The following is a 72089-nucleotide window of genomic DNA, read 5'->3' as shown; positions in this document are numbered from 1 at the left end:
TGATGTAAGGGGGCCCCCTGATTGGGACATCTGATAGAAGGGGCACTCTGATTGGAACGCTTGATGTAAGGGGGCCACCTGATTGGGACATCTGATATAAGGGGGTACTCTGATGGGGACACTTAATGTAAGGGGGGCCCTGATTGGAGGAGGTTACTCTGATGGGAACACCTGATGTTAGACAGTACTCTTATGGGGAAACCTGATGTAAGGGGATACTCTGATGGGGACCTGATGTATGGGGGCACCCTTATGTAGATACCTTATATAAGGGGGCACGCTAATGGGGGGGCACCTGATGTAAGGGGGTACTGTATTGGGGTCACTTGATGTAATGGGGCTCTCTGATGGGGACACCTGATGTAAGGGGGGTACTGTATTGGGGACACCTGATTGAGACACCTGGTGTAAGGGCCCCCCCAATCAGAAAACCTGATGTAAGGGGGCCCCTTGATGGGAACACCTGATATAGAGGGTGGTATTCTATTGGAGACACCTGATAGAGGGGGCACTCTAAAGGAAACACCTGATAAAGCAGGTGGGGACACCGGATATAGAGGGGCGCTCTGATGGGGACACCGGATATAGAGGGGCACTCTGATGGGGACATCGCATATAGCGTGGCACTCTGATGGGGACACCAGATGTAGCATGGCACTCTGATGGGGACACTGGATATAGCAGGGCACTCTGATGTGGATACCTAATATAGCGGGGCACTCTGATGGGCACACCTTAGGTAGAAGGGGGTACTCTCATATGGACACCTGATGTAAGGGGCACTCTTATGGTCACCTTCTGTTTAGTATCAAACTGTGGATCCATGGACATGTGCAGGAGCAGACCCAGTGAAGCTAATACACTAAAAGATTTATGAATGTTTGCACAATAAAGTGCACCAAAGTTTTACTGCAATTATCCAATCATGTGAAAGAAATTCTTAACGCATTTCATCTGATTGGATATATATATATACAGTATATATAGTGAACATTTTTAAATCCTTTTTTTAAATCGGCCTTATTATTTGTAGCAGGGAGATCTGATCAGTGGAGTCTCCAAAACCTATAGGACGATAATGAGCGGTTTAACCCACCTGCCTCAACTTGTTGACACGGCTGCTTGTAGTTCCTTCTATTAATGAACTAATGTTGGGACCTGAACCTACGGGAAGCTACCACTTGAGAGCCATGGAATTCTCTGCCCCGCATCCACATGTAACAAAGGAGTGTTATGCTGGCTTATATCATCCAAATATGCCTGTAGGGCCACATTTGTACAATAGCAAATATAGGCATCACTAGTCTGTGCCAAGGGTATATGTGACATGATGGAACACAGGAGCACAAATGGGGGAAAACGTTGTCACCCCCATTATAGAAAGTACATGAACAAGGTTCTTCAAGGCTGGATCACCAGTTATTAAGTGCAAACAACTTTGGAAATGATGAGACTTTAGTGAGTAGGCATAAATCTAATTGGACGAAGGGAAGGTTCTGGACAGCCGCACTCAAAATGCCTTTATTAAAAAGGAGGTAATAATTCAAAAAGTTTAAGCCACAGCAAACAACGGATCACAGGGACTGACGCGTTTCAAACTTTTAAAAGTGCTTATTCTGCTATGAATAAGCACTTTTGAAAGTGTGAAACACGTCAGCTCCTGTGTGATTTTATTTTATTTTTTTTAAATAAAGGCATTTGATTTTGAGTGTGGCTGTCCAGAATCTTCCCTTCATCCAATTACCTATGCTTAGCCAGCACCTGCTGCTCCTGTTCTGAGGAGAGCTACATTTCCGGGCACCCTTCCTAGAGCGGCATCGCTCTTCCCCTAGGCATAAATCTACTTGAATATACAGTATATTAGTAGAGTGATTGTATTTTATTTTATTTGGACCATGGTAAATTTACGGATTTTACTTCTGAATATTCAGTTTCTTCTCCCAGTCGTCTTGCTTAACTCAGTCTTGAGCTCCTTATTGTATAAATTATATTCAAAGTTGGAGTGAAAACATCATAGCCCACAAACAGGGCAGGCATTGGAAATCATGGGACCCCATACAACTTACCTGGGCAGGGCCCCCAATAGAAGATTAGGAGTTGACCTGTAGGTGTGATAATAGTGAGAAAGGCTTAAACTTAAGACTATGTATAGTGTGGGTGTAAGGTGCAAGCAATGTACATAGTGCAAAATGTATAGAGGGCAGGAATCTTGAGAAAGGCCTGGTTCACACCACAAAAACGTTCTCCAGATCCTTTCCTGATGAGTTTATCCATGCACATTAATGCATTGCCGGTCCGTTTTTGATGCATTTCCAGATGCATTCCAGTGCGTTTTACCGTGTTCCAGTGCAGGGAAAATACAGCACGTTCTGCTTCCACTCTGGTGTGAACTATGCCATTGGAAACCATATAACCTACTTTCCATGCATTTGTGATGCAAAAAAAACACACTGGCCTGCATGTGGTGTGAAATGGCCCTCAATGAATACAAGAGACAGGAATGCATAAAGCCCAAAATGCCTGATCATCTACTAGTTTTTAAAAAAGGTCAGTACTTTCAGACGGATACGTTTGCCCCATTTAAGACTTTTGTTTCCCTCATGAGCTGTCAGGGGGTGGTAAAAACAGGCAACTGAGTTTTTACTGCTCATCCTAAGTCTAGAAAAGGGTTCTCTAAACTTTATAAAAAGGGTCAGTTTACTATCCATCAGACTTTTGGGGGGCCGGACTGTGGCCACTGGGAGCTGAAAAAGGTCCCAACATAAGTGGGGGAAAACACAATGCCCCATCGTTGCATCATCTTTACGAGGAATTTTGTCCAATCCTCTGTGTCATTGGAAGAAAGCGGGCCCCATCGTTGGTGTCATTAGGAGGAATTGTGCTCCTTCTCTGTGGTCAGTGGTGGGGATTATACCCCATTGTTGGTAACCCAATACAGCTTGGGGAGGCCTCTCAGATGTGCCGCAGCTGCGATGGTTTGTGTTACCGCAATGCAAAATTTGGGCATTCAAACCCTTAGCTCTCACAATGGAGAGGATTATTACAGGCTGCTCAGGAACGACATTTAGAGGCGCTCCATCCCACGCCAAGACAGGAAGACTGTAACCATGAAGATTTAATGCATGTGATGGACTGCACACCCTGTGCACCTATTTGCTGAGGAGGCAAAGCAGCCTGCGAGCTATAGGCTGTACGCACCACCTACTGTAGTCTCCTCAGCCAATGGGTATTGGAGGTTCCCTCAGTCCCTCCCTCATGACATCACCTGGGATCTGTTGAGTCTTGGCCTGCTAGTTTACTATGTGGGCAGGGAGGATGTGAACCACAATACAGGGCAATCTTCTATTAACCACTTAAGGACCGCCTCACGCTGATACACGTTGGCAGAATGGCACGGCTGGGCACAAGCACATACTGGTACGTTGCTTTTTAAGTGCCCAGCCGTGGGTCAGGAGCACGCTCCCGACCCGGTCCTGTGCTCCGGGACAGTGGCCGCAGGACCAGCGGACCCGATCTTGCCGGTGTCCTGCGATCGGGTCACAGAGCTGAAGAACGAGGAGAGGTCTGTGTAAACAAACCTCTCCCCGTGCTTCCCTGTGTGGCTGTCACCGATCGTCTCTTCCCTTTTATAGGGAAGGACGATCAATGACGTCACATGCCAGGTCACGCCCCCCTACAATAAAAAAAAAAACACAATGCCATACATAAGACTACACTGCCCCCCTAGTGGTTAACTCCTTCACTGCCAGTGTCATTTACACAAGAATCAATGCATTTAAATAGCACTGATTGCTGTATAAATGACAATGGTCCCAAAAATGTGTCAAAAATGTCCGACGTGTTCGCCATAATGTTGCAGTCACAATAAAAATTGCTGATCGCCGCCATTACTAGTAAAAAAAAATATTAATAAAAATGCTATAAAACTATCCCCTATTTTGTAAACGCTATAACTTTTGCGCAAACCAATCAATAATCGCTACTTGCGATTTTTTTTTTTTACCAAAAATATGTAGAAGAATACGTATCGGCCTAAACTGAGGAAAAAAATTTTCTTTATATATTTTTTGGGGATGTTTATTATAGCAAAAAGTAAAAAATATTGCATTTTTTTCAAAATTGTCGCTCTATTTTTGTTTATAGCGGACAAAATAAAAACCGTAAAGGGGCCTGGTCCTTTGGCTGCAAATTGGTCTGGGGCTTAAGTGGTTAAAAGGGGGGGTAGTGGCAATCATTATATACAGCATCCCTCTCGAGCTTGGGTGGCAATAATGACTGTTTCCATAGATATAGTGGAGGGGTGAACGTAGCCACCCAGGGACAAGAAATGTCTTCTTCAAAAGAATATGTAGGTGAAAATATAGTGAAAATACACAAAAATGAAAACTAAAGCAGCTGTGGGTTCTTGCTAGGTTGATGATGTCAAGAGGCCCTTACCTTTGTGTATGTGTGGGTGGGGAGTCATACAGGAATAGTGAAATAAAATATATTACTTGCTGTGCCAGGCATCTTAAAACGTTTAATCCTTTGAGATGGTGAATAATAGCTTCCCAAACGTCTACCAAACTTCAAATTACTGAAATCCGAAAAAGTTGTCAACCAAGTAAATCTGTAAGGGAACAAAAAGACAAAATTTAATAATAAATTCTCATTACCTAAATATCACACAAAGTTATTGGCTATAACTACGTCATTAGACAACTACTGAACAAGGGCTGATCCACAGGCAAAGCCAATGACCTCTTATGATTTGTGCAGATTTTGAAACCCTTTACCTTCAAAGTGTCAGTGACCACCTATGACAGTGATGGCGAACATTGGCACCCCAGATGTTTTGGAACTACATTTCCCATGATGCTCATCTTCACTACAGAGTGCCGGAGCATCATGGGAAATGTAGTTCCAAAACATCTGGGGTGCCGAGGTTCACCCTCACTGACCTATGACGATGGGATCATTTGTTTAAAAGGGTGTGTGTGTGTGTGTGTGTGGTGGTGGGGGGTAAAATTACCAGTGACCACCAATGATAAGGTAAAGAAATGAAAGGTAATTGAAAGCAAACACAAATTCTTTTTTTTTTCCCCTTTATGGCTTTTTCACACAGGAACGCGGTATTGGAAACCCATACGCGTTTCCATCATCGAGTTCAAATTGCACTGGGTACGCAATCTTCTGTGGGTGTCAATAGATTGTGAATAACACTCCAAATGCAATGCCTTTGCCTGCACCCGATCGCATGGTACCACAGGTATTTAATAAGGGCCAGTTCACACCACACCGGTGCATTTTTTTCTGCATCAAAAACGCATGGAAAGTAGGCTATATGGTTTCCAATAGTATAGTTCACACCAGTGTGGTTAGTTCCAGGGCTTAACAGTTCCAGAAAAAAAAAATAGAACATTCTGCATTTGTCCTGCACTGGACTCTACTGGAATGCTGTAAAATTAAGTAATTAAAAAAATAAAATACAATTATTTTTTACAGTGTTATATAACGGGTGTGGCGGTGACAGTATGTAAAAATTAAAAAAAAATTACACTTTACAATTTACTTTACATTTTTTTTATTTTTTTTATTTTACACACTGTGACCAGAGCAATACAGTTTTACCATTATTTGGCACATTTTTTTGCAGAAATAAAGATATATATATAAAAAAAAAAAAAAATCACAATTTCCCACTGGCTTCCTGGGCTTTACATCCGGCATTTTGGATGAGTGAGGCCGCGTACACATGCGCGGACTGTTCGCCCAACTTTGTCCGTCCAACAGTTTCGGCAAACAGTCCGCTCAAAATCAGCATGGACGGACATGGCCACACACGACGAACGAACAGTCCGCTGAAACTTGCGCGATGACGTGAACGTGCCGTACGACGGGACGAAAAATACGACGTCCTATACACTGCATTATAACTTTCGGCGTGTAAAGCCTTTCTGAGCATGCGCGGAACTTAGTTTGTCGAACAAGCCTACACACGGGCGGACTGTTCGATGAAACAAGGTTTCAGCGGACAGTTTTTCGGAATTTCCGAAAAACCTTGTCTGTCCAACTGTCCGCTGAAACTGTCCGCTGAAAGCCCACACACGAGCGGACTGTCCGCCCAAACACTGTTCAGGGGACAAGGTTGGGCGAACAGTCCGCCCAACACTGTTCAGGGGACAAGGTTGGGCGAACAGTCCGCCCGTGTGTACGCGGCCTCAGTGTGTTTGGTGCCATTCGCTGGGCGGTTATCACTCGGGTTGACGCCTTCCCCCTCTCCCATATCTGCCGGCGTGACGTTGGTGGCAAACAATGGCTGCAGTGGAGTATTCATACGTCCACTGTTTGAACGGGCGCGCTCTGTTTGGGCGGGTGCTCTCTGGGTTATCATACACGGCTATTTCACATACATGCACATCCACTTAAAGTGGTTGTATACTCCAATTTTTAACTTTTACCTACAGGAAAGCCTATAGTAAGGCTTACCTGTAGGTAAAAAAAATATCTCCTAAACCTGTACGGTTTAGGAGATATTCCCCTCGGTATGCGCCGCTGACTGCAGCGGCGCATGCGCACAGGGGGATTCTCGGCCTGAAAATCCGGCAGTGGCCGGCCGGCCGGAATGAGATCTCCCGTGCGCATGCGCGGGAGTGACGATATCGCGGCTTCGGCCACTCACAGCGCCGGAGCCGCGATACCCGGAAGAAACGCCGAGGGAGCATGTCAGCTCCCTCGGCGTGGATCGGGCCAGATGTCGGGGCCTCGTTCTAAGGTAAGTATTTCATAATGAGCTAGTATGCGGTGCATACTAGCTCATTATGCCTTTTGCTTTGCAGGTTTAAAAAAAAAAAATTGGCGGGTTTACTACCGCTTTAAGAGGTCATTTTCATCTTTCATCCCTGCTTTTTTCGTTTTTTTGCCTTTGTAGTTTTTTATCTCCATTCATCTTTTCTCCCATCTCATTTAAGTTCAGGCACATCAACAATATTGGTCTTTCCTTTATAGTGTGTGGGGTTTTTTTTTTCATGTTTTTTTCACATTCTATTCCACATTTACATTTACTTCCCACATCTTTTACCACGTTCTTATAATAGATTTGGATTATTGCTTCACCAGTAATATAATAATATCTCCTATACTGCTCATATATCATACACACTTTTCTATTCATTTACAGATGTTTTCATTCACACACCATGCACATACATGGATTTTGGTGCTGTCCACTCCCCCAGTCACACTTCACCCTTCAGGATTCCCCATTGCTTTGCCATTGTTTTTGTCACCTCTGCTCCCGTGGGAGACAATTGTCCGCAGCTTCGCCGTGGCATCCAACGCCGCACTCCACGTTCATTGTTGACCTGTAAGTATGGGTGAATGTCCCATCATTCCCCCTTCCCCATCTCATATGTGTTCAGTTTACTCACTGTTCACCTTTCAATTCTTTAGACATCCCTACAGCGTCTGCTCCTGATGAGTGACAGTCACGAAACGCATCGAGCTATAGATGCTACAATCATGGTTATACATCCAGTTGTTTGAGCCAACAATGCTGCTACCTTATGTTTACAGTCAGTGACTATTTTATCACTAATGTATGGGACGTCATATACAATTGTATCTTATGTTTACATATTTATATCGCATATTATAAATGATGAAACTCAACTTTAGATGGCTCGCGGGTCTCAATGTATCTCTGTGCCAGTAATATATTGTATTGTATGTTGTATTTATGGAATAAAATGAATTTTGATAACCTTCAGTGCCTCCTTGCTCTCCAGCTGCATGCTTCACTCAAAGTCCTAAACAATTTCCAGTCTTGCAATGCATCATGGGAAATATAGTTCCACAATCAAGTAAAGCCTTCTCTGATTGGTTGAAAATAACCAACAGGTGCCCAAGTAAAGCCTTCTCTGATTGGTTGAAAGGAACAAACAACTGCCAAGCTTTGACACCCATGCAGTGCGATGGGGAATACATACATAATGGAAATATGAATATAATAGAAAAGTCATTATTATCAGAGAACGCTGCTAGGTGACAAGTTTGCTTAATCACTTAACAACCAGCGTACGTCCAATTTTTGAAGAGGGATATCTCGGTAACGGCAGAAGCTGCTGCCACAACCGAGGTATCCATCTCTTCAGGCGCCAGTCATGTGTGCGATAACGGTGGTCCCCGCAAGACCACCGCTATCGGCGGCGGGAGAGGTGCCACCCCCCTTCCGCGCCCTCCACCGCTTACCGGAGCTGTCAGTAGCGGCGAAGGCGTTCGGGTCCTATTGATGGCTGGGTATGGAGACAAGTGAGGCTAAGATGGCCCCCACTCGTCTCTATACCATAGGAGGGCGGAAGCGACGTCAAAACAGCACTTCCGTCCATATCTCTTAAAGGTATATTTTTTCAATGTCATTTTTTCAAATGACATTTTTTTTTTTTTATTGCATTTAGGTTCAAATATGAGATCTCAGGACTTTTTGACCTCAGATCTCATATTTAAGAGGAACTGTCATGCTTTTTTCTATTACAAGGGATGTTTACATTCCTTGTAATAGGAATAAAAGTGATCATTTTTTTTTTTTTAAAACAGTGTAAAAATAAATAAAATCAATTTAAATATATAAGAAAAAATAAAAAAAAGATTTTTAAAAACACCCTGTCCCGACGAGCTTGCGAGCAGAAGCGAGCGCATACGTGAGTAGCACCCGCATATCAAAATGGTAGTCAAACCACACATGTGAGGTATCGCCGCGATCGGCAGAGCGAAAGCAATAATTCTAAGCCCTAGACCTCCTCTGTAACGCAAAAAATGCAACCTGTAGAATTTTTTAAATGACGCTTATGGAGATTTTTGAGGCTAAAAGTTTGACGCCATTCCACGAGCGGGTGCAATTTTGAAGCGTGACATGTTGGGTATCAATTTACTTGGTGTAACATTATCTTTCACAATATAAAAAAAATTGGGCTAATTTTGTTGCTGTCTTATTTTTTTATTCAAAAAAGTGAATTTTTTCCAAAAAAAGCGCACTTCTAAGACCGCTGCGCAAATACGTTGTTGAAAAAAGTATTGCAATGACCGCCATTTTATTCTCTAGGGTGTTAGAAAAAAAACAATATAAAATGTTTGGGGGTTCTAAGTAATTTTCTAGCAAAAAAAACAGTTTTAAACATGGAAACACTGAGTCTGAAAAAGAGACCCCTTTCACACTGGGGCGTTTTTCAGGCGTTTTTAAAGCGCTTTAGCGTTATAAAAAGTGCCTGTGAGGCGCTTGAAAGAAGCCTCATCTGCAATCCCAATGTGAAAGCCCAAGTGCTTTAAGAGCCCTTTCACAATGTCAGCGCTCGAAAAAGGCTCATAAAGCGCCGCTTAAACTAGCAGCGCTTTACCAGCGTTTCTTGAGCGCTATTGGGACGCTTTTAACCCCTGCTAGTGGCCAAATAATGGGTTAAAAGCGCCCACAAAACACTGCTGCCAAAATCGTTTTTTAGTCGCTTTTCAGGCGTTTTTCAGGCGTTTTTCAGGCGCTTCCCATTGATTTCAATGGAAAGGGGTGCTTTAGGAGCGGTGTATTCACCTCTCCAAAAGCGCTGCAAAGGAGCTGCTTGCAGGACTTTTTTTGACGCCCTGCCAGCGCAGCGCCTCAGTGTGAAAGCACTCGGGCTTTTACATTGGGATTGCAGTTGCAGCTTCTTTCAGGCGCTTTTTTTAACGTTAAAGCGTCTGAAAAACGCCCCAGTGTGAAAGGGATCTCGGTGTGAAAGCACTCGGGCTTTTACATTGGGATTGCAGTTGTGGCTTCTTTCAAGCGCTTTACATGCGCTTTTTTAACGCTAAAGCGCCTGAAAAACGCCCCAGTGTTAAAGGGGTCTAAGTGGTTAAATTGGACCTCCAATCTAAACTTAGATCCAGACAAAGGGTTTTTTTTTTCAGTTTTGTATAGATTGTGGACATTTAGAAATCTTATTGAAGCTCTGAATGCCCCCTATTGACATTTCACCTTTCTATTCTTTGTGAAACCCATCACCTGAGTGGGACACGGGTACAAATCGCCCCAGCGGGGACACTGTCATTAATAGGATCCTACCTAATGAGGTCTGAAAATAACAGTCATATGTGTAAAAATAAAGATCCTTATTCTTGTGTAAAGATGTGTGAATTGTGATGGACAGCTCAGTGTATACATTCGATCTATGTGCAGGTACCCTCAGCACTCACCCACACCAGTCCATCTACTAAAATGCCTGCATACTGGTAGGGTATGTACACTGCATTGGGTAAGGGTGGTGAGTAGTGATGCCACAACATAGTGAGGTTTATTTACTAAAGGTAAATCCACTTTGCACTACACATGCACTTGGAAGTAAAGTTGCTGTAAATCTGAGGGGGACATGCAAGGAAAATAAAAAACAGCATTTTTGGATGATAAAATCAGCAGAGCTTCCCCTCATTTCAGATCTTCCCCTCAGATCTACAGTGACTGCATTTCCAAGTGCACTTGTAGTGCAAAGTGGATTTACCTTTAGTAAATTAACCCCATTGCATGGTATAGTTTTTATCCTCTATTGAAGTGGTACAAAATGACACGTCATTCATCTCTGTGCATTGCAGTTGTGGTGCTGTGAGTTGCGCTGCATACAAAAGCACACAGTCTGCATTTACACAACACGCCATAACGCAGCATTATGCACTTTTTTCTGCGTGTGATTGAGTTGAGTCTGCATTGATCTGATGTGCCAGGGGATTCTGTGTCAGGGGATTGACTCTTCTAAAGTAAGGGAATGGGAAATTTGATATAAAGGGCACGCTAATGGGGACATTTGATGTAAGGGGGCCCACTGATGGGAACACTCGATGTAAGGGGCTACTTTGTTAGGGATACCTGATGTAATGGGGCACTCTGATGGGGGCACGTAATGTAAGGGGTGTACTCTGATGGGAAGATTTTGAGTAAGGGGGTACTCTAATTGGGGACACCTGATCTAAGGGAGGTACTCTGATTGGAATGTTTGATGTAAGGGGGCCCCCTGATTGGGACATCTGATAGAAGGGGCACTCTGATTGGAACGCTTGATATAAGGGGGCCACCTGATTGGGACATCTGATATAAGGGGATACTCTGATGGGGACACTTAATGTAAGGGGGGCCCTAGTTGGAGGAGGTTACACCTGATGTTATACTCTGATGGGGACATTTTACGTAAAGGGGTACTCTAATGGGGATACCTGATGTATGGGGGCACCCTTATGGAGATACCTTATATAAGGGGGCATGCTAATGGGGGACACCTGATGTAAGGGGGTACTATATTTGGGGTCACTTGATGTAATGGGGCTCTCTGATGGGGACACCTGATTGAGACACCTGGTGTAAGGGCCCCCCCGATCAGAACACCTGATGTAAGGGGGCCCCTTGATGGGAACACCTGATATAGCGGGGGGTATTATATTGGGGAAACCTAATAGAGGGGGCACTCTAAAGGAAACACCTGATAAAGCGGGGCACGCTAATGGGGACACCAGATATAGAGGGGCACTCTGATGGGGACATTGCATATAGCATGGCACTCTGATGGGGACACCAGATATAGCATGGCACTCTGATGGGGACACTGGATATAGCAGGGCACTCTGATGTGGATACCTGATATAGCGGGGCACTCTGATGGGGACACCTTAGGTAGAAGGGGGGTACTCTCATGTGGACACCTGATGTAAGGGGCACTCTTATGGTCACCTTCTGTGTTTAGTACCAAACTGCGGATCCATGGACATGTGCAGGAGCAGACCCAGTGAAGCTAATACACTAAAGGATTTATGAATGTTTGCACAATAAAGAGCCCCAAAGTTTTACGGCAATTATCCAATCATGTGAAAGAAAAATTCTTAACTCATTTCATCTGATTGGATAAGTAACTATTCACACAATATATATATATATATATATATATATATATATAGTGAACATTTTTAAATCCTTTAGAAAATCGGCCTTATTATTTGTAGCAGGCAGATCTGATCAGTGGAGTCTCCAAAACCTATAGGACGATAATGAGTGGTTTAACCCACCTGCCTCAACTTGTTGACACGGCTGCTTGTAGTTCCTTCTATTAATGAACTAATGTTGGGACCTGAACCTACGGGAAGCTACCACTTGAGAGCCATGGAATTCTCTGCCCCGCATCCACATGTAACAAAGGAGTGTTATGCTGGCTGATATCATCCAAATATGCCTGTAGGGCCACATTTGGACAATAGCAAATATAGGCATCACTAGTCTGTGCCAGGGGTGCATGTGACATGATGGAACACAGGAGCACAAATGGGGGAAGAGGTTCTTCAAGGCTGGATCAGCAGTTATTAAGTGCAAACAACTTTGGAAATGATGAGACTTTAGTGAGTAGGCATAAATCTAATTGGACGAAGGGAAGATTCTGGACAGCCGCACTCAAAATGCCTTTATTAAAAAGGAGGTAATAATTCAACATGTTTAAGCCACAGCAAACAATGGCTCACAGGGGTTGACGCGTTTCAAACTTTTAAAAATGCGAAACACATCAGCTCCTATGATCGGTTTGCTGTGGCTTGTACGTTTTGATTATTACCTTTTTTTTTTTTTTTTTTAAATAAAGGCATTTGATTTTGAGTGCGGCTGTCCAGAATCTTCCCTTCATCCAATTACCTATGCTTAGCCAGCACCTGCTGCTCCTGTTCTGAGGAGAGCTACATTTCCGGGCACCCTTCCTAGAGCGGCATCTCTCTTCCCCTAGGTATAAATCTACTTGAATATACAGTATATTAGTAGAGTGATTGTATTTTATTTTATTTGAACCATGGTAAATTTACGGATTTTACTTCTGAATATTCAGTTTCTTCTCCCAGTCGTCTTGCTTAACTCAGTCTTGAGCTTCTTATTGTATAAATTATATTCAAAGTTGGAGTGAAAACATCATAGACCACAAACAGGGCAGGCATTGGAAATCATGGGACCCCATACAACTTACCTGGGCAGGGTCCCCAATAGAAGATTAGGAGTTGACCTGTAGGTGTGATAACAGTGGGAAAGGCTTAAACTTAAAGCGGGATTCCACCCTAAAGTGGAACCTCCGCTGATCGGATCCCTCCCCCCCTCCGGTGTCACAATTGACACCTTTCGGGGGGAGGGGGGTGAAGATACCTGTCAAAGACAGGTATTTACACCCACTTCCGGGCATAGACTCCCGTGGGAGTCTACGCCATTTCCTGCCCTGCCACGCTGTCTGCTGGGACACACACGGGTCCCAGTGACAGCGCAGAGATTTCCTATTGCGCCGCGCATGCGCAGTAGGGAACCGGGAAGTGAAGCCGATTCGCTTCACTTCCTGATTCCCTCACCTAGAATGGTGGCGGCAGCAGCCGAGGGCCGCGCGATCGATCGGCCTCGGCATCACTGGACCCCGGGACAGGTGAGTGTCCATTTATTAAAAGTCAGCAGCTGTAGTATTTATAGCTGCTGGCTTTTAATATTTTTTTTTTGGTGGAATCCCTCTTTAAGACTATGTATAGTGTGGGTGTAAGGTGCAAGCAATGTACATAGTGCAAAATGTATAGAGGGCAGGAATCTTGAGAAAGGCCTGGTTCACACCACAAAAACGTACTCCAGATCCTTTCCTGATGAGTTTATCCATGCACATTAATGCATTGCCGGTCCGTTTTTGATGCATTTCCAGATGCATTCCAGTGCGCTTTAACGTGTTCCAGTGCAGGGAAAATACAGCACGTTCTGCTTCCACTCTGGTGTGAACTATGCCATTGGAAACCATATAACCTACTTTCCATGCATTTGTGATGCAGAAAAAACACACCGGCCTGCATGTGGTGTGAAATGGCCCTCAAACACAAGGGACAGGAATGCATAAAGCGCAAAATGCCTGATCATCTACTAGTCTTTAAAAAAGGTCAGTACTTTCAGACAGATACGTTTGCCCCATTTAAGACTTTTGTTTCCCTCATGAGCTGTCAGGGGGTGGTAAAAACAGGCAACTGAGTTTTTACTGCTCATCCTAAGTCTAGAAAAGGGTTCTCTAAACTTTATTAGAAGGGGTCAGTTTACTATCCATCAAACTTTTGGGGGGCCAGACTGTGGCCACTGGGAGCTGAAAAAGGTCCCAACATAAGTGGGGGAAAACACAATGCCCCATCGTTGCATCATCATTACGAGGAATTTTGTCCAATCCTGGGTGTCATTGGAAGAAAGCGGGCCCCATCGTTAGAGCACAATTCCTCCTAATGACACTTTCACTGTGGTCAGTGGTGGGGATTATATCCCATCGTTGGTATCAGTGGATGAAATAGTTCCCCAATACAGCTTGGGGAGGCCTCTCAGATGTGCCGCAGCTGCGATGGTTTGTGTTACCGCAATACAAAATTTGGGCATTCGTGTCAATGGGGCTGCGCCGCAATCAAGAGTCAAACCCTTAGCTCTCACAATGGAGAGGATCATTACAGGCTGCTCAGGAACGACATTTAGAGGCGCTCCATCCCACACCAAGACAGGAAGACTGTAACCATGAAGATTTAATGCATGTGATGGACAGCACTCCCTGTGCACCTATTGGCTGAGGAGGCGAAGTAGCCTGTGAGCTATAGGCTGTATGCACCACCTACTGTAGTCTCCTCAGCCAATGGGTATTGGAGAGTCCCTCCCTCATGACATCACCTGGGATCTGTTGAGTCTTGGCCTGCTAGTTTACTATGTGGGCAGGGAGGATGTGAACCACAATACAGGGAAATCTTCTATTAACCACTTAACCAGTTGCCGACCGCCGCACGCCGATGTACGTCGGCAGAATGGCACGGGCAGGCATAAGGGCTTACATGTACGTCCCTTGCCTCCCGCGGGTCGGGGGCCCGATCGGGCCCCCGCCCGGTGCCTGCGGCGGTCGGTTTTCGTCCGGGAGCGATCCGGGACGAGGGGGCGGCCATTCATTCATGGCCACCCCCTCGCGATCGCTCCCGACGAATAGAAATCCCCCGTGACATCACTTCCTCTCCTGTAATGTAAACACAGGAGAGGAAGTGATGTATTCTCTCCTCCGTGTCGGTATTTTTCGTTCCGACACGGAGGAGAGCGGATCGGTGAGTTGCACCAACACTCTACACACACAGTAGAACATGCCAGGCACACTCACACCCCCCCTTTACCCCCCGATCACCCCCCCCAATTACCCCTGCCCCCCAGTCACAGTGACACCAATGTCATTTTTTTTTTTTTTTTTTTTTTGCATTGGTGTCATTTGTGACTGTAATAACTGTTAGGGCAGTTAGAGTTAGCCCCCTTTAGTTCTAATGTACCCCCCTAACCCCCCCAATAAAGGTTTAACCCCGTGATCACCCCCCGTCGCCAGTGTCACTAAGGCTGGGTTCACATTGCAGCGGTTTATGAGAACGAATGTGATTCGCACCGCACTGCAGTGCAAATCACATCCGATCTCTGTGCGATTCGAGTTCAGCCATTCGCCGCACCCGCCGCAAATTCGCACGGGACCCTTTTTTTGGCCCGCAGCAGAATCGGATCGCATGGGTGTTCACACCATGCGATCCGAGTTTGCAGATCGCACTGCGATATGCAAACTGATCTGGGGGTGTCAGTAACATTTCACTGACACTCCCAACAGTTCGCATAGGGCAGTGTGAACTGCCGCCAGGAGGCATGCGATGCGGGAACCCGCCGCGGATTCGCGGCGTTTCCGCATCGCTCCAGTGTGAACCCAGCCTAATAAGCGATCATTTTTCTGATCGCCGTATTAGTGTCACAGGTGACGCTAGTTAGGCAGGTAGGTATTTAGGTTCGCCGCAGCTTTTTATAGCGCCAGGGACCCCCATATACTACCGCATAAAGCCCCCTGATTGCCCCCTAGTTAACCCTTTCACCAGTGATCACCATATAACTGTTACAGGTGACGCTGGTTGGTTAGTTATTTTTTTATAGTTTCAGGGCACACGCCATTTATTACCTAATAAAGGTTTAACCCCCGATCACCCGGCGGGTGTCATTTGTGACTAATAACTGTTAGGGCAGTTAGGGTTAGCCCCCTTTAGTTCTAAGGTACCCCCCTAACCCCCCCAATAAAGGTTTAACCCCGTGATCACCCCCCGTCGCCAGTGTCACTAAGGCTGGGTTCACATTGCAGCGGTTTATGAGAACGGATGTGATTCGCACCGCACTGCAGTGCAAATCACATCCGATCTCTGTGCGATTCGAGTTCAGCCATTCGCCGCACCCGCCGCAAATTCGCACGGGACCCTTTTTTTGGCCCGCAGCAGAATCGGATCGCATGGGTGTTCACACCATGCGATCCGAGTTTGCAGATCGCACTGCGATATGCGAACTGATCTGGGGGTGTCAGTAACATTTCACTGACACTCCCAGCAGTTCGCATAGGGCAGTGTGAACTGCCGCCGGGAGGCATGCGATGCGGGAACCCGCCGCGCATTCCCGCATCGCTCCAGTGTGAACCCAGCCTAATAAGCGATCGTTTTTCTGATCGCTGTATTAGTGTCACAGGTGACGCTAGTTAGGCAGGTAGGTATTTAGGTTCGCTGCAGCTTTTTATAGCGCCAGGGACCCCCATATACTACCGCATAAAGCCCCCTGATTGCCCCCTAGTTAACCCTTTCACCAGTGATCACCATATAACTGTTACAGGTGACGCTGGTTGGTTAGTTATTTTTTTATAGTTTCAGGGCACCCGCCATTTATTACCTAGTCTCACTAGTGTACCCCTAAATTTAGGGGTGTCTACTTTCCAAAATGGGGTCATTTGGGGGACTTTGTGCCATCTTGGCATTTTATGGCCTTCAAAACTGTAACGCCCTTAGAAAGCCTGAAGGCGGTGCTTGGTTTTCGGGGCCCCGTACGCGGCTAGGCTCCCAAAAAGTCCCACATATGTGGTATCCCCGTACTCAGGAGAAGCAGCAGAATTTATTTTGGGGTGTCATTTCACATATGCCCATAGCATGTGTGAGCAATATATCATTTAGTGACAACTTTGTGTAAAAAAAAAAAAAAAAAAAAATTTTTTTTGTCATTATTCAATCGCTTGAGGCAAAAAAATAAAATATTCAATGGGCTCAACATGCCTCTTATCAATTTCCTTAGGGGGTCTACTTTCCAAAATGGGGTCATTTGGGGGGGTTTTGTACTGCCCTGCCATTTTAGCACCTCAAGAAATGAGATAGGCAGTCGTAAACTAAAAGCTGCGTAAATTCCAGAAAACGTACCTTAGTTTGTAGATGTGACAACTTTTGCGCAAACCAATAAATATACAATTATTGACTTTTTTTTTACCAAAGACATGTGGCTGAATACATTTTGGCCTAAATGTATGACTAAAATTGAGTTTATTGGATTTTTCTAATAACAAAAAGTAGAAAATATCATTTTTTTTCAAAATTTGCGGTCTTTTTACGTTTATATCGCAAAAAATAAAAATCGCAGAGGCAATCAAATACCATCAAAAGAAAGCTCTATTTGTGGGAAGAAAAGGACGCAAATTTTGTTTGGGTACAACATTGCATGACCGCGCAATTACCAGTTAAAGCAGCGCAGTGCCAAAGTGTAAAAAGACCTCTGGTCATTTACCAGCAAAATGGTCCGGTCTGAAAGTGGTTAAGGACCGCCTCACGCTTATATATGTCGGCAGAATGGCACGGCTGGGCACATGCACATACTGGTATGTTGCTTTTAAAGTGCCCAGGCGCTGGCGGCGCGCTCCTGGACGGTCCTGTTCTCCGTGACCGTGGGACCAGCGGACCCGATCGCCGCTGGTGTCCCGCGATCGGGTCTCAGAGCTGAAGAACGAGGAGAGGTCTGTGTAAACAAACCTCTCCCCGTGCTTCCCTTTGTGCCCGTCACCGATCGTCTCTTCCCTTTTATAGTGGTTAACTCCTTCACTGCCAGTTACACAGGAATCAATGCATTTAAACAGCATTGATTGCTGTATAAATGACAATGGTCCCAAAAATGTCCGACATAATGTCGCAGTCACACAAAAAAAAAAAAAAAAAAAGGCTGATCGCCATTACTTTGCACATACCAATCGCTAATTGCAATTTTTTTTAACCAAAAATATTTTAAAAGAATATGTATCGGCCTAAACTGAGGAAAAAAATTTTTTTTCAGAATTTTTTGGGGGATATTACAGCAAAGTAAAAAATATTGCATTTTTTTCTAAATTGTCGCTCTATTCTATTTTTTTTTATACCACCAAAAGAAAGCTATTTGTGGGGACAAAAGGACACCAATTTTGTTTGGGAGCCACGTCGCACAACCGCGCAATTGTCAGTTAAAGCGATGCAGTGCCGAATCGCAAAAAGGGGCCTGGTCCTTTGGCTGCAAATTGGTCCGGGGCTTAAGTGGGGATAGTGGCAATCTTTATATACAGCCTCCCTCTCGAGCCCCTCTGCTGACCTTATGGGACCTTGGCCCTGTACAGGAGGGCAGCCTGTACCCTCTTAGCAGCCCTTCAGCTTCTCTTACCTGATTTTTTTTTTTTTTATATCAGACTTTAGTTTCACTTTAATATAAGAGGCTCAGAAGGCAGAGCTGTTGTGTTTTACATGAAAATCGAATGTTATAAAACTAATATTTTATAATAATATTTAAAGTGTATGTTACCCCAACATTTAATTTGTCCGATATGTCTGTTGTATCATTTACTTATTTAGAAAAGTATCCTGTTCTCTCTGCATGAAATCCTGACAGACGCCTATTTTCCTATTTCAAACTGACCATATAGGCAGATTAGTTTGTGAAGATCTGAGAAAAGGAAAAACACAAAGAAAAAAGCCATATAAAAACATCTGTAGAGTGAGTTGGTACTTTATTGTACAGTATTTTAACTTAAGTGAACAAAATCTCAAGGGGCAGCTGCAGCCGAGTATGAAACACACTGGTAAGACAGTCCATAAGAGCTAGGAGAAAAGCACAGATAAATACGGAGGGGGTTCAGTCATCCTGGTCATCGTCCCAGTCCTTTCTACCTGCTGGTGCTTTTGGACCACCTGCAGGTTTTGCCATGATAATCTAATAGAAGAGAAAAAACAAAAGAGTATATTTAATTTCAAAGCTTATTAAATATCACCAAAATAACATTGCCAATGAACTAAAACAAATACAATACATTTTCTATAAGACAGGTATGCTATATATGCAGGGCCGCTTATAGGGGTTACCACCAGCCCTTCTGTACACCCCCATAATTTCAACAGGATGCCTATTCAATTTAGAATGCAGGCAGTTCACTGGAGCAGCAGGGAGGGAAAAATTACTGGAACTAAATGCCCTGTGGAATACGTCCCCATCCCCCACCCAGCAGTGCCGCCGACTTCTCCTATTCCTCCTGCTAGCTTTCAGCTGCTGCAGGGGAGTCACAGGACTATCAGTTCCAGCAATTCCTCCCCCCCAATACCTCCCTCACAATCCTACCTCCCCCTTCCTGAAGCTCCAATCCCCCTTTGTGCGACACAGGGGGGGGGGGGAAGAGTAGAGAGTGGGGCAAGGGGGCAGGAAATGTCATGTTTACCAGCCTCTTCATTTCCTGAATGAAAACACCAAGTCATTAGTACCGATTGCGCCTGTGTTCATTCATGACTGAACCATAGTAATCTGTATTCTATACTTCAGTTTGTTAATGAACATCAAGCCTCTTGTGCTCATTCATTCTGAAGTGCGACTGATGCTGCAGAAAAAGGGATTGAGAGAATTCTATGTTCTCAATCTCGGTCTCAAAAGTGAGACATCAAGGGTTTTAGACCCCTGATATTTCACCAAAGTCCTGCTTAACTACACCACAGGGCTGTCAGGTAGGCTGTACGGGGCCCTATGATGATTTCTAACAGCAGTTCTGTATATATGCCCCATCCCATTTTTTAATGGTTCTGATTTCATATTGGCACTGATAAATTAACAAAAATAAAAAAAAAAAAAGGAAAAAAAAAAAAAAAAAAAAACCACACCCAATCCTTTATATATCTTAAAAAAAAAAAAAAAAAAACTGGTAAAAGCTATTCCCTATACCTTTTAACTAAGCTAATACTCTGACAAAAATGTAATCTGTTCATACTGCTGAACAAAATATTTTTCTTTCTGCTGTGTTGCCAATAGCCATGAAATTGTAGGGACCATCCTCTGAAGGTTAAACATAATAGCTGGTTTATGTAAGCCAGATCACCATTTCTTAAAGAGGTTGTACACCTCTGTGGAAGTTGCACCTATAGACAAGCCTAGAATAAGGCTTACCTATAGGTACTGAAAATATCTCCTAAACGTGCGCCGTTCAAGAGATATTTACTGTTTACATTGCGCCGATGTCATCGGCGCATGCTCTCTCAAGGAACGGCCACGCGTGCCGTTTCTTCAGGCAAGTGTGATGCGATCGGCGGCTCCTGCGTGCATGCGCAGGAGTGACGTCACATGGCTCCGGCCAGTCACAGCGCCGGAGTACACGGCCCCAGAAGGAAGACAGGCGAAGATGGATGTGGCCTGCCGTGGGGACGACGCACATTATGCCTTTATTTTGCAGGGAGGAAGAAAGGACCATAAACCAACACTACCTCCCAATTCTGTTGCAATTTAAACAAAGTTTAATTCATTAAAAAAAACGAATGGGTTAGTTAACACGTAGAGCAGCTTCTTCTGAAACCACAGAGCCATAAGTATTGTTGGGGAGACATGAGGCTCAAATCAAAGTAACACACCATAAAGCTATTTATTTTTTAAATTTATATTACAGTGGAGTCCAATGAGATTTTAAAATGACAGTCTCGTGTTTAACAAGTATCTCTGGATAGAGCACAGGTTTGGAATCTGTCAGCTTGTATTGGCATATGTGGCCCCAACGCAGATTTATTGCTCACTTCCTGTCCCAGGGACATGATTGTCAACGGGACAGGAAATTATGAAAACAGCCTCCACAACAAATGTTCCACTCTTCTCCACTCTATTCAAAGCTTTTGGCTAGAGTTACACTTTAAAAGCACATTTCTATACCCATGTTAGATTCTGTGGCAGTAAGTTCTGGAAAGGTCATGCAGTGCTTAAAGTGACACAGTTGTGCAATCTTGAGATTTACGTTCATACTAAAGTTGCTGCACAATCAGATTTATACATTGTGTTATCCTACTACAGTTTTAGTAACACACTGAACACCAGGCGGTTAGTAGTGAAGCGTTTCCATGCAGTGTGCACTCCGTGCATTGCACCACAATAGCACCTAATTATCAGGTTCATCCTGCCAGTCATCTTTATCCCAGTGTCCTTGCCGCTTTGGGGTTTTTGGTCCACCGGCCGCTTTAGCCATTATAATCTACAAGGTTTTAAACAACTCAGCATGAACAAAATAAATAAACAAAGAGCAGCATGTTCCCCATCAGAGTCCAGTGAAATCAGTTTCTTCTGTTCATCATTCTCAACATCATGATTAAGAGTATGAAGACATTACATAGCGATCACATTACGTGGCAAAAGAAAAATACCAAAATATATTCTATGATATCAGCAATAGTATTGTACCATGTTAGCCATCAATCAATGAAGAACTTTGAGTGAAGGGATTGCCCTTATTGGATAACTTAGATTATTAAAAGATATAAGATTTTGGGATGCCTTATGCTGCGTACACTCGATCGAATTGTCCGGTGGAATTGGTCCAGCAAACAATCCAGCGGACTTTATAACGAACGGACTTGGCTACACACGGACACTCCGAAAGTCTGGCGATTTCTAACGCAATGACGTACAGCACGTACGACGGGACTAGAAAAAGGAAGTTCAATAGCCAGTAGCCAATTGCTTCCTTCTCGTATTTGCTTCAGAGCATGCGTCATTCTTAGTCCACCGGACTAGCACACTGACGAACGGATTGTCCACTGATGCTAATGCTGCACCACAGTCCGCCGGACAATTCGATTGTGTGTGGGCTCCAGTGTACTTTTTCATCGTAAAGTCCGGCGGACTTAAAGTAGCTTTGACTTACAATTTGTCCGCCGGACTTTACGATGAAAAAGTACACTGGAGCCCACACACAATCGAATTGTCCGGCGGACTGTGGTGCGGCATTAGCCTGAACTCACACCTGAGGACAGCGTGATGTGATCTAAGGAAACCCAAAAGTGTGCATCTTTAGAAACAACCACTGCCCAGTGTAGTTAATTGGCCAGATGAGAAATCTGCTATACCAAACATGAGGTTTATAAACATCCTTGCTTATACAGTGGGAGTGTGCACCAGGCGCATTCTCACACACTATTAGATAGCACAGATCAAACACTGAATGCACAGAGACAATCAGAATGGCTCTATACCTTATATGACCAGTGAGAAGCAGGAAGAAAGGGGTTTGCTGCTCCTTGGTAAAGTGACTTTTTTACCCAACAGCACGGCCACTAACCACTGATTGAAATAGTGAAAGGGGGGGGGGGGGGGGAGCATTTATTTCCACATATCCCATAGCATAAAAGGGATTTTCTGTAGTCCAATAATGAAGAACTCCGGTAGGGATGACCACACTGCTAAGGATTTCAGTGCACCAGAGATGGCATTGTCAGCCGACTACAGTTTGGAGCTCACTGGATTTCTGGCAGTACAACAGGTATTTCCATATTTTCAGCTTTTAAAAAACAGAACATTGGAAAGTGCATGTATTGCAGACATACGCTTAACATGTTTTTGATTAGTGAGGCACACATTAAAGTATGCCTATACTTGGGGGGAATAAATACTCAAGAACATAAAAAGTAAAAAGGAGTTTTTACTGGCACTTATTATACTAATGGATGATAACATGAAAAAAACAAAAAACAAAAAAAACACACCACACACAAATAGAAAAGCGCCACTCAGTAAAAGCTGCATTTATCCATAATAAAAATTAACTGAGTGGTGCTTTTCTATTTGTTTTTTTTTTTTTTCTTTATATGACTTGAGCTGGCTTCACTCCAGAGAAAAGCAGCCTTCTGTGGACGTGCATACATTATCCCTTGTCTGTCCAGCAAGACCCAGCATTTTGGACTGATTGTATACCTGTGAGCACCTTGTATGTGACTTTAAAAAAAATTTTTTGCTGGACAGTTGTCTTATGAAGACGTTTTACTGAGATTTATTACATCTTATTCAATATATTCAGTTTGAATAAGCATGTGATTCGCATCGATTGACTGAGCGCCATTGTTCTTTTCTTTTAATGATAACATGACCAAGTAACAATTCCCCTCCTAACCAGGTTTTATACCAACTTACAATAAGCAAAAAACAAAAAAACAATCCACAGGCAGTAATCCCACCTCCCCCTGACTTTGTCATATACCACAGAAAGACTCAACATAGCAATGCCATGTAAGAAACTGGAAATATTTTACCGCTCTATGGGAATATAAAATTTACATGTTTATATAAAAAAAAAAAGCTATTCTTGCTATGGCGCGTTACTGTTTTTTACTACTTACTTGGTCTACTCGGAGTACAGTGACAGCTGCATTTATAGCCAACTTAATTCCCCAATGTTTCCCCAGGTAAGTATCAAGGACATTACTCTCCAACATGTCTTTCACGGCAGCGCTTTCAGCCTGAAGATCACAAAACAGTTGTCACAAGTTGTAAATCAGCATGATCACATATACATATTTTATTGCAAACATTACAAACATCAAATACAAGTAACGACAGTGAATAATTACACAGGTCCCAGTGTCTCTAGGCTCTGTGTATATATGCAACAAGCCCATGAAGGATGAAGGTTTCTGAAATGGAGTTCTATGGACCTGCCACTCATGTATAGGGGGCGCCCAACTGTAAGAGTGCTCTATAACACTTACCTCTATATCAAAGCCAATGTTTTTGTTTCCTTCTTGGTGTGTAGCGTACAACTTGGAGAGTACTTCATTGGCTCTCACTCCAGAGTTCTCAGCCAAAGCTCTCGGTATAGACTCCAGTGCCTCTGCAAACTTCTTAATTGCATATTGGTCGAGTCCTGGGCAAGTCTGCAAGAGGAGACATCTTTGATAAAAACCAAGTCTAAAAAGCCAAGTCGGTTACTAGATTGCAGGTCCAGTAAAGTTAGTCTTAGTGTACTAGAATCACATCTATCTCAGTATACCAAAAATAGTCATAGACAGGGATCTTGCAGCATTGCGTCCCTGTTCACATCAGTGTGATTTTCACTCACGATTTCATTGCGTTTTGTAACTTAATTTAACAGAAGTCTATGAAAGTCGCAATTAAATCAGCAAAAAGTAGTGCAGGAACCTCTCATAAATCGCTGAAACATGAATCACGGCGATATAATATGGTTCCATTGCCGACAATAAGGTGCAACTTGTCATGCGATTTGACAGTTACAAAACGCATGACAAGACACACCAGTGTGAACTGGGGCTTAAAATGAACCTGTGCAGGACGGTTTTTGCCAACAAAATATATTGGTGTACAGTTACCTCTCCATATGACGTAATTTGTTTTGCCAGCTCAATTTCTGTTGCTCCGCCGCCAGGGACAAGTCGCTTATCCTAAAAAAAAAATAAAAAAACGCAATTAAAATTGGAGTTTCTGAAAGAGAGCAACATACTTCACCACAGCTAAAAAAAAAAAAAAAAAAAGAGGACTCAATGGAAATAAAGCCAGGGAAACAACTGCCAGAGTTATAAATAAAGTTACAAGAAGTGGAATTTGTGCACTTCTGGTAAAAAAAAAAAAAAGTCACATAGTATGTATATTTATGGCTAGATCAACTAGGTCTGTGTTCACACTGCAGAAGTGTAAAATCAATTCATTACGTTTTGTGTAGCAGTGAATTTGTTTACACAAAAATGACTCATTATTAGGCATAATAAATACGAAGGTGTCAAAACACACCATGCACATCGGAGTTTGGCGTGCACAGATGCAACGTTGTCAAATAAATTTGTTTTCCTTAACCACTTGCTGCCCTATAGCAGTATATATATATATATATATATATATATATATATATATATATATATATATATATATATATATATATATATGTATATATATATATATATATATATATATATATATATATATATATATATACACACACATACATACATACATATACACATACATACATACATATATATATACATACATACATACACACACATACATATACACACACACACACACACACACACGGTGTGGTCAATTTTCAATGATTACCATTATAGTTTGTGAACACCATTAAACTTTCACAAAGACCAAATAATATACACTTATTTTTACAGCATAACTTTTGGCCAAAATTTATAAAGAAAAAATGACTTATTTGCTACATTTTTATAACCAAAGCAAAATGCATTTTTTTACTAAATATAATAAAAAAAAAAAAAAAGAAAACCCAGCGATGATTAAATAACACCAAAAGAAAGCTCTGTGTGAAAAAAGGATAAACATTTCATATGGGTCCAGTGTTGCATGACTAATTGTCATTCAAAATGTAAGCGCGCTGAAAGCTTAAAATAGGCCTGGTTAGGAAGGGGGTACAAGTGGCCAGTGGTTAATCAAAGCTCGCTAAAATTGATGAACTAAAAACCCCTGGGACAAAAATAAGGAGGAAGTCATTTCTTTTTAAACCTCTTCCCCCTTGCCGAGTGCCCCCTAATAGCAAGCCTCTTGCTATGGGAGCTCTCGAGCCATACTATGCGTGTCCATTCAGACCAACACAGTGTGGCTCATCCCCACCCCCCATTCTCTCCTCATTGGCTCACTGGGGCTGTGATTGACAGCAGGAGCCAATGACTCCCACTCAAGCCAATGAGGAGAGGGCGAGCAGCTGCTCTCATGCACATCGCTGCATCGAGATGGGGCTCGGGTAAGTATAAATGGGGGGGGGGGGGGGGGGGGGGGCTGCGTCCAGAAAGTTTTTCACCTTAACACAACCTTGAGCCTAATGCAGTGTGAATGAGGGCTAAAGTAACTTATGTGAAGGGGCCATAGGGGTACAGGCTTCAGTTTATCACTCTGAGCTTGTCTCGATGACCAACTCACTGACTTAGAACAAACAAGTCAACAAAAGCAGCACCCATAATTTTGATGCCATTTATGCATAACATTTAGGTGGAGCAATAAAATGTTCAGCAAAAATAAAATAAAAGTTGGTACTTACTCTTGTGAGCACTTTGAAAGTGTTGACAGCATCATCCACAGCACGCTCCACATCATCCATCAGGTTGTCAGTGGAACCCCGCACAACAATGGTTGCAACTATCCCATCTTCTTTTTCTAACAAAACAAAAGCATATGAAACATATAAAACCACCTTTAAAAGAACACGCAAGAATAAAAATTTCACATTCAGAAATAAATTATAGTATACGAATCTCCAGACATAACTGCAAAAAAAAAACAGTTTCAAGACACGTACCATGTTTAAATACAACAACTTGTGTGTCCCCAAGTTCAGACAAGTACACACTGTCACAATGTCCTAGCTCTTCTGGAGTAGGTGCCATCTGCAGAAAGAAAACCCATTAGGATGAAACATCAGATCATGTAGACAAAACCACCTGACAAAAAAATGTATTTGAAGTCACTACTTTGTGCTTCTTGGGGGGGGGGGGGGGGGGGGGGGAATAAAAAAAAAAAAAAAAAAAAAAAAAAAAAAAGGCATGCCCTGCCCCAAAAGAAGAGATATTTCCCTCCTCTGCCCTTACACATTTAAAATAATGGCACTGCCTCCCTTAGGATTTGTCACACATGCAAAATGTTTCCTAATCAGGCAATGCATAAAAGATTCAAGCACACAGACCACACCAATAGGTCAGAGTACATTTTCCAGTGTGGCCTATGCTCTGGCTGGTTAAGTAGGGCAGCTCACATGGTTCCATTCAAAGCTCACTACATGGCAAGTGTCACCAGTGTGTGAATGTGGGCCGACACTAAGCCTAGGTTCAGACTAGTGCGATTGTGGGAACCAGCCTGATTCCAGTGCCGGTTCTCACATTGCTCCTCTCCCGCAGGCAGTTCACACCGTCTTCTGCGAACCTCTGCGGGTGTCAATACCTTGTTAATGACACCCCCAGATTAGAGCACAGATCGCAGTGCGAACGGTGAACTTGCACAGGAATCAGATCGCATAGGTGAGAACACCCATGCAATCCCATTCTAGTGCGGGGAAAAAACAAGTCCCTGCACCTTTTTTTGTGTGAAACCAATGCGAGTTCAGCCATACCATGATATGGCTGAACTCACATTGCTCAGACGTTGCACAAGTGCGAACCCAGGCTTAAAGTGTTACTAAACCCAGGAGCCTGCATTCACTATATCTGGTCTCATACAGTACACAGAAAATGGAAATGCATTGTTTTTAATAAAATATAAAACTGCCAAATATCTTTTCTTAGCATTGTGACTTCTAACAGTGTCTGGTTAAAGCTTGCACGAAGGAGTTGTCATTCTACTCCGACTGTACTAAGAGGCTGCAATACCCCCGACCCTCTGTCTGGACAGTGCCCTGTGCACCCTCCCCAAAAAAACAAACACCACACCACTATCAATACACCAAACTGAGCATGTGCAGCTTGTCCCCTAGCCTCTGTCTTATCAGGAGATAGATTGGGGACAATGGAAGATCAGAGAAGACAGGATCAAACAGCCTTTTTACACAATGCAGAGGTCTCACCCCCTGAGGTTCCACAGAGAGTATAACAAGCATACTTTACTATTGTGGGTTTAGTAACACTTTAAGCTGAACAGTGGTAACATTCAGATACCTGCTTGGAAAAGAATACCCGGATATATTTGTTGCCAATAAAAAAAGGTAGCAATGAACACAAATGTCACCTGACAGGATATCACCATTATGCACAGGCAATTTAGTTTGACTCATGAACAAGGCAATACCCAACCATATTGTATTTCGCACTTATAAATCTGATACTTACTAGTCTGGGCAGGGCTGTGGCACCAACCGTTTTACACAACCGTCTCAGGTCCCATTTAGAGTTAAGCCTATAGAGTCATGAAAATACTAAAGTTAGTAAACAAGAAGGAACCAAAAACTAAAGCCAAATCAAATGCAACAGCTCTTACCTAACCACCATGAGGTTGTACTTGTTTGCATAGTGCAGCGCCATGTCTGCCACCTTGCCACCAGTCACTATAATATTGGCTCCAGTAGCAGCAATTGCCTTTACGCTATCCTCCATCATATTCTCCTCCCCTTGGCTGAAATTCGTCAGTTCTTTTGCGTTGTTTATCAGTACAGTTCCCTGTTATGAATAATGAAATAACCTTACAGATTAGAAGGGGTCTATCACAAACCAACCTTTCGCTGCAGTGGAGACATGCATTGTACAGCAAGATTATATAACCGCCACCAGGGATCGCAAGAAATGGCTGCAATAATAAAAAGGGGGGGGGGGGGGGGGGGGTCATGTTTTTCAAAACGTCATCTGGGAATTCTATTATAAGTGATAGATTGACCTTTTAGTGCTAGAGTTAAAAAAACAAAACACACACACACACAACCACTTAAACATGAGTGTTCAGCCTGTGGCCCTCCAGCTGTTGCAGAACTACAAGTCCCATCATGCTTTTAACTGTCAGTTGGTTGCAACACTTCATGGGACTTCCCCAACAACTGAAGGGCCTTAGATTGAGTGATATTAAAGCGATTTTTTTTTTCCAAATATCAAACACCTTTACAAACAGGTTATATTTACCTGCTCTGTGCAAGCGTTTTGAACAAAGCAGCCCCCGGTCCTCCTTTCCTGGGGTCCCTTGGCGCCGCTCCTCTTCATTGGGTGCCCTCACGGAGAGCCGTTTTCCATGGGGGCACCTGTGCGGGCATGTTACCGAGTCCTGCTGCTGCATCCATTGATACAGACGGCAAGACTTGGCCCCACCGCCACGTCACTGGATGTGACTGACAGCAGCGGGAGTCAATGGCTCCTGCTGCTATCAATCTATCCAATGAGGACCCGAGAGGCAGAAGCTGGAGCCGATAGGCTGTGCTTGTTGCTGGAACGATCGAGTTCAAGTAAGAAAAAAAAAAAAAAAAAGAAAAAAAAGAAAAAAAAAAAAAAAAAAAGAGTGGCTCCTGCAGCACAGGTTTTTCACCTTGATGCATAGAATGCATCAAGGTGAAAAACCACAAGACTTTAAAACTTCTTTAACCACTTATGGACCACCCTCCATCGTTTTACGGCGCTACTTTGAAGAGGAATATCGTTGTTATGGCAGCAGATAGCTGCCATAACCCCGGTATCCTCTTCTTCAGCGGGCGGTCCGCTTTCAGATAAAAGTGGTCTCTACGGCGAATTCGCCGCAAGATCACTTATCGGTGGCGGAAGAGGCCTATCATATATATATATATATATATATATATATATATATATATATATATATACACACACACACACACACACACACACACACATATATACACACACACACACCGTGATGCTCGGTTTGAACTTCAGCAAGTCATCCTCACCACGTCTAATAGCCTAAATGCACTGAGTTGCTGCCATGGGATTGGCTGATTAGTTAATTTCATTACTAAGCAATTGAACAGGTGTACCTAATAAAGTGGCCGGCGAGTATGTAGCAGCACTGCATAAGGTCCATCTACAGGTTACCATATATAGGCCTATATACATGTCCAGTGTGATTACTGCTGGTGGCACAGAACTGGTTATATAGCATGAGTAATACAGAAAGTGAGATAAAAAAGCATTACCTTTGTTTCTGTGACTGTGGTATCCAAGGGACAGGAGTACACTGCAATTTTAGCATCTTTAACTGATGTGACATCGCCTTCTGTTTCTTTCTTGAAAACCATACCATGCAGCACAGAGGAAGAACAGATACCAGACCCCTAAAAAAATAAAATTAAAAAAGATCAAATCAGAGAAACACAATCTAACATATCCCTGTTGACCGCAACATAAAGAAGCGGACAAGCCAGACAGCTGATGTGACTAATAGCAATTACAAGTGGGGTTTGAGTTTTCTGAGCCTCATTATATAGCTGGCTGCTACAGAATTCTATATGAATATATCCATGTCTGTATGCAGCTATCATTCTAAATTAACTTGGCGCTGCAAAACAGAAAATTATAACTCACCAAGATTTTGCAGACTCGGATGTTATCAACGTTAAAGTTACCAGATTCAGGGAGGACAGAAACTGTACAGACAAGAAAATGGAGTCAAAAAAGGAAGTATACATTTGATATGACATTAGCTAGTTCAGTGATGGCGAACCTTGGCACCCCAGATGTTTTGGAACTACATTTCCCATGATGCTCATGCACTCTACAGTGTAGTTGAGCATCATGGGAAATGTAGTTCCAAAACATCTGGGGTGCCAAGGTTCGCCATCACTGAGCTAGTTAAACCATGAAAGAAGATTCAATCTTACCACACGCCTGAGCTATGAGCTTAGACAGGAAGCCCTCGTTACCATACTGTTTGCTCATAATAGAGGTCTGTAAGAGAGAGGCCACTTCATCAACATCATGGAGGTTCTTGGCAGAGCAACAGACCAGATCTGAGAGGATCTCCAGAGCTTTCTTGGAGGCCTTTTCATAGCCTTCAATCACCTATATGTATGAAGGAAAGTGAGAAGAAACATGTACTGAAGTTAACATGCAGATTACCAGAGCAACAAGAACAGAACAAGAACAGAACAAGAACAGAAACCTATCCCTTGACAAATTTATGTTGGAGGGGCTGTGGCCAGAAGGGAACATTCCTGCACATATGGTGGGATTGTCCACTGCAAATGCCCTTTTGGTCCATAGGCATGTATCGGATGGTCTAGGTATCAATCTCTCCAATTAACAAAAACACCTCCTGCTTCATGTTCCCCAGATTCCTATTGCTCACTAGAAGCAAAATGTTCTCCCTCACCTTCTCGATGCAGCAAAAAACACCTCATATCAATACACTTGAAGAGCCTTCGTATTCCGAGTGAGCTTGAATGGGTTAAGAGGGTGCGGGAGATTATGGAGGCAGAGAAATGGTTGGCTACCTGTGAGGGTACCCGAGCAAAATTAGACTTGGGTGGCCTGAAGTACCTATATTACTGATTCTGCCACAGCGTCTTCTAGCCTGGATATAGAGTTGTTGGCCCTCGCTGACCCTGAATTTAAGTGGCTTGTCCAGGCGGACCAATACTCAGGAGTCAGGGCACTTGAGGTTGCTACACCTGATTGTTCGTGAACCAGGTGTGAATTTTTTTGGTGTGAACATGGGAGAGGTAATTTCTTTCATAGATTTTTTTATTTAGATGTTCAAAGTCATATTGTTTAATTCTAATCTTGACTTTTTTTCCCCTTTTTTCCTGAATCTCATGCCTACTGTCATATTACTCTGAGTTCCCATGTAAGCTACTCTGCACTTTCTTTGGGGAGGGCAGAGGGCCTGTCCACGTAGATCGAATATCTGGGACAGACATCAATGGCCTGGAGGCTGGAGATAATTAAATATTTCTTTTTATTTTTGTATGACTTAAAAAATGAAGAAAAAAAAAAAAAGAAGAAAAGAAGGAAGGAAGAAGAATATTATAAAACAAAATGCTAGCATGCTGTACAACAGACTGATCCTGACCTCAGATACAGACAGGCCCATCCGGAGAAGCTCCTCGGCCAACTCAAGCAGCGCACCAGCAAACACCAGTACGAAATTAGTTCCATCACCAACTTCCTGCTCCTGCATATGGGATGCCATTACAACCATCCTTGCAGCTGGGTGCTGAACCTACAATACAAAATTTAATTACAGAAACACTTTGGAGATAACTTCACCCTACTTAACGTTTCTACAGATTTAGGGCGGTGCTCATCCTGACTACTTAAATTGGGACTAAACTGAAAAGAAACATCTGTGAGCAGACTCCTTATTACAGGGGAGGCATGCTAGGTCTCTTCTGCGCAAAAAAAACAAAAACAAAAAAAAAAAAAAAAAACACACACCTGCTTGTTTGCAACCTTTAGAACATTATTGGTGAGGCAAGTATAGCTCCACTTGCCGTCCGTTTCAAAGCGGTTTTACTGCTACAGTATGGCAGCTGTGTAATATAATATAATATAATATAATATAATATATATATATATACACACACACATACATATACACACATAGCTTTTGCACCCCCAGAACTGAACGAACGCAGTGACAAGAGGTGCTGGGGTACGGAGGAGGGTTTACTGGTGTTGGCTGCTGGGATATCTATTGTTACTGGGGAGGGGTGAAAATAGTTGCTGGAAGGGATCTACTGTTTAGGGAGAGGTCTACTGTTCCTAGCTGCCTGAGAGTCTATTGATGCTGGCTGCTGAGAGATCTGTTGTTTCTGCTGCGGGCCTATTGTTGCTAGTTGTAGGGGGGGGGGTCTATTTTATTGAATTTCTTGTTATTACCAAATTCAACACAAACATAGCACTACAAAATGATACTTGGCTCCATATTCACTAAAAGGGGCCATACTGGGAGGTGGGTAGGGGAGGAGACATGGCAGGGGTGTGCTGCTTTTGCCATAATTATTTAAAGCAGAAGCTGATCTGTGGGTGCTGGGCACTCAACATCCGCCGGCACCTGCAGACTGGCAAGCAGAATTGAGCTCTGCCTGTGGGGGGGGGTTTAATTCTGTGTGGGACTCAAATCCATCTCTTCCCCTAGTAAAAACAGCACACACAAGAATCACTAGCTAGGCAAACATTTGCCCCTTGATGACTGTTTGAGTCGAAACGCATAGGGATGGCTATTTGAGACCCCCACACTGCTTTTTAAAGTGTTTTTATGCCATTTTTTTACACTATTGTGTTCTTTTTATGTCTCCTTGACTGAGACATTTTCCAATAAAACATTATTGGCTGATCTGCACTATATGGAGCACCTTTCTTCCCTTCTTTTTTATGACATTTTTGTCATCGATGAATATTGACGAGTTGAATTCAGAGGTTGTTGACGCGCCCAGAGACCATCTTCGGCCGTGAACCTATCCCTGTGACCTTGTCATCCTACCTAAAGCCAGCCATCCATGCACATTTGACCCACTGCCATACGGTATGTGTGTCCACCTCTGCTGTCAAGAGTACCTCATTGATAGTGTTTTAAGCATTGATGTTTTCCGTGTCACAAATATTACATCCGTGTGTAGTCATAGTCTCCGAGATATTAATGTTGATCTCAATTTGGATTTAAATCCTCCAGACAGACTTTCATTCACCAGTTTTACACTGGCCACTGGACTTTCACTTGCACATTATTGTTGACTTTATGATCTTTATTCATTTTTCACATAGCTATTTCAAGTCTTAGCACCCACACATTTTCTGCCTGTATCTGTATGAGTGTTAGCTGCTATAGAAAATTATTTTTCATTTATCACCCATACTTTTTTTGTTTAGCGCAGTGTTATCCCCCCCTTTTCTGCATAGGCACACATTTAACCCTTTAATTATCCAATGTTTAACCCCTTCCCAGCCAGTGTCATTAGTACAGTGACGGTGCATATTTTTATCACTGCTCACTGGTTCCAAAAAAAAAAAAAAAAAGTGTCAGAATGTCAATAACGCAGTCCCGCTATAAGTCGCTCATCGCCGCCCTTACACACACAAAATATTATACACCCACGCTTATGTGGATTTTTGTAGCAGAATATACATTAGTCTAAATATATGAAGAGATTAGGTTTACTTTTTTTATTGTATATATTTTATAACATAAATTAGAAAAACGTTTTTTTCCGAAATTGCCACTTTTTAAAAATCGCAGTGGTATGGATCCTGACAATAATGCTAGGATCCATCTGGCTGCCTGGCACTCTAGTGAGCGGTATAGAATAGCTGGATACAGTGAGAGTCGCTGTTCTTTGCACCCAACGGACCAAGAGCTGACCGATTAGTAGTCACGTAATCACTCAGCTGAGGGCTCAAACGAACATTATTATGTACTTGTACTTTACTTCTGCTAATAAAAATACAAAGTTTGATTCCCACTAACCTCCAGCTCCCTAAGAATGGTGGCTGCATCATTAGTAACAAAAAGCTTCTCGAGGTGATTGATAACCATTTTGTTCATCCCTGAAACAAAGAGATAAGAGGACTGTTAAGACAAGGTACAATGAATGCAATCAGGTTTCATGTTACTCCCTAAGGCTGGGTTCACACTATCGCCGCATGCGGTTCCCAACAGGGGTCCAGTGCACCCTACTTCACCGTTTCAAGTCCAATTTCAGCCAGAGTTTTTGCACCGGAGATATGTGACCCGGCTCTGAATATGGGCGTAGCATGAAAAAAAATGGTCAGAAAGATGGAACGAGCTTTTAATTAAAGCTGGAACCTCCCTTACCCTGGAGTTTACTCCTTTAGTGTGCACAGCCTTAAAAGGAGAAGGGCAGCCTGAGCTCGTTTGGCTGGGCTTCTATGGTTCACAGGAGTGCAATTTGTTTTGCACTCCTGTGACCTGTTTCCAGCAAAGCTGACATCACGGATATCAGTCCAGGCACAGCATCATCCCGACAATGGGAGTCTGGATCTGTCAGATGCCTGGACTGACACCCGTCTCAGCCCCTCAGCGAGCCTGAGACAGCACACTCCATCCCCTCTACAGCTTAGCGCTCCAATGAGCAAGGAGGGAGAGGAGCAGAGAGCTGTGACTGACACCTCTCTGCTCACGGACTGTGAAAACTGAGCGATCGGCAGTGTTCGATCACTCGGTTTTCAGTGCAGAGGCACCAGTGGACCATTGCTGCATCCACCTAGGCAAGTATGATTCCAAAAAACAAAAAAAAACATACTTCTCTTTTAAGCCTATTGCACACTTGGTTATTTTCCATTCAACCCAGCAGGCTAAAAGGGTAAAAAAATAAAGAAAAACTGTAGAGCTCAGGTGGAGCTGCTGTACTAACAATGCTATGTTAGAACAGCTATTCCTCCCGCTGAGCTATTTTGTTCTGACAGGATGCCCCCCCCCCTCCAAATACACAATGGTGGAGCGAAGGGACATGACTGAAGAAGGTATACAGATCAGATGCTGACCTGCATACCTTTTACAGTCATGCCCCTTCACCGGTGGCTTCTGTCAGACCAGCTGTCGTACACACAGGCCGAAAGTCAGACGGTTTTTATTGAACCAGCTGATGCCACCCGATATTCGGCCCATGTGCATTGGGTTTAATTCCAAAATGCTCTTGGGTGCTGATCTAGTGTATCTACCGTAGGAATATGGCTCTATTCAAGCCCATGGGGAGTATTTCAGCACCAATGCTGTAAATAATAGAGGAGGCCATGGCTGTAAAGAAAAGGAATGTAAATACATAAGGGAGGGTTCTACTTTAAAATGGGATAGAGGGATCCAGAGGGACGGCTAGGGTTTATCTTCATAAAAGTGTTGTTTTCCTTAAACGAAACAGCTTATTATGAGGTCAAGAGACGTAAAGTATGAATTCAGTTTACCAACAATTTACTGTGTTCACATATAACACTGAGATTCCACAGGGAACGGACTTACCATTAGGTCCATATGCAGTGCGAGTGGTCTGGGCAAGTTCCTTACAGGCCTGGATGTTTCTAAACACAGCTTCTTCTAAGCCAGAATAGTGCTGCAAATAAATACACAAGGGTTAAAGCACATGCATTATATGCAAACATTGTCCAGCGTAGGACTATACCAGTAAGTACTATCCACTACAATTGAAGCTTCCCCTCATTACTTGGATGCCTAAAGTGTAGTAAACACAAAGCTTTTCAGGAGAGGGGTTTTGACAGGTGGTGAGGAGGCGTTCTGTTGTCTCCTCACTTCCTCTTTTAACCCCATAAAAGGCCACAGCACAACCATGTACATTGTACACATTTGTGGCACGGCCCGTTCACTCAAAAGTGCTGTCCCCTGAATGCGACAAGTGTCATGTATACAGCCCTGTCCGCTGCCTTTGCCGTTTAAGGGGGAGTGGTTGGGGTTGACGGCCGCTGTGCCCTTAGGGTTCTTTCACACTGCCAGCGACCGGGTGTCGGCAGTAAAGAGCTGCTATTTTTAGCGTCACTATTCGGCCGAAAAAGTGTTAAAACCACCCACAAAACGCCACTACAGAGATTTCAATGGGCAGGGGTGCTTTAGGAGTTGTGTATTCACCGCTCCTACAGCGCTGCAAAGAAGCTGCTTGCAGGACTCATTGTGACGCCCTGCCAGCGCAGCGCCCCAGTGTGAAAACACTCTGGCTTTTACACTGGGATTGCAACTGACGCTTTTTTTTCCAGGCGCTAACGCATCTAAAAAACACCACCAGTGTGAAAGGGGTCTAAGTGTAACTGAGACACTTATAAGGTGCTGTGCTCCCCGTGTACAAGCAGAGCTTACTGAGAAGAGGACAGGCAAATGGGAGAGTTGTGGGGATTAAGGCTAAGTTCATACTTCTGGGTATGGATATCGCAGCGATTTCCACACCTACAGTGAAAGTGCACTGCTCTGCGGAAAAAAGACAGGGCTGGCATTCATTCTCAATGGCACCTTCACGCATGTAAAATCAGTGTGCGTACGGGGACACAGGGAAATCGCATGGTCAAAAAGACTAAGATTAACTGTCACCGCGATTTGGAAAACCTTCCCTTTAATACCTATTACAAGAAATGCAAACATAATAGAAATAGGGCATGACAGGTCTCTTTACAGAGAGATCTGCGGTCTATAAATCCCCAGATCTCACCTCTATGCTGAAAAATAAAATACAATCTCAGGCTTTCCAGCAAAAAAAAAAAAAAAAAAAAAAGGCAACGTTTGCATCTACATGACATCGCTTGTGGCCTCCGAGAGCCATAGATATGGCCGGGGACCATCTGGTCCATGTCCTGCTCTAAGGTAAACTGCTGCCACCGGCCAATTCATTCTCCGGCTCCCCGAGATACTGGAGAAGAGCTGGACGGCGGCGAGAGGGGCGCCCCCTAATGCTGCCTGTAAAAGCTTCTACATGCGAGGGAATCGCTAGATGAAAAAATAAATAGATAAAAGATATCTAAATGATGCGTGAAGCTGCGCCCATCATCCAGAGATCTCCACTCAAAGTAAATGACATCACATAACATCTACCCGGGTGAAGCGGTTAACCCCTTCCCAGCCAATGCACTAATCACTGGTCCCCACAAAGTGTCCGATGTGTCCGCTGCAATATCACAGCCCCGCTATAAGTCGCCGATCACCCCCATTACTATTATTTTAAAGAAAATAAAAAAAATTCTAGTATATTATATATCCCATAGTTTGTAGAATCTGTAACGTTTGCGTAAATATACAAATTATGCAGAATACATAAATCTTCCGGAGGTCAGGTGGATAAAGTATAACTGAAGACACATTTTTTTTGTTCCTTAGATGTGTATAGAGGTTTTTTTTCTTACTGTGTCCCTGTCAGGGAGAATCACTCTCTTTGTCATGTTTATCTTTATTATAAGAAAATCTTTCATTTGTGGGTTGCCACCAGAACAGGAATAGAAGAGAAATCTTCCAATGGGGACCCCAGCTCTGGTGACACACTTGGATTCTCTGACTTGGGAGGGATTTCTCCTCACTTCCGGTTTTGGTTATGGGGACAGGAAGTGAAGAGAAATCTCCCCAATGGGACATGACATGACAAAAAATAAATAAGCTGGCCATCCCTTACTCTGTGATATGAAAAAGAAAAACGTTTTGGAATGATCTTTAATGTGGAGCCCCCTCCATCCATGTGGAGTCATCACATCCATCCACCGGAGAGGAGGATCCCCGGATGATGTAACCATGGTGATAAATGGTAACGTCAGGCCTGTGATATGAGAAGAGGCCTCCATACACCCCCCGTACTCTGCACTCTCCCCTTGTCCTGTGCTGTGTCCCCCTCCTCCTCCATGTGACAGAGTAGTATGGAGGAAGGCCTCGTGCGTGTTCTGGAACCTTCCATGTGCCGCTCGCCGCTCACCGCTCACCCCTCCCCTCATCCTCGCTACATCCCCCCCTCTACTCTCACCTTGGCTCCTTCCTTTAGCATCTGGGCGAAGCCCGGGGCCTTGGGGACGTGCATCGCCATGTGTGCGGCTCCGGTTGCGGGGAGAAGAGACGAGACTCGGCACACTACACCGGCGAGGAGACAGGCGGAGGACCACAATGCTCTGCGACACAGGCACGACTAATCTATCCGGAGAAGCCTGTACAGCGGGAGCAGAGGAGGGAAGAGCGAACAGATCGATGTGATCGGGGCGCGGCTATACGTCCTGTATACTGAGAATAGCGTGCTCACTCAGGGCGTGAGATCAGCACTACAAAGACTGAGAGAGAGATTATATATATATATATATATATATATATATATATATATATATATATATATATATATATATATATATATATATATATATATGCACAGTATCTCTTTCTATTATATATATATAGAGAGAGATACTGTATATAGAGAAAGGGAGAGAGAGATACTGTATATATATATATATATATATATATATATATATATAGAGAGAGAGAGATACTGTGAATATATAGAGATACTGTATATATATATAGAGAGAGAGATACTGTGAATATATAGAGATACTGTATATATATAGAGAGAGAGATGCTGTATATATGGAGAGAGATACTGTATAGAGAGAGATACTATACAGTGCCTTGCGAAAGTATTCGGCCCCCTTGAACTTTTCAACCTTTTGCCACATTTCAGGCTTCAAACATAAAGATATAAAATTTTTATTTTTTGTGAAGAATCACCAAGTGGGACACAATTGTGAAGTGGAATGAAATCTATTGGATTTTTGAAACTTTTTTAACTAATAAAAAAATGAAAAGTGGGGTGTGCAAAATTATTCGGCCCCCTTGCGTTAATACTTTGTAGAGCCACCTTTTGCTGCGATTACAGCTGCAAGTCGCTCGGGGTATGTCTCTATCAGTTTTGCACATCGAGAGACTGAAATTCTTGCCCATTCTTCCTTGCAAAACAGCTCGAGCTCAGTGAGGTTGGATGGAGAGCGTTTGTGAACGGCAGTTTTCAGCTCTTTCCACAGATTCTCAATTGGATTCAGGTCTGGACTTTGACTTGGCCATTCTAACACCTGGATATGTTTATTTGTCACCCATTCCTTTGTAGATTTTGCTGTATGTTTGGGATCATTGTCTTGTTGGAAGATAAATCTCCGTCCCACTTTCAGGTCTTTTGCAGACTCCAACAGATTTTCATCCAGAATGGTCCTGTATTTGGCTGCATCCATCTTCCCCTCAATTTTAACCATCTTCCCTGTCCCTGCTGAAGAAAAGCAGGCCCAAACCATGATGCTGCCACCACCATGTTTGACAGTGGGGATGGTATGTTGAGGGTGATGAGCTGTGTTGCTTTTACGCCAAACATATCATTTTGCATTGTGGGCAAAAAGTTGGATTTTGGTTTCATCTGACGAGAGCACCTTCTTCCACATGTTTGGTGTGTCTCCCAGGTGGCTTGTGGCAAACTTTAGATGAGACTTTTTATGGATATCTTTGAGAAATGGCTTTCTTCTTACCACTCTTCCATAAAGGCCAGATTTGTGCAGTGTACGACTGATTGTTGTCCTATGGACAGACTCTCCCACCTCAGCTGTAGTTCTCTGGAGTTCATCCAGAGTGATCATGGGCCTCTTGGTTGTATCTCTGATCAGTCTTCTCCTTGTTTGAGCTGAAAGTTTAGAGGGACGGCCAGGTCTTGGTAGATTTGCAGTGGTCTGATACTCCTTCTATTTCAAAATGATCGCTTGGGATGTTTAAAGCTTGGGAAATCTTTTTGTATTCAAATCCGGCTTTAAACTTCTCCACAAACAGTATTACGGACCTGCCTGGTGTGTTCCTTGGTCTTCATGATGCTCTCTGCGCTTTCAACAGAACCCTGAGACTATCACAGAGCAGGTACATTTATACAGAGACTTGATTACACACAGGTGGATTCTATTTATCACCATCAGTCATTTAGGACAACATAGGATCATTCAGAGATCCTTGCTGAACTTCTGGAGTGAGTTTGCTGCACTGAAAGTAAAGGGGCCGAATAATTTTGCACGCACCACTTTTCAGTTTTTTTATTTGCTAAAAAAGTTTAAAATATCCAATAGAGGGCCTGCCGGGCCGCCGAAGACTAACGCTGCTGCACCGGAGGGTGAGGTAAGGGGCTACCATCAGACCCCCATCGCTCTCTCCCCCTTTACCCGGGATCCTTCTGAGGCGTTTCGGGCCCCCGCGGACCCCGGGGAGCCCGCGGCCGGCTCCGGCCTAGTGCGGCCTACTAAGGCCTGAAGATCCCCGGAGTTTCCTACAGCTGCAGCCCGGGGATTCGTTCCGAGACCGCTCCGGTCTACTACAGCGGCTGCTATCTGCCTCCCTGCGCTGGCCTGGCTGCTCTCCCATATCCCCCCCCTCCTGGAAGACTTGCTTTGCATGCCTTTTCCCTGTGGCTGTACATCCATGCTGAACTTAACTTGCATACATCCATACTGAACTTAACTTGCTTCGCTGGCTTGCTGTCCCAAGCATCCTGCCTCAAGTACCCCCTGCGGTCTCCTGTTTCCCCCTGCTTGCGGATCTGTTCTGGCTTTCACCGCATATTTGTTTATTCTACTGCAACAGGGGATAGACGGATTTCTTTTGCTCCTACCTAGATGACCTTACATCCGCTCAGATCGCAAGCCAGTATACCTCTCGGATTTGCTACTGTGGATACTACCTCGCATTGTCGCATGCCTATATAATCTCGTCTCATCGTATGCAAGTCTCTCCTAACTGACCTGTTCTTTCTTCTGTAAGGGCCTGGCCAGCCGTATGGAGCGGTGAGTCGGGCCGCACTCGGCTCCTCGCTCCCCCGGCCCCACGGGACTTATTTTTTCATTGCAAACCGGACCATACTCAGCTCCATGGGGAAAGACAAGCCCAAGGCGCACAGGGGCGGCAGTAGCCGTCACCCAGGAGGGGATTTAGATGACTACTTCGGCCACGGACGGTTGTCTTCACAGCACCGCCCAGCACCTAAAGAGCCGCCGGCTCCTCCGTCACCAGCACACTCTGAACCAACCCTGCAGCCTCAGGCGCGTTCCCACAGTTCACTCTCACACCCCGAGGACATTGCCCTCTCCCCCAGGCTCACCAGAAGCCGCTCGAATGCCTCCTTGGGATCGGGGGATGGGTGGGACATGGAATCGCAAATCAGATCCCTGCACGGTTACCTGAGGTCCCTTCCCACTAAAGATGACTTTGAACGCTGTGTGCATCGGATTGAGGAAACATATCGGAAAGAGATTTCAGACCTGAGAAAAGATGTGGGGGTACGCTTTGATGATGTGGACAACACGGTTGATGGCCTGCGAGACGCTGTACAGTCACACGACCAGATCCTAAACACCCACACTGTCCTGCTCCAACAACTCTCATATCAGCAGGATGACCTCGAAAACCGCAGTCGCTGCAACAACATACGCATACGGGGGATACCTGAATCGGTTGAACCCAAGAATCTACCTGCTGCGGTTACGGCCATCTTTAACCAGCTACTCCAACGACCCAAAGATGACCCGATCGAATTGGACCGGGTGCACCGTACATCGGGTCCTCGCACCCCTGACCCCTCCTTTGTCCGTGACACTCTTTGCCGTATCCATTTTTACAAAGTAAAGGAGGACATCATGAGGGCCGCCAGCACACAACAGTCAATCCTATTCAACGACACGCCTGTCATGCTCCTTCCTGATCTCTCCCGCCAAACCTTGGCGATGCGGAAATCCCTGCGACCTCTCACGCAGCTCCTTCAGGCAAGGCAAATTAAATACCAGTGGCGCTTTCCGTTCCACCTTCGAGTGCATCACGCGGGGAAAACCGCCATATTCCGTACATTAGGGGACCTGCCTACATTCCTCAGTACACTTGAACTGCCTCAAGTTGCGCTGCCCGATTGGCCGTTTGCTCCGACCACACCCGGCCTTCCCTACACTCCGCAATGGCAGAAGCAAGGCCGTAGGCGCACCCCTCGATCTCCGTTGCCTCAGGATCCTAATGGCTGATCCGTGTCTGCGGGCCCACCTGGACCAGTTTCTCTTTTTTCACTTCTGGGGCCCTCCCCTATGAAGTGCCTGGACCCTAGCGGGTCGAATAGCTTTACTGCTGATTAACCCTTTTGTTTCCAGGTTTTTGTACCCCTCCTGGGTTGCCCTTACCTTACTCTCCAGTTGTTAATATGTCCCCTCTGGTTGTTTCTATTTTATGCCGGTTTGCAAATGCATTTATGGATGACCGCTAAGTACTTTCTGTTAATATGTTATTTAGTTCACTTTACAGGTCACAGCTATCTCCGGTTTACCCGTGGGGCCGGGGTGCGGGGAGCTGCCCGGCTTGGTGACTCAGCTCCTCGCCCCCCCCCTTTTTTCCCTTTTTTCGTGTTTTTTGTTTTCCTTTTCACGGGTTCTTTATCTGTTAGTTTTCCCTTTTTTTTTTTTCTTTTTTTTTGTTTGTGTGCTGTGCGCCCCACGGTGTTCTTATGGTCGCTGTGGGGTGCACCAATTTGTGCCTATCTGACAGGCTTTTTTCCTGTATGCTGCTTCCCTTTTGGAGCCACCCAGTGGCCTTTTTTGTTTTTGTTCTACTAAATGTTTTATACCAGACCTCACGGGCCTGTTTCCCACTACTGATGTTTACAGCTATTGTCTTATGTATACCCCTGTTGATTCTATCGGGAACGGGTATCCCTGCATTTATTTCTCATTGCTCCCTATACGAGGTTGTTCTGCTGTTTTTTCTCTCTTTTCCTGCCTTCTTTCCTCCCTCTGTCTTCCCTCTGCTTGTGTCCTCCCACCCTCTGCCCCTCCCCTTGCCCCCCTGGCCCGACCTCTTCTCCCGCTCCCACACCCTCCAAAGTTTGCCCATAATACCACCTTTCATATTGATTCTCAGCTCCTCCCTACGGCCCCCCCATGGCTAGTGACGGCTCCATAACCTTTGCTTCCTTTAATTGTAGGGGTTTCAACACGCCTGAGAAGCGGAGCCAGACACTCTACCATTTTCACAAGAAGCGTGCGCAAATCCTGCTGCTTCAAGAAACGCATTTTCGCGCCGGAGCTATCCCAGCCCTGCGCAATAGATATTACTCACAATGGTTTCATAGTGTTAATCCTCAGACCAAGTCTAAGGGGGTGTCTGTTGCCTTTCATAAATCTTTCAACCCAGAGGTCCTAGACTCTCTAATAGATAACTCAGGTCGTTATATTTTCCTGAAATTGAAGCTAAATGATTTTCTTTTTACAGTGGCTAACATCTATGTGCCGAACGTGGGCCAGGCTCGGTTCCTCTCCTCGGTTCTCACCAGACTGTCCTCCTTTGGAGGGTCAACTTTCATTCTTGGAGGTGATCTAAACGTTGCCCTCTCCCTGTCCGCAGACACATCCTCGGGTAAGTCTTCTGTTCCCCGTTCCACCTTAGCACGCATTAAATCACTTCTACATTCTTCCCATCTGGTGGATGCCTGGCGAATCCAGCATCCAACGGAAAGGGATTACAGCTACTTTTCTGTTGCACACGACTCATATAGTAGATTGGACCACTTCCTCATATCACAATCCCTGCTTGACACACCTCTCCACACTTCGATCGGTAATATTCTATGGTCTGACCATGCCCCCGTCTACCTGACTCTGGTTCGCCCCCCTGCTGTCCGTCAGGGAGCGAACTGGAGACTTAACGACAATCTGCTGCGGGACACCGTGTGTATGGCGGATGTTTCTAAGGCCATTCGGGACTTTGTAGGTGACCATTCCGCTGACACTACCTCCCCTATGAACCAGTGGGACACTCTAAAATGTGTGCTCCGGGGTACCCTTATACAACATGGTTCTCGCCTTAAAAAGGCCCGAGCCCATGACATACGCAGACTCCTCACTATCATTGCGGACCTCGAACCCCTCCACAAAAAGGACTTGGACCCTACTGTTTTTGTCCAGCTTTCCAATGCCCGCAGAGACCTACTCCAACTCCTAGACGCGCACTCCCTGATCGCCAGGGATAAAGCGCGGAACCACTTCTACTCTCTGGCAAACAAATGTGGTAAGCACCTGGCTAGGGCCATTCATCCTAGACCCCCGCGACATTCTATCCCCTTCCTTGTTCGACCAGACCAAACGAAAACATTTAACACTTCTGGGATATCTGCATCCTTCAGGCAATACTACTCCCAGCTCTATAACCTCCCGCATGCAACCCCCCCAGCTGGGTCCCCTCCATCTTCAGACCCCACGCAGGCTTATATCCTGGAGACCGCTTTACCCACTGTTGACGCTGTGGACGCAGCGACCTTAGACGAGCCCCTGACTACCTTTGACTTTTTACAGGCTATTAAAGTCCTTAAAGTGGGGAAATGCCCGGGCCCTGACGGGTTTACACCCCGGTTCTACAAAACTTTTGCCCCCCAGCTTGCTCCCCTTCTGATGAAAGCCTTTAACTCGGTGGACAGTTCTATTCTCCCGTCAAAGGAATCTTTGTCTGCTAACATTTCTATTATCCCTAAACCGGGCAAAGACCCGTCCCAATGCAGCAGCTATCGGCCCATCTCCCTGCTCAATATAGATATCAAGCTATTCGCAAAAGTCCTAGCCACCCGTCTGTCTCCCTTATTGCCTAAGATTATTCATAATGATCAGGTGGGGTTTGTCCCTGGCAGGGAGGCAAGGGACAACACCACCAAGACGATACATCTCATATCCCTGATCCAACGTAAAGGTCTGAGAGCTTGCCTCTTATCCTTCGACGCCGAAAAGGCCTTCGATAGGGTCAGTTGGAGGTTTCTACAGCTGTCTCTAGAACAACTTGGCCTCGGAGCTTCCTTCATATCAAAAGTAATGTCCCTATACTCCCGACCCTCGGCTACGGTCCTGGTCAACGGCACAACGTCGGCTCCCTTTGATATTGCCAACGGTACTCGGCAGGGCTGCCCCCTATCCCCCCTCCTCTTTGTCATTAGACATGTGCAGAGTAAAATATTTCGTTTCGGAATTTCGTTTTCGTCTGAAAACTTAATTTATTTAGTTACTCCCGAAATTCGTTTTTATTTATTTCGTTTTTCGTTCAAAAATTGCATTCGTCCGAAAATCCACATGAATCACGGTCGAATCTGTCTTTGAAGGCTTATGGTGTCTGTCGAATGTATAAAGAAGATTCGACGGAGCTAGTATATAGCATACTTTAGAACCCTATTAAAGTCTATGGGACTCCAACGTTCAAAATCTAAAGTGCTCATTTTAAAGGCTAATTTGCAAGTTACTGTCCTAAAAAGTGTTTGGGGACCTGGGTCCTGCCCCAGGGGACATGTATCAATGCAAAAAAAAGTTTTAAAAACGGCCGTTTTTTCGGGAGCAGTGATTTTAATAATGATTAAAGTGAAACAATAAAAGTGTAATATTCCTTTAAATTTCGTAGGGGGGGGTTGTCTATAGTATGCCTGTGAAGGGGCGCATGTTTCCCGTGCTTAGAATTGTCCCAGCACAAAGTGTCATTTATGCAGGAAAAAAAGTCCTTTATAATCACTCGCAGCTATTATGAATTGTCGGCTCCCGTAATACAGAGAACACTCATTGAAAGTCATTGATAAAAAAATAAATAAATAAATAAAAAAAAAAGCGTGGGGGTCCCCCAAATTCAATTACCAGGCCCTTCAGGTCTGGTATGGATATTAAGGGGAACCCTGCCTCAAATTTAAGAAAAAATTTGACGTGGGGTTCCCCCTAAATATCCATAACCAGACCCTTCAGGTCTGGTATGGATATTAAGGGGAACCCCGCGTCAAATTTAAAAAAAAATTGACGTGGGGTTCCCCCTAAAAATCCATACCAGACCCTTTATCCGAGCACGCAACCTGGCAGGCCGCAGGAAAAGAGGGGGGGACGAGAGAGCGGCCCCCCCTCCCCCCTGAACCGTACCAGGCCACATGCCCTCAACATTGGGAGGATGCTTTGGGGGTCTGTGACCCCTCAAAGCACCTTGTCCCCATGTTGATGAGGACAAGGGCCTCATCCCCACAGCCCTGGCCGGTGGTTGTGGAGGTCTGCGGGCGGGGGGCTTATCAGAATCTGGAAGCCCCCTTTAACAAGGGGACCCCCAGATCCCGGCCCCCCCCTGTTTGAAATGGTAAGGGGGTACAAAAGTACCCCTACCATTTCACAAAGAAAGTGTAAAAAATGTTTAAATAAAACAAACACACTTTTGAAAAATTCCTTTATTAAAAATAAAAAAATAAAAAAAAGATTCCAGCGGCGGTAATCCACTCTTGCTATCCAGCGACGGACGGTCATATCTCCAGCGATGTCTCATGTCATCCAGCGCAGCGCAGCATCCTTCTTCTGTCTCCGTGTAGGAGACACTGCAGGCATTCCGGCGGCTGACGTTTGTTATATACGGAGGGCGGGGCCACCCGTCACCTGACCCCGCCCCCCTCTGACGCAAGGGGAAACCCGGGGTTCCCCGTGACGTATAGGTGACCCCGCCCCCCTCTGATGTAACGGAAACCTGCCTGTGTTACATCAGAGGGGTGCGGGTCACCCCTACGTCACAGGAAACCCCGGGTTTCCCCTTGCGTCAGAGGGGGGCGGGGTCAGGTGACGGGTGGCCCCGCCCTCCGTATATAACAAACGTCAGCCGCCGGAATCCTTGAAGTGTCTCCTACACGGAGACAGAAGAAGGATGCTGCGCTGCGCTGGATGACATGAGACATCGCTGGAGATATGACAGTCCGTCGCTGGATAGCAAGAGTGGATTACCGCCGCTGGAATCTTTTTTTTTTTTTTTTTTTTTTAATAAAGGAATTTTTCAAAAGTGTGTTTGTTTTATTTAAAAATTTTTTACACTTTCTTTGTGAAATGGTAGGGGTACTTTTGTACCCCCTTACCATTTCAAACAGGGGGGGGGGCCGGGATCTGGGGGTCCCCTTGTTAAAGGGGGCTTCCAGATTCTGATAAGCCCCCCGCCCGCAGACCTCCACAACCACCGGCCAGGGTTGTGGGGATGAGGCCCTTGTCCTCATCAACATGGGGACAAGGTGCTTTGAGGGGTCACAGACCCCCAAAGCATCCTCCCAATGTTGAGGGCATGTGGCCTGGTACGGTTCAGGAGGGAGGGGGGGCCGCTCTCTCGTCCCCCCCTCTTTTCCTGCGGCCTGCCAGGTTGCGTGCTCGGATAAAGGGTCTGGTATGGATTTTTAGGGGGAACCCCACGTCAATTTTTTTTTAAATTTGACGCGGGGTTCCCCTTAATATCCATACCAGACCTGAAGGGTCTGGTTATGGATATTTAGGGGGAACCCCACGTCAAATTTTTTCTTAAATTTGAGGCAGGGTTCCCCTTAATATCCATACCAGACCTGAAGGGCCTGGTAATTGAATTTGGGGGACCCCCACGCTTTTTTTATTTATTTATTTTTTTATCAATGACTTTCAATGAGTGTTCTCTGTATTACGGAGCCGACAATTCATTATAGCTGCGAGTGATTTTAAAGGACTTTTTTTCCTGCATAAATGACACTTTGTGCAGGGACAATTCTAAGCACGGGAAACATGCACCCCTTCACAGGCATACTATAGACAACCCCCCCCCCCCCCTACGAAATTTAAAGGAATATTACACTTTTATTGTTTCACTTTAATCATTATTAAAATCACTGCTCCCGAAAAAACGGCCGTTTTTAAAACTTTTTTTTGCATTGATACATGTCCCCTGGGGCAGGACCCGGGTCCCCAAACACTTTTTAGGACAGTATCTTGCAGAATCTTTTCTCTCTGTCAAATCTTTTTTCTCTGTCGAATATTTTCTCTATATAATCTTGGACTAATAGAGGTAAGGTTAGGCACATTCGAACACAGGTTCTATAGACACAGATTGTTGTCAGAGTCATGTCGAATCTCCTATTCTATATCGAACTGTTGTAACAATGAAAACGAAAATAAAGCATTTATTTATGTCGGATCTTTCGTTTTTCGGATTTTGTGCTTTCGTTATCGTTTGTCAAAACGAAAACGAAAATAGCTGAAATTCGGACGAAAATGCATTCGGACGAAAACGAATGCACATGTCTATTTGTCATCATCATTGAGCATTTGGCTTGTGCCATACGTCAAAACCCCTCCATTCTTGGTATTCAAACTCCGTCTGCTCATCACAAACTCTCCTTGTATGCTGATGACCTCCTAGTGTATATTCAGAATCCACACATCTCCATACCATCCCTACTTAGTGAATTTCAACGCTTTGGTATCTATAGTAACTTTAAGCTCAACATCTCTAAGACGGAAGCCCTTAACATATCCCTTACCCCCTCCACGCTGTCCCTTCTGCAATCCAACTTTTAATTTAAATGGCAGGCTAAGGGGATCTCGTACCTAGGGGTTGTTATACCCTCCAACCTAGCTGATTTGTTTTCTCTGAATTATATCCCTTTGCTTAACCGTATACGGAAAGACCTCGAGGAGTGGGGGGGATCTCCCTTGCCCTGGTTCGGACGGATTAATATCCTGAAGATGGACACTCTACCCAAGTTCCTATACTTATCTCAAACAATACCCATCCACGTCCCCAAATCGTTTTTTATCTCCCTACGCTCGCTGGCAATCAGATTCTTGTGGAGCCGGGGCCTCCCCAGGGTTAAATTTAAACTACTGACGATCCCGAAGACTTTGGGAGGCACAGGCCTCCCTGACTTTGAGACTTACCATAAGGCCACTCATATGACTCGCATCATTGAGTGGTTCTCTCGCCCTTCCTGCAAGGCCTCGGTGTCTGTTGAACAGGACCTTTCCCCTGTAGACCTCCGAGCCCTTCCATGGGGTTATAACCTGGGCTACTCTCGTATGACCTCCTTGTCCCCTCTGACTTTGGCCTCTCTGACGATGTGGTACAGGACGGGACTAAACTCCACTCTCTCCTCGGACCCGGGCCCCTTGACGTCCCTCTTTGACCATCCTGCTTTGCCACAAAGTGCAGGGGCGGCCTCCCTAGGACCTTTTAAGCGCACAGATTGGCCGCAGGCCCGTACCTTTGTGCGCCCCTCTCAGGGCACCCCGGTCTCTGTGACAGAATCCGGTGATTGGCTCACGGCCCTACATGTGTCCGCATTTGCCAAACGACTACACTCCTCCTCTCAGATACATCGCAAGCTTACCATTTTCGAGGAACTGTGTTCGCTCCCTGAAACTCCCAAACACTTACTGTCCTCCTTATATAACCTACTACAGACTTTAGCACATGATCAACTCCCACATTACACCAGGCTGTGGTCTGCGGATTTGGGTGAGGACATCTCTGTGCCGGAATGGCATACCTCTTTTCATTTCACACATAAGTCAACAATCTCCTGCTACTCCCAAGAAAAGAACTACAAGCTATTATCCAGGTGGTACAGGGATCCTGCTACTTTACACAGGATTTTCCCGTCTACCCCAGCCACCTGTTGGCGCTGTGAAGCTTCAGTCGGAACTTACATGCATGTCTGGTGGGACTGTGAGAGGATCCGCCCCTTCTGGACACAGGTTTTTGAATGTTACAATCTCTTGGCTGATACCCCGGTTCCTATCTCTCCAAAAATTGCATTACTCTCTATTCTGCCAGGGTCTATTAAATCACAGAGACAGAGGTTGCTCCGTTTCTTTATGTCCTCCGCTAGGCAGCTGATACCTGCCTATTGGAGGACGACGACCACCCCCCCATTGTCACGGTGGGTATCGATTATGAATGACACCATGAGAATGGAGGAGATGTTGGCACTGGACAATGACACTTACACCAAATTTGTTTCTCAGTGGTCAATCTGGCTCCGCTTCTCTTCTTCTGACACTTTAATGAACCAAATCCTAAACGCATGAGGATGCTGTGGGCTCTCCCTTACCCTACCCCCCCTACCCAAATTCCTTCCCCCTCCCCCCTTCCTCCCCCTTTTTTCTTCTTCTTCTTCTGCTATTTAGCTTTCCCCTATACTGCCTTGCTCCTCTTTACTTTGCTCCTTTCTCTTCTCTCTTCCTTTCTGTTCTTTCTTTTTTTTTTATGTTCTTGTCTAAAAACTGCATCATGTAGTAACCCATGGGTGCTTCTCCCTACTGTGACCTTAGGGATCGGAGCACAGGCCGTCTTTTCTACTCTCCAAGCCTCCTGTCAGGGACCGGCTGTGGCCGTTTGTCGTTAGCCGGTCTCCTGTAATTGTACCTCAGTTACTGTTCCTGTCTGCATATGCCTCATGATGGTTACTGTTTATTGTTTTTTTATTTGACATGTCTTAATAAAAATATTTTCAACACTAAAATATCCAATAGATTTCGTTCCACTTCACAATTGTGTCCCACTTGTTGGTGATTCTTCACAAAAAATTAAAATTTTATATCTTTATGTTTGAATGTTTGAAGCCTGAAATGTGGCAAAAGGTTGAAAAGTTCAAGGGGGCCGAATACTTTCGCAAGGCACTGTATATATATATATAGAGAGAGATACTGTATATATATATATATATATATATATATATATATATATATGTGTGTATAGAGAGATACTGTATATTAGATCTGCATGATTCTGGCTAGAATTTTTTCGCTTAGAAGATAGATCACGATTCCCGCAGCGTAACATCATCTTTCACATTAAAACAAAAAAATTGGGCTAACTTTCTTTTTTTTTTTTTTTTTTATTCATTGAAGTATATTGTTTCCCAAAAGATTGCATTTGAAAGACCGATCGGCAAATACAGTGTGACATAAAATATTGCAGCAATTGACATTTTATTCCCTAGGGTCTCTGCTAAAATATATGTAATGTTTGGGGGTTCCAAGTAATTTTCTAGCAAAAAAAAATTATTTTAACTTAAAGTGGATGTAAACCCACTCTCATCCTTTCTAAACTACTGCAATATTGATTATCTAGAAGGATATACATGCCTCCTGCATGTATACTTATCTGTCAAATGCCTCCCCTCTGTCTGCAATGAGACCTGAAAAACTGCAGATTTTGTGGGTGGGTCTGTTTTCCGGGGCTCAGTGGGTGGAGTCGTGATGTCAGTAGACTCCCCGCCCACCTCTACACTCCCCTTATCAACATGCATTTTCTCCTGTGTATTTCTTACACTGAACTTCTGCTATGATCACTAACATCCAGTCAAAACCCAGAAAAGTCCCCATATAACTTCAGTAAGCCAAATCATGCTGAGGTGTGTTACATCCAATCCTGGCAGAGCAGCAGAAGAAAGGAGTGAGAGGGAATTAAAAAATAATGCATGTCTTTTAGGCTAGTGCACGAGATATGTAAATTACCTGTCACTCACAGCAAGGGGAGGATTTGACAAAGTTTTTCTCTCTCAAGATTTATCTCACTGAACAAAAAAAGAGGATTGCTCAGAGCTGGATGAACTCTTTGTGGATAGACTGGGCTCAAATGATAGGAAATCTTATACTCTACATTATCACTTAAAAAAAATAAAATCGGGTTTACACCACTTTAAGAAACAAGTATCAGAAAAAGATTTAGACTTTAAGTGGTTAAACTTCCTGCATTTACACGTTGTTTAATAACTTGGCAGACTGCCTGGATTTTTTTCTTTATACACAGAAGTTTTCCTTTGATCTAAGAAGGAAGAGTTAGTTACAATGTTTTGTTTTAAAAACGTGTCAGACTGCCTGGATGTTTTCTTTTGACAGCTGAGTGAGCAGATAAGTCTCTCCACTTGTTATATGAAAGAATCTGCAAACTCTGCAATAGAGATCGTCAGAGGGGTTGAATGGAGATCATGATTTTTTTAACAATTATTTGTGCAGCTCTACTGTATATATATATATATATATAGAGAGAGAGAGAGAGAGATACTGTATATTTATATATATATATATATATAGAGAGAGAGAGAGAGAGAGAGAGAGAGAGAGAGAGAACTCACCAAATACTGAGAGAGAGATATACTGTATATCTGTACACCCCTCACATTTTTTTAATATTTTATTATATCTTTTAATGTGACAACACTGAAGAAATTGCTACAATGTAAATTAGTGAGTGTACAGCTTGTATAACAGTGTAAATTTGCTGTCCCCTCAAAATAACTCAACACACAGCCATTAATGTCTAAACCGCTGGCAACAAAAGTGAGAACACACCTAAGTGAAAATGTCCAAATTGGGCCCAATTAGACATTTTCCCTCCCCGGTGTCATGTGACTCGTTAGGGTTATAATGTCTCAGGTGTGAATGGGGAGTAGGTGTGTTAAATTTGGTGTTATCGCTCTCAATCTCTCATACTGGTCACTGGAGGTACAACATGGCACCTCATGGCAAAGAACTCTCTGAGGATCTGAAAAAAAAAATTGTTGCTCTACATAAAGATGGCCTAGGCTATAGGAAGATTGCAAGACCCTGAAACTGAGCTGCAGTATGATGGCCGAGACATACATCAGTTTAATGGGGTTGTAACGTTCTTCCTCTCTACCCAGGGTTCTCGGCTCAGCTTGATTGGATAGATTGATAGCAGCACAGCCATTGGCTCCCGCTGCTGTCAATCAAATCCAATGACCCGTGCCCCAGGGGGTGGGGCTGAGTCCGGCATTCTGTGTCTATAGAATCAAATGCTGGACATGGGAGAGTGCTTCTCCCAGGGTGTTTACCAATGTGAAGAGGAGCCTCTAGAGCTGCCGGAGGACCTCAGAAGACGATGACCGGGGCCACACTGTGCAAAACAAACTGCACAGTAGAGGTAAGTGTGTCATGTTTGTTATGTAAAAAAAACAAGGGTTTACAAACCCTTTAACAGGTCAGGTTCCACTCAGAACAGGCCTCGCCATGGTTGACCAAAGAAGTTAAGTGCACGTACTCAGCGTCATATCTAGAGGTTGTCTTTGGGAAATAAATGTATGAGTGCTACCAGCATTGCTGTAGAGCTTGATGGGAGGGATCAGCTTGTCAGTGCTCAGAGCATATACAGTGCACTGCATCAAATTGGTCTGCATGGCTGTCATCCCAGAAGGAAGCCTCTTATAAAGATGATGCACAAGAAAACCTGCAAACAGTTTTCTGAAGACAAGCAGACTAAGGACATGGATTACTGGAACCATGTCCTGTGGTATGATGAGACCAAGATAAACTTATTTGGTTCAGAAGGTGTCAAGCGTGTGTGGTGGCAACCAGGTGAGGAGTACAAAGACAAGTGTGTCTTGCCTACAGTCAAGCATGGGGGTGGAGTGTCATGGTCTGAGGCTGCATGAGTTCTGCCGGCACTGGGGAGCTACAGTTCATTGAGGGAACCATGAATGCCAATATGTAAAGTGACATACTGAAGCAGAACATGAACCCCTCTCTTCAGAGACTGGGCCACAGGGCAGTATTCCAACATAATGACAACCCCAAACACACCTCTAAGATGACCACTGCCTTGCTAAAGAAGCTGAGGGTAAATGTGGTGGACTGGCCAAGCATGTCTCCAGACCTAAACCCTATTGAGCATCTGTGGGGCATCCTCAAACGGAAGGTGGAGGAGCACAAGGTTTCTAACATCCACCAGCTTTGTGATGTCATCATGGAGGAGTGGAAGAGGACTCCAGTGGCAACCTGTGAAGCTCTGGTGAACTCCATACCCAAGAGGATTAAGGCAGTGCTGGAAAAGAATGGTGGCCACACAAAATATTGACACTTTGGGCCCAATTTGGACATTTTCACTTGGGGTGTAGTCACTTTTGGTGCCAGTGATTTAGACATCAATGGCTGTGTGTTGTTATTTCGAGGGAGCAGCAAGTTTGCACTGTTATACAAGCTGTACACTCACTACTTTACATTGTAGAAACGTGTCATGTCTTCAGTGTTCTCACATATAATAAAATATTTACAAAAATGTGAGGGGTGTACTCAGTTTTGTGAGATACACACACTCTCTCTCTCTCTCTATATATATATATATATATATATATATATATACATAGAGAGCGAGAGATAGTGAACTCACCAAAGACTGAGAGAGATATAGAGAGAGAATATATGGAGAGAGCTCATCCACTACAATGTGACACACAGGGAGATAATAAGAACTATTATATATAATTAGAGCGAGAACAGCGATAGTATAGAGTTCATCCACTACAAAGATAGAGAGAATACAGTTGCATCTCATAAAATTAGAATTTCATCAAAAAGTTCATTTATTTCAGTAATTCAATTCAAAAAGTGAAGCTCATATATTTTATATAGATGTGTCACACACGGAGTGATATATTTCAAGCATTTCTTTCTTTTAATTTTGATGTTGCGCTGGATTTATATAAATGTTGTGAAACAATGAAATTAAGAGTGATTCTATATATAAAAAAAGATGAAATCACATAAATCCTATAGAGGATCTTGTATTGTATCTTGACCAGTGCTAAAAAAAACACCAATATACCAGTATTGGTATAATGATATAGGAAACACCAGTATGCAAATGTTAAAGTGTGAATACACAAACAATTAGTGAAGTGAGACACAAAAAGTCCAAAAAGCGTGCAAAAATTAAATTGCATTTTTTTTTTAAATGTTCGGTATCTGTCTCTGGGTTAAATGTAGTTCCCAAAACTTGCACTATGATGACTTCCCGGTGACACAAGTAAAGATTAATCTCTTACCCCAACCGGTGGACTCCCAAGTTTATGGAGTCAGTAACGCCAGCAGATACAACCCTCTGCAAGGAACGGCGTGTCTCTTTCAGATATTTTGATTTACGGAGATCCCTCCAGTTGACACAGCGTCCTCCTGCGAAGACAGCACGGAAAGTACCGAGCAAAAACGATCCCTCCTGAGAACAGCCGAACCTCCTCGCTACGTCTTTGGCGGTGCTGGGATAGACAGGTCAGCCAGCCAATTGCTCCCGGTTTTCGGCTTAACTTCCTGTCACCATCCAACCGTCTCTCCGATGTGAGACTACACTCGAAGGCTCCTTATTAAGCGAACCTACGATGAAGCACAAACACTCAGGCCACCCGGCCACGAGTGCGGGGAGGGGGGGAGAAAGAAAAACAGACTCCGATCGTGAATGTACCGTTAAAAAAAGGGGCTATTTATTAATTAAAATATGGTAAGACCAGGGGTATTAGCCACCTTAGTCATAGTACAAATAACAGGGCTATTGTACAACAAAGAAAATATATATATAATAAAAAAACGGTTTAAATAAAACAAATATACACCCGTGCTAGGGGATATTACAAACGTGATGGTATCAGCATAAACAGCCCCTATTTATGCTGTTTATGCTGATACCAGCACGTTTGTAATATCCCCTAGCACGGGTGTATATTTCTTTTATTTAAACCGTTTTTTTTTTATTATATATATATATTTTCTTTGTTGTACAATAGCCCTGTTCATCACTGACTGTGGAAACGTCACATTGGACCTTATGCAACTTTGATTTTGTGCCTCTCCATTCCTCCTCTAGAGTCTGGGACCTTGATTTCCAAATGAAATGCAAACTTTTCCCCAGTTAAACCCCTTTCACACTGGAGCATTTTTCAGGCGTTTTTCAGGCGCTTTAGCATTAAAAAAAGCGCCTGTAAAGCGCTTGAAAGAAGCCTCATCTGCAGTCCCAATGTGAAAGCCGCTTAAACTAGCAGCGCTTTACCAGCGTTTTTCGAGCGTTATTGGGGTGCTTTTAACCCCTGCTAGTGGCCAAAAAAAGGGTTAAAAGCGCCCACAAAACGCTGCTGCCAATAGCGTTTTTCAGGCGTTTTTCTGGCGTTTTACAGCCGCTTCCCATTGATTTCAATGGGAAGGGGCGCTTTATTCACCGCTCCAAAAGCGCTGCAAAGAAGCTGCTTGCAGGACTTTTTTTTACGCCCTGCCAGCGCAGCGCCTTGGTGTGAAAGCACTCGGGCCTTTACATTGGGATTGCAGTTGCAGCTTCTTTCAGGCGCATTTTTTAACGCTGAAGCGCCTGAAAAACGCCCCAGTATGAAAGAGATCTCGGTGTGAAAGCACTCGGGCTTTTACATTGGGATTGCAGTTGCGGCTTCTTTCAGGCGTATTTTTTAACGCTAAAGCGCATGAAAAACGCCTGAAAAACGCCCCAGTGTGAAAGGGGTCTCAGTGATGATTTTGGGAGCCATGTCATCTGTTGGTGTTGGGCCACTAAGAAAAAAAAGAGATAAAGAGAATATACAGTACTGTGCAAAAGTTTTAGACCCATTTCACACTAAGGCAGTCTTCAGGCGTTTTAGCACTAGAATTAGTGCCCGAAAAGCTCCTGAAATCTGCCTCCCATTCATACTGGAGCGGTGAACTTGCCGGGCATTAGAAAAAGTCCTGCAAGCAGCATCTTGGGGCGGGTTGAGAGCGTTACAAATAGTGATCCAAAAACGCCCCTGCCCAATGAAATGAATGGGCAGCACTTCGTTTTTTTTAAGGCCACGTTGTCACGGGACCTTAAAAAAAACATCCCGTTAGAGCCCGAAAAGCGCCGCTAAAACACAGCAAAAACAACCAGTGCTTCAGCGCTGTTTTACCCGCACTTCAGTGTAAATGTAGCCTTAGGCAGTTTTGAAAAAATGCTGAAAATAAGGAAAGCTTTCAGAAATAGAAGTATAAGAGAAGCCCCAGGCTCTTTCAAAAAACGTAAAAGTCAGCAGCTACAAATACTTTTAATATTAGGACACTTACCTGTCCAGGGATCCCGCAGTGTCTTCACCCCAGCCGATTTTTTAATTGGCTCACGGGTGCTGCCGCCACCATTTGCCTTGCAGCTTCACAGTCGGTTGCTTACTGCGCATGCGCGAAGCGTGTTGTGATTTGTGAATGGCCCGGCGGTGGGGGAAGGAGGAGGGGGACCGAAGAAAGAAAAAACAGGTACCCCCCCCCACCGAAAGGTGCCAAATCTGGCAGTGGAAGGGGGAAGGAGGCAAACAAGCAGAACTTTCCCTTTTGGGTGGTGCTCCACTTTAATAGTTCTTTTGATATAAATTAACAAAAAGTAAATGAACAGAAGCAAAATCCAAATCAAATCAATATTTGGTGTAACCACCCTTTGTCTTCAAAACAGCATCAATTCTTGTAGGTACACTTCGACACAGTTTTTGAAGGAACTTGGCAGATGGGTTGTTCCATACATCTTGGAGAACTAACCACAGATCTTCTATGGATGTAGGCTGCCTTAAATCCTTCTGTCTCTTCATGTAATCCCAGATAGACTGGATGATGTTGAGATCAGGGCTCTGTGGGGGTCAAACCATCACTTCCAAGACTCTTTGTTCTTCTTTACACTGAAGACAGTTCTCAGTGACATTGGCTGTATGTTTGGGGTTGGTGTCCTGCTGCATAATACATTTGGGACCAATCACACACCTTCCTGATGGTATGACATGATGGATAAGTATCTGCCTAGCAATGAGGACACCACTGATCCTGACCAAATCTCCATTTCAGAATTTTTTCACACCTGCCTAAAACAATTGCAGAATACAGTGTAGTGAGCTCAGACTCATGGTAGACAGAACGTGAAGAGGTGTTATGTCTCCTCCTCGTTACAACAGCTAAAAGCCTGCACCATTTCACTGCAACCGTGTGCATTTGTCATCCCTCCTGTACCAGGCTCGGCCCTGCCAATTCAGGGAGATGGGGGGCTGGAGGAAGAGAGGGGACTGCCAACTTCTGGATAGTGAAGTAGTAATCACATGCGCTGTAGCAAAGGAAAGAAAAACTTCCTCAGGACTGATTTGTTCAGCAGGGATTGTGCGATTTGCAGCACAGTGTTTCTTGATAATTAAATTAAAGCCCTGACCTCTTCAATTTCAATCCGCCAGGGCGGACCATTATTGGGAAATGTGGCCCTGTACCTACACCAAAAAATCATTAAAAAACAAAACAAAAATAAAAGGGCACATAAAAGCACACATTCACAAAACACTAGGTGTGAACCCAGACTGAGCTCTATCTGGACCACTTGTAGAATGAGGATATAGAACCCTGGTGGATGTACATTTAGCTCTGTGTTTCAGGTTTTTAAGCAGTGCACCACAGAGGGCTTTCAGAGGGGCAGAAAGGGCTACCGCTTTTGTCAATCAACCCTAATGCTGTGTACACACGACCGGACTTTTCGATGGACTTGGTCCAGCGGACTGGAATCCGTCTGACAATTCGATCGTGTGTGGGCGTAAGTGGACTTTTTCTTCCCAAAATTCCGGCGGACCTACAAATAAAACTTTAAATCTTTCCGACGGGCTCGAGTCCGGTCAAAAAATCCGGTCGTTTGTGTGCTAGTCCGACGCTATTCTACATCATCACGTTCAAATCCGTCTGACTTTTGGAGTGATCGTGTGTGGCCAAGTCCGTTCATTTGAAAGTCCGGCGGACCTCAGCTGCAAAGTCTGTCGGATTGTCCGTTGAAAAGTCCGGTCGTGTGTACATGGCGTAAGAACCAACTGCAACGGAAAAAAAATATGCATCTGCAATGTTTAAAATGAATTATGGGGAAATAAGCTATGTCACCAGCCATTTAAGAAAAAAAAAAAAACAACAACTGCCAACGGCCCTTAACCACTTGCCGCCCGCCCTATAGGCAATTGACGGCTGCAAAGTGGTTTCAAAATCCTGACCGGACGTCATATGACGTGATCAGGATTTTGAGCCACTGCGCGCCCCCGGGGGCGCGCATCGCGGCGATCGTTGTTGCGGGGTGTCGGTCTGACACCCTGCAACTACGATCTCGGTAAAGACGGAGACTCTTTACCACGTGATCAGCCGTGTCCAATCACGGCTGATCACAGTGTAAATAGGAAAAGCCGGTGATCGGCTTTTCCTCACTCGCGCCTGTCAGACGCGAGTAGAGGAGAGCCGATCGGCTGCTCCTCTGACAGCGGGGTCTATGCTGATCGATTATCAGCGCAGCCCCCCCGAGGATGCCCACACTGGACCGCCAGGAATGCCACCAGACCACCAGGGATGCCCAGCACAAGGTAATCCTCCCTAGACCACCAGGGATGCCAGTCAGTGCCCACAATGGATGCCAATCAGTAACCATAATGGATGCCAATCAGTGCCCACAATAGGCATCACTGATTGGAATGCATTATTGTTTGGCACTGATTGGCATCCATTAGTACAGTATAACATAATACAATGCCGCCTATCAGTGCCCACCTGTGCCGCCTATCAGTGCCCACCTGTGCCGCCTATCAGTGCCCATCCGTGCCACCTATCAGTGCCCATCCATGCCCATCTGTGCCACCTATCCATGCCCATCTGTGCCGCCTATCCATGCCCATCTGTGCCGCCTATCCATACCCATCTGTACCGCCCATCCATGCCAACCTGTGACAGCTATCAGTGCCAATTTGTGCCACCTATCAGTGCCCATCCGTGTCGCCCATCAGTGCCACCCATCAGTGCCGCCTATCAGTGCCCCATATCAGTGTCCATCAATGCCACCTCATCAGTGCCACTTCATTGGTGCCATATCATTGGTGCCCATCAGTGCTGCCTTATCAGTGCCCATCAGTGTAGCCCCATCAGTACCCATCAGTGAAGGAGAAAACTTACTTATTTACAAAGTTTTGAAACTGAAACAAAAAAAACATATTTTTTTTCAAAATTTTCAGTATTTTTTTATTTGTTTAGAAAAAAATAAAAACCGTAGAGGTGATCAAATACCACCAAAAGAAAGCTCTATTTGTGGGAAAAAAAAGGTACAGTGTAGCACGACCGCGCAATTGTCATTTAAAATGCGACAGCGCTGAAAGCTCAAAATTGGTCTGGGCAGGAAGGTGTTTAAGTGCCCTGTATTGAAGTGGTTAAAACAGGACTGTGCAATCCATAATGTGCTGGAGGAATAGAAAATAAATGGCAGTTTTATACCTTGGTGAAGGCCTTAGCGTGGTGGTTAGCTCTCAGTCTGTGACTCAATAGTTAAGTCCCCGTTCCCACTCTGTGCACAGCTGTAGATGGGAGACTCTGCCATCAATTTTTTAAAATGTTTGAACGACTTTCTGTACACTGGACACAGGGATATTTTCACTGCCAAACCTTCATTATTAAGGAAATATTCTCTTATTGGTGGTGATCATGACATCATGATTCCAATCAGAGAATGTCTTGTAAAACAACACAAGGTGTTTGCTGAATGGTGGAGGGACAGGAGTGACTCTCTGTTATCAGTGTGCACAGATGGAAAGTCTGAACTTCTTTACATTTATTTGGAGCCCGGGAGGTTGCAGAGTGGCTTGTTCTTCCTTGTTTGTCTCAAAATGGCAGGGAGGTTTGGGGATCCCCCAGTTTTTACGTTACTATAAAGCGGCCCAATTGGTGCAGCTTTGCCAAATCTTTTCCATGACCTACGGACCTGATTGGGTAAAACTAGAGGCACAAGCTAGTACCTCTCTCCCCGATGATCTTCTGCTCTGGATCTCCTCTAAGGAATGTAGCGCCATTCTTAGCGCCTCCCTTTCACATTCCTTAAGTCTCTGGGACACGGTGTATAAAACATATTCCCTGAAGTCACCCCATACTCCAGTGGCCCCCATTTTCAGGAATCTGCACTTCCCCCCCCCTGGGCAACATCTGCAACAGTTTACATGGTGGATCAACAAGGGCCTTTACCGTATAGCCTTCTTATTTTCTGGAGACCTTACAAATGCTCCCGTCTGAGACATTTAGACTCATTACTTACAGAGATTATGCCGAGACCAGGATGACATTGCCACACGGACATTTTACGAAAAATCCACTTTAAGAGGACCAGGGATGCAAGGCAGCATCTCAAGAGTTATACACTTTGTGGATCTGGGTTCTAACCCCTCTTTTTTTTATATCAATTTTATTTGAGGATAAAGAATGAAAACCAATACATCCAACAGAAATATAAGAAAAAGAACAATGGTGGAGCAATAAATAAAACACATATGACAAAGAGCACACTTTGCAAGGCAACATTGGTACAATATATTGCGGAGGAGATCTAGTTTGCTCTACTTATATTATGTGGGAGAGTATTGTCCTGAGACGGGCTCTATGTGGTTTTTCTGCACGCTCTCAGGTTTGTCTTATTCGGGGGGGGATGTCTTTTGATGTCGATGTAGTCTGAGGACGTGTAGGTTCGTCTGAGCAGGTGATGGAGTGATGCTCCAAGAGCGAGGGTGGCCCCTCTGACTTTTAAGTCAGGGGGTAGGAACTTTAAAGAAGTGATGTAGAGATTTAGGAGGGATGGGATGTAACCAAAGTGTCCAGTATGTCTAAGATGGGGGAGGGGGGTTGGAACAGGGGGGAGAGGGGTAGAAGGGAGGGGATTAGGGAAGTTGGAGCGCACAGTAGGGAGTAAAGAGAGATGAGAAAATAAAAAAGGGGGGGTGTTGTTGCTTTTTGCCTCCGACTTCCCTACCCTATTTCAAAGACGAGTACATGAGCTTCCAATAGGAGTCCATTGTAGCTACCCGGATTGCCGTCACAGAGGGTTTGGATGGGTCGGGCTGGGGTGTGTGGCCAGATGGGTCTGAATAGGATGGGTTTGATTTTAGGGTTTGGGTATTCCCTAGCATCTTCCTAACGTAGGGGAGTCCAGAATGTTTTGAAATTCCATTGTTGTCTGCAAGTGAAGCCAGCAGGCCCAGACTGAGCTAAATTTTGATGGGGAATCTCTTGCAATGTGGATAAGTTTCTCCATTTCGGCTATGTTACCAATTTTGGCGAACCATTCTTTGAGTGTGGGGGAATGTGTGGAATTCCAATGTATAGGGATGCACTGCTTAGCTGCGTTGATCATGTGCATTGCGAGAGATTTGTGATAGGAATTGTGCGGTAGTGGTGAGTGGTGCAGTAAGAGCTGGGCGGGGGAGAATTCTAGCTTGTAAGAAGAAACCTGTGATGTAATGTGGTGCACTTCCCTCCAGAACGGTTGTATGGAGGTGCACACCCACCATATGTGGAGTAATGTGCCTTTTTCTTGGCGGCACCTCCAACAGGTATCCGGTATGGTAGAGTTGTATCTGTTTAGGAGCGCAGGTGTACGGCACCACCTGGACTGTATCTTGTAGCCATTTTCCTGTGTGGAGACGTTGATTGAGCCTTTGTGTATATTTAAGAATATTTGTTCCCAGTCTTCCGAGGAGAGTGAGATTGCTAAGTCTTTCTCCCAGTTTTTGCATGCTAGGCTTACATTGGCTTGGAGGTCGGCGAAGAGGAGGTTATGCATTTCCGAAATTAGGTGTAATTGGGGTGATTTCTTATTACAGAGTTGTTCAAAAGGGTTGAGTTGTCTTGAGCACTGGTTGTTTTTGTTTAAGTTCTGTAGGTAGTGCTCCAGTAGTAAGTACTTCCATGGGGGAATAGGTGGTGGACATGGCCAAAAGTGAAATGTATTGGATAAGAATATTCAGTTTTGTATATTTGGTGACTGGATTGAATATTCCTAAAAATGTTAAGACGGCACTATTTTCTGACCTATCGAGTAAGCTACCTAGAAATCTCAGGACTCTCACCTTCTTTATTTTTCTGGCAGCTAAGATCACCAAAGGGTGAGCATGGAAAACTCCTGTGATAAATGTAGCATTATTGAAAAACAAAATCTCCTGGGTCATGCTAAACGAAAAATTGGCTTCGTGTTTTTGAAAAGGTCTGGATCACCTGGATTAGATATCTTCAATCCACTGGGACTGGGGTGGTCGGTGTTCTGGAGCGAGGCGACCGGTGGCAATTCCTCTTGTTTTTCTCTTTCTTGTCTTTTTCTTCCTTTCAACCTTTACTATAACTTCTAAGTTTGACCTAAAAAAAAAAAATTTCTTTAGTTAGTACGCTTACGCGTGGGATTTAAGGCTGCCTTTAGCTGGGCCCATACTCGATAATATGGCTTAGTGTAGCCAAATTTGCTATAAACATGTATAATTTATCTTGCAGGAGGTCCCCCTCCTTTTTTTTTCTCCTCTCTCTCTCTCTCTCTCACCTTCTGCCTTGCAACTAAATATGATAAAGGTTTCTGACCCACCAAACATGTTGATATTTAAACTCCTCTGCCTACAGTGAACTGTGATAATGATTTTGACAATTTCCATATTATAACACCATTGTTTAATATGCATTTGGATTATTGCGTACCCCATTGTTTGCTTAAAACCCTTTTTCTTAATATAAATTATTGGAACAGAAAGTCTGAACTCAGATAACCCATGCCCACATCACGTACATCAGGGGTATTGAATTAAAATTCATAGAGGTCCATTCACATGTCCAAATCACATGTTTTTTGCGATTTCTCAGACCCTTCACATCACAGCCCCCTGTCATTTTAAACTAGGTTTGCATCTCTTTCTGGGGAACATGTGCGAAGTCACATGCCTTTCCTGTCCCCCCCTCCCCCCAGAGAAACCTGCTGCATGTTAGCACATGTGCGTGGGTGCCATTAATTCTTAATGGCAAACCCTTACTTCAGCACCTTCAGCACATTTTCAGGCGAGCTAAACCACATGGTGTTGCAGCACCATTTGGCTTGGTGTGGTCCAATTTAACTACTTAATGACCATCTGCCGTAAATCGTTGTAGCTGTTCGTCGGCCGCATTAAGACCACTAGACAACAGAGCCGATGTGCGTGCCCGGGCACCCACGATTGCTCCTGGGAGAGACAGAACGGAGATCTGTCAATGTACACAGACAGATCTCCGTTCTGGCAGGAGAGAGGAGACAGATCTGCTGTTCATACTATTTATGAACAGCGATATGTCTCCTCCTCCAGGCAGTCCCACCCCCCCCACAGTTAGAAACACTCCCTTGACCCCTTGATTGCCCCCTAGTGTTAACCCCTTCCCTGACAGTGACATTTATACAATATAATTCTAAGTGGCTATTTTTAGCTTTAAATCATTCTATCTAAATGCCATAAATCTATCCATTATTTTTTTGAAACGCTATAAATTTTGCGCAAACCAATCAATATACGATTATTGCGATTTTTTACCAAAAATATGTAGAAGAATACATATTGGCCTAAACTGAGGAAGAAATTTGTTTTTTTATATTTTTTTGGTTGATATTTATTATAGCAAAAAGTCAAAAATATTGCTTTTTTTTCCAAAATTGTCGCTCTTTTTATGTTTTTAGCGCAAAAAAGAAAAAGGCAACATGCCACTGGAGAGAGTTGTCGGCTGAGTGAAGTGGAGGATGGAATACTAGGCCGCAGCAGGAGAGCATCCCCATCTTGCGGGAGGAGGCCTAGGGACTGCTGTGAAGGAACTTTATCATTACACGGTCATTGTACAGTACAGTACACATTGGCAATGTCTTTACCATTACACGGTCATTGGTAAAGAACTCCTGGAGCAGAGGAGCAAGTGAAGCTGTCCGAGCGTACAGTCTGTTTAAGTTCTCCATCAAGGACTTGGGGCAGGGAAAGGTCGGTGAGTGTACCACAATGGAAGTCTGGATGTGCCAGGACGTCTGTGAGGGAACTTTGCTTCTACACGGTCATTAGCAAAGTTTTCATCATTGCACAGTCAATGATGGGGAGTCCTGGATCAGAGGAGAGACTGTGGGGGGATGTGTCAAATCGATTTAGCCTGAGGACACAGGATTTGCAGGATGGGCTTGCTGGGAAAAGTAGTCCGCCATCAAAACAATGTGCTTTTAAACTACTAGGTCTTCGGGGAGAGGGGCTGCAGGTCTCTGGCCTAGTAACTGCGAGCCACAAGAGCCAGCTTAAAGAATTTATTCAGAGAGGGTCCTTCTAGCTTTCAGAAGAAGATGTGACATTACTTTACTTCAATATAAGATTTGTGCAGGAGGAGAGAAGTTCTGGAACATCACCCTTACATGGTCAAGAGTGATGTCCTCATCCCTTACACGGTAATGGATGGGGAAGCAGAGGAGGAGCAACAGTCTGCATGGTGATGCAGGAGGAAAGATCATAGACATAAATACATGCACATCACCTCTTCTGGCTATAACTATGTGCTAACTTTTACAACCTTAAAATATGGTGGCAATTCAGCTATCCTATGGGCATCCCATATACCCTTTTCCCCAACCAAGTTTTACCGCCACAAATAAAAAAAAACAGTATAAGACTGTTCATTGTTTCTGCAAGTGATGTATTGGAGTCTGGCAGCTGTGTGATTTGGTGGATGTTTGTTACTAGTGGTAACTACACTGCTACATACATTTCATTTTTTTTTTATTGCTCTTATTGCAATTTTGTGTAAATATGAGATCTGAGGTCTTTTTGACACCAGATCTCATATTTAGGAGGTCCTGTCATGCTTTTTTTTTCTATTACAAGGAATGTTTACATACATGACAATAGGAATAAAAGTGACACCATTTTTTTTTTACAACAGTGTAAAAATAAAAAGTAAAATAAATAAGAAAAAAAAAATTGTAACCGCACACCGTCCCACCGAGCTCGCGTGCAGAAGTGAACGCATACGTGAGTAGCGCCCACATATGAATATGGTGTTCAAACCACACATGTGAGGTATCGCCATGATCATTAGAGCAAGAGCAATAATTCTAGCCCTAGACTTCCTCTGTAACTCCAGGCATGCAACCTGTAGATTTTTTTTAAAGTCTCCTATAGAGATTTTTAAAGGGGTTGTAAAGTTAATTATTTTTTTTTTTAAATAACAAACATGTTATACTTACCTCCACTGTGCAGCTCGTTTTGCACAAAGTGGCCCCGAACCTGGTCTTCTGGGGTCCCTCGGCGGCTGTCTCTGCTTCCCCCCGCAAGTATTTCTCACGTTCATGCAAGTTCCCTCGCATGGTGAGAAGCACTTGCGGGCGTGCTCCCGTGATACAGCCGGCGGCTATAGCCACTCACTGTATCACTCGGCCCCACCCCCGGGACACGCCATGACATTGGATGTGATTGACAGCAGCGCAAGCAAATGGCTGCGCTGCTTTCAATCCATCCACTTTAGCCAATCAGCGGCCAGGCTGAGCGGCGAAGAGGACGTCGGGGGCGAGCACGGGACTTTCAAGGGGTCAGGTAAGTAAAACGGGGGGCTGGCACTGTCAGATGTTTTTTCACCTTAATGCATAGAATGCATTAAGGTGAAAAAATATTTACCTTTACAACCCCTTTAATGCTAAAAGTTTGTTGCCATTCCACGAGCGGGTGCAATTTTGAAGCGTGGCATGTTGGGTATCAATTTATTCGGGGTAACATTATCTTTCACAATATAAAAAAAAATTGGGCTAACTTTACTGTTGTCTTATTTTTTAATTCAAAAAAGTGTATTTTTTCCAAAAAAAGTAAGACCACTGCGCAAATACGGCGTGACAGAAAGTACTGCAATGGCTGCCATTTTATTCTCTAGTGTGTTAGAAAAAGAATATATATAATGTTTTTTGGGTTCTAATTTTCTAGCAAAAAAACTGTTTCTAATTTGTAAACACCAAATCTCAGAAAGAGGCTTGGTACTTAAGCGGTTAATGTCCTCACCCCCCCCCCCTTCACATATGCCCCCCCCTTCCTATCCTACTTTCCACAGACAGGGGGCCACAGCACTGGACAAAGGGCGGAAGCTACAAGCATTACCTGCTTGTCAACTCGGAAGCCCCTGCCCTCCATCCAGAGCTGTCCTACTTTCCACTATCAGCTCTGTGGGAATGATTGCAGCTGGGCATAATGGTTCCCGAATGGCAGGACTGCAGTGGTTCTGATGAAAAATTGACTTGGTCCAGATCCGGACCATGGTCCACCATTTAGTGAAGCCTGATGTACACTATGCACAGCAGGTGATTCTAACCAGACTCCAGAATCTTTGTTGTGATCTTTGAGGCTCTTTTTGCCAAAATAACTACACATAAAGATTAGGCCAACATTTGCAGAAAAGTGGTAGATGCAGCATCACGCATCTCACAATGTTTGCAATGAAGGCTGCAATCCTATGCTATGTACATTGCTCTTGCTATGTATTGCCCCCAGCCCCAGGTCTATACTGCGTTTATAGACCTGATGTTATGGGGCTTAAGGAAGTGGGGTTGAACTACATCTAGATTGTCACATAGATAGGTAGATCTACATCTAGATAGGTGGTCTACAACTAGATTGCGCAGTAATATGTGTTGTGCTCTCATGCGATTCCCGCATGCCCATGTAGTGAGATTTGTGCAGCCAGAATGCATCTCTCAATCAACTTGTGTACAACCAGCCTGTTGGAAATATTCGCTCGATCAGTCTTGCCGGCGCTGATGAGTGTATTCTGAAAGTGGGGAAATCTCCCCGTTGTCAGAATACAATAGCGGAAAGTATTCTCTCATCCACCTCGAACATTTTTTTATAAATAAATATGATAAAAGTATGGCATGCATTTGTATGATACTTTGTAGAACCAGCTGCAAGTCGTTTTGGGGATGTCTCTACCAGCTTTGCACAACTAGAGTGACATTTTTGTCCATACTTCTTTGCAAAATAGCTCAAGCTCTGTCAGATTGGATGGAGAGTGTCTGTGAACAGCAATTTTCAAGTCTTGCCACAGATTCTCAATTGGATTTAGGGCTGGACTTTCACTGGGCCATTCTAACACATGGATATGCTTTGATCTAAACCATTCCATTGTAGCTCTGGCTGTATGTTTAGTGTTGTTGTCCTGCTGGAAGGTGAACCTCCACCCCAGTCTCAAGTCTTTTACAGACACTACAAACAGGTTTTCTTCTAGGATTGTCCTGTATTTAGCTCCATTCATCTTCCCATCAACTCTGACCAGCTTCCCTGTCCCTGCTGAAGAAAAGCATCCCCACAACATGATGCTGCCACCGCTATGTTTCACAGTGGGGATGGTGTGTTAAGGGTGATGTGCAGTGTTAGCTTTCTACCACACATAGCGTTTTGCTTTTAGGCCAAAAAGTTCAAATTTTGACTCATCTGACCAGAGCACCTTCTTCCGCATGCTTGCCGTGTCCCCCACATGGCTTCTCACAAACTGCAAATGGGACTTCTTATGACTTTCTTCTTGCCACTCCTCCATAAAGGCCAGATTTGTGGAGTGCACGACTAATAGTTGTCCTGTGGACAGATTCTCCCACCTGAGCTGTGGATCTCTGCAGCTTCTTCAGAGTTACCATGGGCCTCCTGGCTGCTTCTCTGATTAACCACTTAAGGACCGCCGTATTGCCATTGTACGTCATCGCAATGGCACAGGCAGGCACAAGCACGTACATGTACGTGCCCGCCTTCCAGCGGGTGGGGGGTCCAATCGGACTCCCTCCCGCTGGATACTGCGGTCCGGTTCGCTTCAAGAGCGATCCGTGATGAGGGGATGGCCGTTGGTTTCTGGCCACCCCCTCTGGATCGCTCCTGGCCAATGAGAAGCTTCCTCCCACTGTGTATTGTTTACACAGGAAGGAGGAAGTGATGTCATTCTCCTCGGGGCGGTCTTTTTGACCGGACTACGAGGAGAAGACTAAAAATAAGTGCACCAACACTACACTGACATGTAGTTACACACAGGCACACAAACCCCCCCCCCCCAGTCACAGTGTCACTGATTGCATTGATCATTTCTTTACTGATCACTGCATTCAGTGTCAGTTGTAACAGTAAAAACTGTCAGGGCAGTTAGTGTTAGGTCCAGGGTAGCCCCCTATCACCCCCCAATAAGGATTTAACCCCCTGATTGCCCCTAGAGTTAACCCTTTCACCCCCTTTTGCCAGTGTCACTAAGTGATCATTTTTCTGATCGCTGCATTAGTGTCGCTACTGTCGCTAGGTAGCTAGTTATTTTTTTAGGTTCACCGCCAGGTTTTTATATCGCTAGGTACCCCGATATACTACCCAATAATGGTTTTAACCCCCTGATTGCCCCTAGTTAACCCTTTCACCCCCTTTTGCCAGTGTCACTAAGCGATCATTTTTCTGATCGCTGCATTAGTGTCGCTACTGTCGCTAGGTAGCTAGTTATTTTTTTTGGTTCACCGCCAGGTTTTTATATCGCTAGGTACCCTGATATACTACCCAATAATGGTTTTAACCCCCTGATTGCCCCTAGTTAACCCTTTCACCCCCTTTTGCCAGTGTCACTAAGCGATCATTTTTCTGATCGCTGCATTAGTGTCGCTACTGTCGCTAGGTAGCTAGTTTTTCTTTTAGGTCCACCGCCAGGTTTTTATAGCGCTAGATACCCCGATATACTACCCAATAATGGTTTTAACCCCCTGATTGCCCCTAGTTAACCCTTTCACCCCCTTTTGCCAGTGTCACTAAGTGATCATTTTTCTGATCGCTGCATTAGTGTCGCTACTGTCGCTAGGTAGCTAGTTATTTTTTTAGGTTCACCGCCAGGTTTTTATATCGCTAGGTACCCCGATATACTACCCAATAATGGTTTTAACCCCCTGATTGCCCCTAGTTAACCCTTTCACCCCCTTTTGCCAGTGTCACTAAGCGATCATTTTTCTGATCGCTGCATTAGTGTTGCTACTGTCGCTAGGTAGCTAGTTATTTTTTTAGGTTCACCGCCAGGTTTTTATATCGCTAGGTACCCCGATATACTACCCAATAATGGTTTTAACCCCCTGATTGCCCCTAGTTAACCCTTTCACCCCCTTTTGCCAGTGTCACTAAGCGATCATTTTTCTGATCGCTGCATTAGTGTCGCTACTGTCGCTAGGTAGCTAGTTATTTTTTTAGGTTCACCTCCAGGTTTTTATAGCGCTAGGTACCCCGATATACTACCCAATAATGGTTTTAACCCCCTGATTGCCCCTAGTTAACCCTTTCACCCCTTTTGCCAGTGTCACTAAGCGATCATTTTTCTGATCGCTGCATTAGTGTCGCTACTGTCGCTAGGTAGCTAGTTATTTTTTTAGGTTCACCGCCAGGTTTTTATATCGCTAGGTACCCCGATATACTACCCAATAATGGTTTTAACCCCCTGATTGCCCCTAGTTAACCCTTTCACCCCCTTTTGCCAGTGTCACTAAGCGATCATTTTTCTGATCGCTGCATTAGTGTCGCTACTGTCGCTAGGTAGCTAGTTATTTTTTTTAGGTTCACCGCCAGGTTTTTATAGCGCTAGATACCCCGATATACTACCCAATAATGGTTTTAACCCCCTGATTGCCCCTAGTTAACCCTTTCACCCCCTTTTGCCAGTGTCACTAAGCGATCGTTTTTCTGATCGCTGCATTAGTGTCACTAGTGCCGCTAGGTAGCTAGTTATTTTTTTAGGTTCACCGCCAGGTTTTTATAGCGCTAGGTCCCCCGATATACTACCCAATAATGGTTTTAACCCCCTGATTGCCCCTAGTTAACCCTTTCACCCCCTTTTGCCAGTGTCACTAAGCGATCGTTTTTCTGATCGCTGCATTAGTGTCACTAGTGTCATTAGGTAGCTAGATTTTTTTCCTTAGGTTCACCGCCAGGTTTTTATAGCGTTAGATACCCCCATATACTACCCAATAATGGTTTTAACCCCCTGATTGCCCCTAGTTAACCCTTTCACCAGCGATCACAGTATAAGTGTCACTGGTGACGCTGGTTAGCCAGTTAGTTATTTAGGTTCCCCGTCAGGTTTTTATATAGCGCCAGGGACCCCCATATACTACCTAATAAAAATTTGAACCCCCTGATTGCCCCTAGTTAACCCTTTCACCACTGATCACTGTATAAGTGTTACGGGTGACTCTGGTTAGTTTGCTTTTTATAGCATCAGGGCACCCACCATTTATTACCCAATAAAGGTTTAACCCCCTGATCACCCGGCGGGTGATATCAATTAGGTTTTAGGGTCAGGGTCTGCGTCGCCCCAGGCAGCGCTAGGTTAGTGCCTGTACCGCTAGCACCCACACGCAAAGCATAAACCTCCCGTAGTGGTATAGAATCTGAACAGATCAATATCTGATCTGATCAGATCTATACTAGCGTCCCCAGCAGTTTAGGGTTCCACAAAAACGCATTGTTAGCGGGATCAGCCCAGATACCTGCTAGCACCTGCGTTTTGCCCCTCTGCCCAGCCCACCCAAGTGCAGTATCGATCGATCACTGTCACTTACAAAACACATAACTGCAGCGTTCGCAGAGTCAGGCCTGATCCCTGCGATCGCTAACAGTTTTTTTGGTAGCATTTTATATTTAAATCCGGAAGGCAGTGCTTGGTTTTCGGGGTCCCGTACGTGGCTAGGCTCCCAAAAAGTCCCCCACATGTGATATCCCCGTACTCGGGAGAAGCAGCAGAATTTATTTTGGGGTGTAATTTGACTTATGCCCATAGCATGTGTGAGCAATATATAATTTAGTGACAACTTTGTGCAAAAAAAAAAAAAAGTTTGTAATATTCCCACAACTTGTGGCAAAATATAAAATATTCCATGGACTCAACATGCCTCTCAGTAAATAGCTTGGGGTGTCTACTTTCCAAAATGGGGTCATTTTGGGGGGTTTTGTGCTATTTTGGCATTTTATGGCCTTCGAAACTGTGATAGGTAGTGAGGAGTGAAATCAAAAATTTGCACCCTTAGAAATCCTGAAGGTGGTGATTGGTTTTCGGGGTGCCGTGCGTGACTAGACTCCCAAAAAGTCCCACACATGTGGTATCCCCATACTCGGGAGAAGTAGCGGAATATATTTTGGGGTGCAATTCCACATATATCCATGGCATGTGTGAGCAATATATCATTTAGTGACAACTTTTTGTAAATTTTTTTATTTTTTTTTGTCATTATTCAATCCCTTAGGACAAAAAAAATAAATATTCAATGGGCTCAACATACCCATCAGCAATTTCCTTGGGGTGCCTACTTTCCAAAATGGGGTCATTTGGGGGGGGGGGGGGGTTTGTACCGCCCTGCCATTTTAGCACCTCAAGAAATGAGATAGGCAGTCATAAATTAAAAGCTGTGTAAATTCCAGAAAATGTACTCTAGTTTGTAGATGCTATAACTTTTGTGCAAACCAAAAAATATACGCTTATTGACATTTTTTTTACTAAAGACATGTGGCTGAATAAATTTTGCCCTCAATGTATGACTAAAATTTAGTTTATTCGATTTTTCTTATAACAAAAAGAAGAAAATATCTTTTTTTTTTCAAAATTTTCGCTCTTTTTCCATTTATATCGCAAAAAATAAAAATCGCAGAGGCAATCAAATACCATCAAAAGAAAGCTCTATTTGTGGGAAGAAA

General features: G+C 44.3%; 1 protein-coding gene across 2 annotated transcripts; it reads right to left on the bottom strand.

Moving 5' to 3' along the window:
* Positions 1-18828: 18828 nt before the first annotated feature.
* On the bottom strand, positions 18829-38150 carry CCT8 (chaperonin containing TCP1 subunit 8). 2 transcript variants are annotated; one of them, XM_077480020.1, is made up of 16 exons: positions 37983-38150; positions 35498-35588; positions 33989-34068; positions 31595-31744; positions 30405-30585; positions 30109-30170; positions 29721-29858; positions 28070-28248; positions 27922-27988; positions 26403-26490; positions 26145-26260; positions 24454-24525; positions 23836-24000; positions 23467-23586; positions 21237-21329; positions 18829-19048 (listed from the first exon to the last, which is right to left on the bottom strand). In XM_077480020.1, exons 1-15 carry the CDS (start codon positions 38040-38042, stop codon positions 21237-21239), a joined length of 1662 nt encoding a protein of 553 aa, XP_077336146.1. In that variant the 5' UTR covers positions 38043-38150; the 3' UTR covers positions 18829-19048. The 2 variants fall into 2 exon arrangements, with proteins under 2 accessions (XP_077336146.1, XP_077336147.1); XM_077480021.1 differs by lacking the exon at positions 21237-21329.
* Positions 38151-72089: the final 33939 nt, after the last annotated feature.

This window comes from Lithobates pipiens, unplaced genomic scaffold (genome assembly GCF_037356315.1).
Source record: "Lithobates pipiens isolate NorthernLeopardFrog02 unplaced genomic scaffold, aLitPip1_a1.2 Scaffold_16, whole genome shotgun sequence".
Lineage (NCBI taxonomy): Eukaryota > Metazoa > Chordata > Amphibia > Anura > Ranidae > Lithobates > Lithobates pipiens.
Note: the sequence above shows the minus strand (reverse complement) of the source record. Positions and strands in the feature narration are given on the sequence as shown.

Coding starts and splice junctions, on each gene's coding strand:
- CCT8 (XM_077480020.1), bottom strand. CDS start 38,042: ATGGCGATGCACGTCCCCAAGGCCCCGGGCTTCGCCCAGATGCTAAAG. Junction 34,069..35,497: donor CACTGCATATGGACCTAATG/GTAAGTCCGTTC, acceptor TCTTTGTTTCAG/GGATGAACAAAATGGTTATC. Junction 31,745..33,988: donor CCATTCTTAGGGAGCTGGAG/GTTAGTGGGAAT, acceptor TTTGTATTGTAG/GTTCAGCACCCAGCTGCAAG.